Source organism: Pan paniscus, chromosome 4 (genome assembly GCF_029289425.2).
Source record: "Pan paniscus chromosome 4, NHGRI_mPanPan1-v2.0_pri, whole genome shotgun sequence".
NCBI lineage: Eukaryota > Metazoa > Chordata > Mammalia > Primates > Hominidae > Pan > Pan paniscus.
Genome location: NC_073253.2, coordinates 121856297 through 121913343, shown reverse-complemented (window position 1 = coordinate 121913343; position 57047 = coordinate 121856297). Strand labels below are relative to the sequence as shown.

At 43.6% G+C, this 57047-nt stretch overlaps 1 protein-coding gene and 1 pseudogene across 1 annotated transcript; both read left to right on the top strand.

Moving 5' to 3' along the window:
- Positions 1-2432: 2432 nt before the first annotated feature.
- On the top strand, positions 2433-54954 carry ALDH7A1 (aldehyde dehydrogenase 7 family member A1). Its single transcript, XM_003826681.6, has 18 exons — positions 2433-2811; positions 4389-4442; positions 5054-5119; positions 15457-15537; positions 16491-16614; positions 22239-22371; positions 23988-24032; positions 28594-28671; positions 31112-31209; positions 38544-38585; positions 40353-40447; positions 43686-43770; positions 45297-45403; positions 47550-47666; positions 49397-49494; positions 49688-49761; positions 53310-53385; positions 54688-54954. Exons 1-18 carry the CDS (start codon positions 2539-2541, stop codon positions 54740-54742), a joined length of 1701 nt encoding a protein of 566 aa, XP_003826729.3. The 5' UTR covers positions 2433-2538; the 3' UTR covers positions 54743-54954.
- On the top strand, positions 46288-46384 carry LOC112439914 (U6 spliceosomal RNA; annotated as a pseudogene).
- Positions 54955-57047: the final 2093 nt, after the last annotated feature.

Below are 57047 nucleotides of genomic sequence, written 5' to 3'. Positions count from 1 at the left end.
GAGGCCAAGGCGGGCGGATCACGAGGTCAGGAGATCGAGACCATCCTGGCCAACGTGGTGAAACCCTGTCTCTACTAAAAATTGAAAAATTAGCCAGGTGTGGTGGTGAGTGCCTGTAGTCCCAGCTACTCAGGAGGCTGAGGCAGGAGAATCACTTGAACCCGGGAGGCGGAGGTTGTGGTGAGCCGAGATTGCACCACTGCACTCCAGCCTGGGGACAGAGTGAGACTCCGTCTCAAAATAAATAAATAAATAAATAAATAAATAAATAAATAAAGTCTGAGAATTAAAATTAGAAAAATTAGCACCATGGTCCTCCGTGTAGATGGAAGACAGCAGCAGGGTTGTTGATAGAGATTACCAATGTCAGATAGGGCATTGCTACTCCTTCGACGGTGTTATTCATTGGTTCATTTGTTCATACACTCATGTAAGTGAGCGTAAACTTGGAACAATGCTAGGAACTGTGGAGCAATGCAAAGATGAGTCAGAGATGGTCCTTTCCCTAACAGGAAAAAACTGTAGCATTTACAAAAGGAAGCATCATTCATGTATGCCTAGTACTAACTGCAGTTTCTGGTAGCTGCTTGATACATGCAGAGTGTTTGTTCAAATCATTTGTACTATAAGGGTGGAAGAGATAAAGCTTATGTTTGAATGCAGAGATGAAAGGGGCCAGGAGTGGTGGCTCAAGCCTGTAATCCCAGCTCTTTGGGAGGCTCAAGGCAGATCCCTTGAGCCAAGGAGGTGCGGACCAGCCTGGGCAACATGGGGGAACCCTGTCTCTACAAAAAACCCTCAAAAATTAGCTGGGTGTGAAGGCATGCCTGTAGTCCCAGCTACTTGGGAGGTTGAGGTAGGAGGATCACTAGAGCCTCGGAGGTCGAGGCTTCAGTAAGCCATGATCCTGCCACTGCACTCTAGCGTGGGCAAGCATATTTTAAACTCATGTTCAAATAATGATGATTGAGATATTAGTATTTCCGTTTTACAGGGTAGGCCCAGTCGTTGTGAAATGAGATGGGGCATGTATGAATGGAAAGGATATTGTAGGAAGACAGAAATGGAGAATGAAGGAAATTGATCAAAACTGTCTTTATTCTTTAAGAGTAAGAGCTGGGCGTGGTGGCTCACACCTGTAATCCCAGCACTTTGGGAGGCTGAGGTGGGCGGATCACGAGGTCAGGAATTCGAGACCAGTCTGGCCAACATAGTGAAACCCCGTCTCTACTCAAAATACAAAAAATTGGCCAAGTGTGGTGATGGGCGCCTGTAATCCCAGCTACGCAGGAGGCTGAGGCAGAAGAATCGCGTGAACCCGGGAGGCGGAGGTTGCAGTGAGCTGAGATTGCGCCACTGGACTCCAGCCCTGGCAACAGTGCGAGACCACGTCTCAAAAAAAAAAAAAAAAAAAAAAATGTAAGTATAGGCCGGACACAGTGGCTCACGCCTGTAATCCCAGCACTTTGGGAGGCAGAGGCGGGCAGATCACGAGGTCAGGAGTTCGAGACCAGCCTGGCCAACATGGAGAAACCCCGTCTCTACTAAAAATACAAAAATTAGCTGGTGTGGTGGTGTGCACCTGTAATCCCAGCTACTGGGGAGGCTGAGGCAGGAGAATCACTTGAATCTGGGAGGTTGAAGTTGCAGTGAGTGGAGATCGTGCCATTGCACTCCAGCCTGGGCGATAGGGCGAGACTCCATCTTAAAAAAAAAAAGTAAGAGGCCGGGCACAGTGGCTCATGTCTGTAATCCCAGCACTTTCGGAGGCTGAGGCGGGCAGATCATCTCAGGTCAGTAGTTCCAGACCAGCCTGACTAACATGGTGAAACCCCGTTTGTCCTAAAAATACAAAAAATTAGCCGGGTGTGGTGGTGCACACCTGTAATCCCGCTACTCAGGAGGCTGAGGCAGGAGAATCCGCTTGAACCCGGTAGGCAGAGGTTGCAGTGAGCCGAGATCGCGCCGTTGCACTCTAGCTTGGGCAAGAAGAGCGAAACTCCGTTTCCAAAAAAAAAAAAAAAAAAAAAGTAAGAATATACCCAGGCAGGATATTTATAGAGGAAATGCAGCAATCTAATATTTATCATTAATTAGAAAACTTTAATTTGTAATCTACCAAAACAGTGAAAACAAACAACCCTTCCCCCGCCCCCCAATACAAACCCTCCGTTGGCTACTCCAGGGACAAGAGGCGTCACCATCGCTAAGGAGCTGGTTAGGAATGTCGGCTCTCCGACCCTAGCCCAGACTTACTGAATCAGAATGTGCATTTACCACGACGACCAGGTCATTACACGCATTTTACAGTTTCAGAACCCCTGCTATAGCCTACTGTACTTCAGCGCCAATATTTTGCTCAAAATTCCCAGCTGGAACTGTGGCTCCCGGAGTCTTTCACCAGATGGCAGCAGCCCACTCCTCCCTGTAGCACTCCCATTGTTCCAGGCAGGATTCAGCCGCAGGCTCCTCCGGAAGACCAGGGGCCGACGGGGCGGTGGCGGGGTCGTGCCCAGTGGGAGGGGTCGGGTCTGCCCAATGGGTTCTCCCGGGCGGGGGGCGGGGCTCTATTTCAGCAGCTCTCAGGGCTTTGTGCTCATCCCGAGTCCCGGGCTCAGTATGTGGCGCCTGCCACGCGCGCTGTGTGTGCATGCTGCAAAGACCAGCAAGCTCCCTGGACCTTGGAGCAGGCCTGCCGCCTTCATGTCCACTCTCCTCATCAATCAGCCCCAGTATGCGTGGCTGAAAGAGCTGGGGCTCCGCGAGGAAAACGAGGGCGTGTATAATGGCAGCTGGGGAGGCCGGGGAGAGGTACGCGGGCGCTCAAGAAATCTCTGCAGCCGCCGGGGCTCGCTTGAGGAGGCCGGGCGGGCACTGACCTACCGACTCCCCGCTGGCGCTGGAGGCGGTAGTAGCATGGGAGATTTTGAAGCTCCACAGTAAAAGTTTTCTCGTGTAGGGTGCCTTTAAAACAAAAACTTAGATTTTAGGTCCTTGTGTGCTATGCAGAATCGACGTCATTTTGGAGCTGTAGGGGCTAAACTTCCCGCGCATATTTAAAACCTTATGGTCGACCGGGCGCAGTGGCTCACGCCTGTAATCCCAGCACTTTGGGAGGCCTAGGCGGGCGGATCACCTGAGGTAGAGAGTTCAAGACCAGCCTGACCGACATGGAGAAACCTCGTCTCTACTAAAAAAAATACAAAATAGCCGGGAGTGGTGGCGCATGCCTGTAATCCCAGCTACTAGGGAGGCTGAGGCAGGAGAATCGCTTGAACCCGGGAGGTGGAGGTTGTAGTGAGCCGAGATCGTGCCATTGCACTCCAGCCTGAGCAACAAGAGCGAAATTCCGTCTCAAAAAAAAAAAAAAAAAAAAATTAAAACCTTATGGTCTTGTGAGAAATGTGGCACACTGAGCGGTGCAACTGATCTTAATTTAGAGCTTAACTCTGGCTCTTCAGCTGTGATGTGCACCGCAGGTAACGTTCTTCAGTGTAGTTTTAAGTTATCTTCCTTCCTGAATTCTTTGGGAGTTTGCAAGCTTGGACTTGCCGAAATCTTGCCATGTTGTACGTTGGGCTGTGAACCCCTTTGAGGACTGGATTTTCAGCATTTCTCCATTGCCCAGGGCTTAACACCGCGCCTGATACCCATTACTGCTCAAAACAATGTTTTATAGAATACAATGGAAAGGTAAGGTTATTATCGCCCAGATTTTTTTTTAAAAGAAAGTTTTTTATAGGAGGATGTTATGTAACAGTTAACAAACTTTGTTGGACGTTGTATATTATATAATGAACCTGCCTTGGTAGAGGGAAAACGTCTTTTGGTAATCAGTGGCTGTAGGAGATACAGATAATTTTAATTGCTCCTCAAACCTCGGTGTTTCATCCTGATTTCCGTGTGGTATCTGATCATTAGGCTCTTGAAGGCCTTTTTAGCTGTGCCTTGATTTTCCCTTTCATTGTTGACCTGAGACCTCTCCAGTTGGTGTGGACACAGGACTTTCCAACGGTTTTCCTGCCTTGGCCATTTCATCTCTGAGCAGAGGGTGGGCAGAGTAAGGAAGAGAAGAAATAACTAAAACTAGTCAGTTTGGTCTGTTATTAATGGAAAAAGAGGCAAAATAACTGGTTATGTTAAGGTTTTTGTTTATATGCCTAATATTGAGATGTCAGGGGCGAGTTTTGCAGAAAGGTAGTTTCTAATGTTTAAGTCAGAAATGAAAGACAACCTCTGTTTATATGTAACAGAAGTTAACCTAAGCTTTTTGAGTTTGGGTATTATATCATTTTTTCCTCTCTTGTTTTTCTTCCCCGTTTGGTCTATTCCCTTACTTCAGAAGGGATTACGTTTTCTATACATGATCATCATCCTTTTGTTTTAAGGTTATTACGACCTATTGCCCTGCTAACAACGAGCCAATAGCAAGAGTCCGACAGGTAAGAGTGTGTGTGTCTGTGTGTGTGTGTTTAATTCAAATTATACACAAGGAGTTTGTGCAGGCTTTCTTTAGAGGCAGAAGCCAGTTAGGCAGGTCAAGAATAATATAAAATCACAAATGAAGAGAATAATGTGTTTATTTTTCATTTGTCATTTAGGACTGTCTGGGGGAGACTGTCCTCTCTTGGGTGGGGGCGTGAAAGGAAAGAACCATAGAAAAGGTGAAGCATAGAAAGATTAGGCAGGGGGCCATTTAAGGCAGTGCTTCTGAAGTACCTGAGGATTTTGTTAGAATGAAGCTTCTGACTTCCGAAGTCTGGGTTGGAGCTCAAGGTTCTGCATTTCTAATATGCCTTACATGTTGTTCCCAGATGAAGCTGACAGATTTTGCTTTGAAAAGCAAGGTTTTAAAGCACAGTTGGATACCAACCTGTTTTACCGGCTTCTAGCTAGTTTTTGGAAGTATAGACTGTGGGAATCATTCTCAGCCATAAATGTTAGGGAACCCTAGAGATTTCCCAATTCTTTTCTGAAAATATTTTTGTGTTCTAGAAGATCATCATCATTTCTCTTTATTTCCCCCTTTCTGTCCCCCTAATTCTTAATTTAGGCCAGTGTGGCAGACTATGAAGAAACTGTAAAGAAAGCAAGAGAAGCATGGAAAATCTGGGCAGATGTAAGTATGGCCTTTGTTTCTAGAATTCAGAAAAGATCACTTTGCCTATTGTAACCAATGAGATACATAAACATCTGATAAGCAGGTCAGTGCCGCCTTGTTAAAATGTGAGCTCCTTGGGGGCTGTGATACTGTACTAGGGCTCCTGCTGTTTTGGAAACACCTCTACCATATTTCTAGGGTAGTGCCTTTTTTGTACTTGCCATTCATTGAATGGATAAATTTAAGAATTAAAACTTTGTGCTGGTATAGTATAAACTTGAGCTGTGAACACTATTCTTCACTGAAATTACTTGAATTTATAATTAAATAGAAAATGAATAGAAGATCTATGCCAGAAATATTTGTTTGCTCCTCCTCTATCCCCCTGCCAGATTTGTCTGGGAGTATCTCAGCAATAGGTCAGCATTCCTGGTTTAAAGAACAACAGCAGATCGCACCTGGTGGCTCATGCTTGTGATCCCACCACTTCAGGAGGCTGAGGCGGGTGGATCATCTGAGGTCAGGAGTTCGAGACCAGCCTGGCCAACATGGTGAAACCCTGTCTCTAGTAAAAATACAAAAATTAGCTGAATGTGGTGGCGCGTGTAATCCAGCCTACTCAGGAGGCTGAGGCAGGAGAATTGCTTGAGCTTGGGAGGCGGAGGCTGCAGTGAGCCAAGATAGCACCACTGCACTCCATCCAGCCTGGGTGACAGAGTGAGACTCCATCTCAAAAAAAAAAAAAAAAAAAAAAAGAGCAGTGGCAGCATCCCTTTCTCAGGGCCAGAGGCTCATGTTCCTTGACTGTCTAATCAGGCTGTGAGGCAGAGTCAGTCTCCTTGGTCTCTGAGTCTCCACCATTGGTTAAATGAGCAAATGTGGGAACTGTGACTGGTGCTGGGCTGGCCACACTGACTTGTCACTAGGTGGGAGCTAGGCTCCTGAGAAGGGGAGAGTAAAGGCGAACTAGGATAGCCTGATTTCTCAACCTTTCCACTACCCCCATCCTCAGTGTGCTTTGTCTTGTAAAAAGAAAAGACTGGGGGTGCCTGCCTCCTGGGAGGGTTAAATGAGTTAACCATTTAAAGTGCTTACTGGAGAGCCTGGCACAGGAAAAGCCTCAATACATTTGAGTTAAACCCTGTGCTGTTGGGTGTGGGACTGCTGAGGGACTGCTGAGCTGCAGTATTTTCTCTGAGTCAGTGATTGCAAGGGGGGTTGGATGGGGTTGGGGTGGGTTGCAGAGTAGCAGCCTGTCCAAGAGAGCCCTGGGTTGGATGAAGCTTTTTTTTTTTTATCAGCCAGGATATGTCTTTGTGTAAAGCATGAAGCACATCTTTCCTCTACTTTAATTATGGATAAAAGTATGGCCTAGGGTTCCATTATACACAATCAAAAGTATCCTTGGGCAGAAAAATACCACTTCCACAAGTAAACAGTGTGCTAGGTAAAGTTCACCCTACCTGGATAGAGAATACTGTCCAAAACAGTGTCCTTCATTGTTTTAAAAACTTACTTGTATTTATTTCTGATCATAAAAGTAATAAATATTCTTTTTTTTTTAAGAAAAGATTGATGCTGTAAATAAGATAAACAAATTTAGTCCCCTTACCCCAACCTCTGCAATGCAAAATGATCATTAGGTTTAGGTTTTGGTGCATTTCCTTCCAGTCTTTCATGTATTTATTTCATAGTTGTGATTATTGTACATCCATATATACATGGTGTGTATAAAATTTTGTGACCTGTGATGATTGCATTGCATAGCATCCTAAAGTTATTGCTTTTTTTTCTTTTTTTTTAAGACAGGGTCTGGCTCTGTCACCCAGGCTGGAGTGCAGTGGCCCAATCTTGGCTCACTGTAACCTCTGTCTTCTGGGCTTGGGATCCTCCCATCTCAGCCTCCCAAGTGGCTGGGATTACACGTACACACCACTATGCCTGGCTAATTTTTTTGTATTTTTTGTAGGGGTGGGGTTTCACCATATTGCTCAGGGCGGTCTCGAACTCCTAAGTTCAAACGATCTGCCCTCTTTGGCCTCCCAAAATGCTGGGATTATAGGCGTGAACCACCAGGCCCATCTGCATAATTTTTAAAAAATTGTTGTTTTCCTATACATATATACTTTTTTCTTTTGAGACGGAGTCTCACTCTGTCACTCTGCAGTGGTGTGATCTCGGCTCACTGCAACCTCTGCCTTTCAGGTTCAAGTGATTCTCCTGCCTCAGTCTCCCAAGTAGCTGAAACTACAGGTGTGCGCCACCAGGCCTGGCTAATTTTTTTAAAAAATATATTCTCCAATTTAAAACTTTTAATTAAAAAGTAAACTTTAACATCAAAAATGCAAACTTGGAGAAGACAGAAAAGATCACACACAAGGCTGTCACTTCACACTTGGAAGGTTGCACAGCGGCCAGGCAGAGGGGCTCCTCACTTCCCAGACAGGGCAGCGGCTGGGCAGAGGCGCTCCTCACTTCCCAGACAGGGCGGCAGCCGGGCAGAGGCGCTCTTCACTTCCTAGACAGGGTGGCGTCCGGGCAGAGGCGCTCTTCACTTTCCAGATGGGGCGGCAGCTGGGCAGAGGCAATCCTCACTTCCCAGACAGTGGGCAGCTGGGCAGAGGCGCTCCTCACTTTCCAGATGGGGCAGCAGCTGGGCAGAGGCACTCCTCGCTTCCCAGACAGTGGGCAGCTGGGCAGAGGCGCTCCTCACTTCCAGACAGTGGGCAGCTGGGCAGAGGCACTTCTCACTTCCCAGATGGGGCGGCGGCTGGGCAGAGGCGCTCTTCACTTTCCAGATGGGGCGGCAGCTGGGCAGAGGCAATCCTCACTTCCCAGACAGTGGGCAGCTGGGCAGAGGCGCTCCTCACTTTCCAGACGGGGCAGCAGCTGGGCAGAGGCACTCCTCACTTCCCAGACAGGGCAGTGGCCGGGCAGAGGCGCTTCTCACTTCCCAGACAGGGCGGCAGCCGGGCAGAGGCGCTCTTCACTTCCTAGACAGGGTGGCGGCCAGGCAGAGGCGCTCTTCACTTTCCAGATGGGGCGGCAGCTGGGCAGAGGCAATCCTCACTTCCCAGACAGTGGGCAGCTGGGCAGAGGCGCTCCTCACTTTCCAGATGGGGCAGCAGCTGGGCAGAGGCACTCCTCGCTTCCCAGACAGTGGGCAGCTGGGCAGAGGCGCTCCTCACTTCCAGACAGTGTGCAGCTGGGCAGAGGCGCTTCTCACTTCCCAGATGTGGCGGCAGCCGGGCAGAGGTGCTCTTCACTTTCCAGATGGGGTGGCAGCTGGGCAGAGGCAATCCTCACTTCCCAGACAGTGGGCAGCTGGGCAGAGGCACTCCTCGCTTCCCAGACAGTGGGCAGCTGGGCAGAGGCGCTCCTCACTTCCAGACAGTGGGCAGCTGGGCAGAGGCGCTTCTCACTTCCCAGATGGGGCGGCGGCTGGGCAGAGGCGCTCCACACTTCCCAGACAGTGGGGCGGCCGGGCAGAGGCGCTCCTCACACCCCAGATGGGGCGGCAGCTGGGCAGAGGCGCTTCTCACTTCCCAGATGGGGCGGCGGCTGGGCAGAGGTCCTCCTCACTTCCTAGATGGTGGGCAGCCGAGCAGGGGCGCTCCTCACTTCCCAGTCAGTTGGGTGGCTGGGCAGAGGCACTCCTCACTTCCCAGACAGTGGGGCGGCTGGGCAGTGGCGCTCCTCACATCCCAGATGGGGTGGTGGCTGGGCAGGGCGCTCCTCACTTCCCAGACGGGGTGGCAGGCCTGGCTAATTTTTGTATTTTTAGTAGAGACAGGGTTTCACCATACTGGCCAGGTTGGTCTCGAACTCCTGAACTCGTGATCCACCCACCTTGGCCTCCCAAAGTGTTTGGATTACAGGCGTTAGCCACTTCACCTGGCCTTTCTATACATATATACTTAAAAAAAAAACAAAAACAAAAAAATAGACCAGGCACGATGGCTCACGCCTGTAATCCCAGCACTTTGGGAGGCCAAGTGGGCGGATCACCTGAGGTTGGGAGTTCGAGACCAGCCTGACCAACATGGAGAAACCCCGTCTCTACTAAAAATACAAAATTAGCCAGGCATGGTGGTGCGCGCCTGTAACCCCAGCTACTTGGGAGGCTGAGGCGGGAGAATCACTTGAACCTGGGAGGCCGACCTTGCAGTGAGTGGAGATTGAGCCATTGCACCCCAGCCTGGGCAACAAGAGCAAAACTCCATCTCAAAGGAAAAAAATTAATAGACTTTTATTTTTTAGAGCAGTTTGAAGTTTACAGAAAAACGAGTAGAAAGTACAGAATTCCCATTACTCCCTCATTCCTCTTCCCAAGTTTCCTTTTCTTCTTTTTTTTTTTAAGACAGAGTCGCCCAGGCTAGTGTACAGTGGCATGCTCACAGCTCACGGCTCACTGCAGCTTTGACCTCCTGGGCTCAAGCAATCCTCCCACCTCAGCCTCCTTGGTAACTAGGACTACAGGCATGTTCCTCCACACCTGGCTAATTTTTGTATTTTTTGTAGAGATGAGGTTTTGCTCTGTTGCCTAGGCTGGTCTCAGACTCCTGGGCTCAAGCAATTTACCCACCTCAGCCTCCCAAAGTGCTGGGATTACAGGCATGAGCCACCATGCCTGTAATAGGCCATTTCCCCTGTTATTAACATTTTGCATTAGTATGTTTTGTTACAACTGATGAGCCAATGTTGATGTGTTATTATAAACTAAAGTACACAATTTACATGAGGGTTCACTCTTTGCATATCCTGTTTTGAATGCTAGTGCAACTTAACATGTTGTCTTTTGACTAGAAACGTCTATTGTATGTGTCTATTTATCTAGGGTAAATACAAACATTTGAAAAAAAAAAGAATTTATGTGAATTCAGGGTCTTGTCTTTTCCTGAACTGGTTTTTTTTCTGAGACTGAGTCTTGCTCTGTTGCCCAGGCTGGAGTGCAGTGGCATGATCTTGGCTCACTGCAACCTCCGCCTCCTAGACTCAAGTGATTCTCCTGCCTCATCTTCCTGAGTAGCCGGGACTACAGGCATGAGCCACCATGCCCGGCTAATGTTTTTTTTGTATTTTTTAGTAGAGAACAGGGTTTCACCATGTTGGCCAGGTTGGTCTTGAACTCCTGACCTCAAGTGATCTGCCCACCTCTGCCTCCCAAAGTACAGGCATGAGCCACCACACCTGGAATGAACTGGTTTTTAAATCTATCTTTGCCCTAGGGAGTGCCGGCTGACATTATGATCTTTCTTAAATATTGGGCTGTACTTTTTTTGTTGCTATTTTCACATTCAGGATCTCATTTGGCAGTCAACTCTTACCCACCATGCCAGCCTCTGCACCTAACATCCTTTCTCATACTTCTGGTGCTTTTTAGACCTCCCAACAAATAGAATGGGGGTGCTACGTGGGAACAGGTTGCTTTCCTGGGTAATAGTAGAGTCAGTTGGGGATCCTACTTGTTTGATTTTGAGTTAAGCAATTGAGTTCAAAGTTTAGGGAAGAGGCAGAGTTTTTCCTAATTGTGCTCTGGGACTCCTCCCTGGGGCAGGGACTTAGAGAGGCTCGGTAAGAACAGACCAAAGCTTGACCCCCTTCTCGTCACAGAAGCTTTCCCATCTCGATCCTCCCTCACGTGAGGCTTCTCTGCTTGGCCCTCATCCATTTGGCTGGCCTTGACTGTGTTAGGACAAACCACTGTTTCATGTAGTTCATTTGAGTTAATTCTAGAATTTTTCTTTTTCTTTTTTTTTTGAGACAGAGTTTTGCTCTTGTTGCCCAGGCTGGAGTGCAATGGTGCCATCTCGGCTCACTGCAAGCCCCACCTCCCCGGTTCAAGCGATTCTCCTACCTCAGCCTACCAAGTAGCTGGGATTACAGGTGCCCGCCACCAATTTTTAAAATATTTTTAGCAGAGATAGGGTTTCACCATGTTGGCCAGGCTGGTTTTGAATTCCTGACCGCAAGCGATCCACCCGCCTTGGCCTCCCAAAGTGCTAGGATTACAGGCATGAGCCACTGTGACTGGCCAATTCTAGAATTTTTCAAAGGGAACGTTTTTCTTTAAGGGAAATGGAAACAAAGTGAAACATATGGAAAGGTAGTTTATAGAAATTGATTTCTTTCTAAGGAATAGACTTGCTGCTTTCTTCCATGAGCCAGTTTCAGCACAGAATGCAGCCCATTTCTGCCGTCTGCATCCCCATGTGTCCTCATTTTCCCTCCCATCTCTGGTGAGAAAGAGTAGGAGTCTCTCTGTCCTTGAAGACAGGGAACTGTTTTTTTTTTCTTTCTTTTTTCTTTTTTTTGAGACAGAGTCTTACTCTGTCACCCAGGCTGGAGTGCAGTGGTGCGATCTCGGCACACTGCAACCTCTGCCTCCTGGGTTCAAGTGATTCTCCTGCCTCAATCTCCTGAGTAGCTGGGATTACAGGTACCAAGCGTGGCTAATTTTTGTATTTTTAGTAGAGACAGGGTCTCACCATGTTGGCCAAGCTGGTCTTGAACTCCTGATCTCAAATGATCCACCTGCCTCGGCCTCCCAAAGTGCTGGGAATACAGGCATGAACCACAGCCCCCGGCCATAATTTTCCAAAACCACTTTCTCTTGCTTCTCAGCCTTTGCATATGCTCTGTACCCCTCTAACCCCATGCTTTTCCTCCACTTTGCCTACCTCTTCACAACACCTGGCATGCTTTAGGTCTTAGCCCTAAACTTCTAAACTTGTAAAAAGCCTACTTCAGGTTGCTCCAGTTGTGAAATCTAGCTCCCCTTTCATGGCATTTGCCACATTAGATTGTAATTGCCTGTTTCTTGCCTTTATCACCCCCATGGACTGTCAGCTCTATAGAGGGCAAGAATTGTAACTGCCTCATTTGCAGTAGAATATCCAGGGATTAGCACAGTATCTGGCACATAGAACATATGCAATAATTATTTGTTGAAAGACTGACTGAATAAAATGTGTCCAGAATGGGAGGTAAAAGGCCATGTATACTGGCCATTCTGAGTTGAAATTAACCAACTTAACTAAACTTATAAACGTGCTGACTAAATTCAATTGAAACATCATTAAATCCACACCATGTGCTAGGAAATGTATAGGTTATGTGCTGATTGATATAATGCTACAGGTTTTTGTTTCCTGTTTCCAAAAGTGTGCATATGTTGTGAAAATGACAGACATTGCAAACATATAAATTGTGGATGAAAATCTGTTATAATTTCATTCCCCACAAAAAACCATTGTGAACAGCTTGGTATATGTTGCTCCAAATTTAAGCAGAAGTTTACTTACCATAAGTGTTTTCTTGTTTTGTATTATTCTATTATAGCTTTTCAATGTTTTCCCATAAAAATCTACCTTATTTTATCACTGTTCCGTAATTAACCAATCATGTGCTGATGGACAGTTGGTTTCTTTTTTTCTTTACTAGAAACAGCACTGCAATGAATATCATTGTACCTATACTTTTGCATACTTATGTATATAAGCTCAGTTTCTGTAAGCAGAGCTGCTTAGTTAAAGGGTAGGAATGTCATGCCTGTAATCCCAGCACTTTGGGAGGCCGAGGCAGGCGGATTACTTGGCATCAGGAGTTCGAGACCAGCCTGACCAACATGGTGAAACCCCATCTCTGCTAAAAATACAGAAAATTAGCCGGGCGTGATGGCAGGCGCCTGTAATGCCAGCTACTTGGGAGGCTGAGGCAGGAGAATCACTTGAACCCAGGAGGCAGAGGTTGCACAGAGCCGAGATCACGCCACTGCACTCAAGCCTGGGCGTGACAGAGCAAGACCCCGTCTCGAAAAATAAATAGATAAAACAAAGGGTAGGAATGTTTTAAATGTTAATAGATTGCAAAGTGACCATCCAGAAAAGCTGTACTAAGAGACAGTGATACACTTGGGGAGAAGAGAGAGCAAGGAAGAACCTTGAGCTCACAGCCAAGCTCTGTGAGGCAAGTGTGAGCAGTGCTGTGATTAGGAGCAGTGGGAGTTAGGGGGAGGGTGTGATTGGCTTCTGCCTGGGGGAAGGTTTCATGGAGGGGAATGTTCCTTTTACCTGTACTTTATTATTTTTTTTGAGACAGAATTTCACTCTTGTCATCCAGGCCGGAGTGCAATGGCGGGATCTCAGCTCCCTGCAACCTCCCCCTCCGGGGTTCAAGTGATTCTCCTGCTTCAGCCTCCCAAGCAGCTGGGATTACAGGCGCCTGCCACCATGCCCGGCTAATTTTTGTATTTTTAGTAAAGATGGGGTTTCACCATGTTGGCCAGGCTCATCTTGAACTCCTGACCCCAAGTGATCCACCTGCCTCAGCTTCTCAAGTGCTGGGATTATAGGCGTGAGCCACCGCACCCAGCCTTAGCTGTACTTTGAAGGAGAGGCAGAATTGGGAAGAACTTGATGGGAGAGAGGGAGTGATGGTCACAGTTGGAGAAATTGTGTCTCATTCATGAATCACATCTCAAACTTTATATGACATAAGCTGTGCTCTTTACCCCCAAAACCTGATGTTTCCCTTCAAGTCTTCTTCATCCCAGTAATTATACTTCATCTACCTACCTATTTAAGCCAGAGAGCGGGAACTTATCCTGAGTTCTTTTATTCTCTTCATTTCCTGCATCTGTGTGTCCTGTCAATTCTACTCCCAAAATAGACCGTGAATCCACTTGCTGTTTCCCTTGTTACCACTGCAATCTTTTTTTTTTTTTTTTTTTGAGATGGAGTCTCGCTCTGACGCCCAGGCTGGAGTGCAGTGGCGCAATCTCGGCTTATTGCAAACTCCACCTCCCGGGTTCACGCCATTCACCTGCCTCAGCCTCCCGAGTAGCTGGGACTACAGGCGCCTGCCACCACGCCCTGCTAATTTTTTGTATTTTTAGTAGAGATGGGGTTTCACTGTGTTAGCCAGGATGGTCTCGATCTCCTGACCTTGTGATCTGCCCGCCTCAGCCTCCCAAAGTGCCGGGATTACAGGCGTGAGCCACCGCGCCCGGCCACCACTGCAATCTTAAGACTAAGTCACTATAATCTTTTTTTTTTTTTTGAGACAGAGTCTTGCTCTTGTTGCCCAGGCTGGAGTGCAGTGGCATGATCTCGTTTCACTGCAACCTCCGCCTCCCGGGTTCCAGTGATTCTCCTGCCTTAGCCTCTCAAGTAGCTGGGATTATAGGTGCCCACCACAACGTCCTGCTAATTTTTGTATTTTTAGTAGAGACAAGGTTTCCCCGTGTTGGCCAGGCTGGTCTTGATCTGCTGACCTCAGGTGATCCACCCACCTCGGCCTCCCGAAGTCCTGGGATTACAGGCATGTACCACTGCGCCTGGCCTATAATACATTCTTAATTGATCTCCCTGCTTCTACTCTTTTCCCCTTCAACGTATCCTCTACCTATCACATAGCGATATTAAAAGATAAAGCAAATCCTCTTATTCTGCACCTTAAAAGACATTCAAGACTTCACATTGCACCTGGAGTAAGATTCCAACACCTTACAAGCTTCTAGCTTTAGACATACTGGCCTTCCCAGTCAGCCCCTTTTATTTTCCATGGATCCCTCTTACATGTTTTTTCCTTATCCCTGGGAAGAATATTCCTATGGCTTACTTTTCCCATTCTTCAGGTTTCAGCTTCAATATTACCTCCTTAGAGATTTTTCCTGCCAATCTTTTTTTTTTTTTTTTTTTTTTTTTTGAGATGGAGTGTCACTTTGTTGCCCAGGCTGGAGTGCAATGGCGTGATCTCAGCTCACTGCAACCTCTGCCTCCCAGGTTCAAGCGATTCTCCTGCCTCAGCCTCCTGACTAGCTGGGATTACAGGCGCACACCACCATGCCCAGCTAATTTTTGTATTTTTAGTAGAGACGGGGTTTCACCATGTTGCCCAGGCTGGTCTCGAACTCCTGACCTCATGATCTGCCCGCCTCAGCCTCCCAAAGTGTTGGGATTACAGGTGTGAGCCACCACGCCCAGCCTCCTGCCATCCTTTTAGGTAAAGTAACTTACCCATTTCCCCTCCAATCTTGCTGTTTTTCTCTGTCTCAGCTTCCTTTTTATTTCCTTTGTCTTTAAAACCCTGATGGCAATTTGTAATTATTTGTTGGCAATTTGTAATTATTTGTTGCCTTTTCTTCTCCTCTGTGCCTTCCAGTAGATATTTGCTCCATGAATGCCTTGCTTCTTATTTTGGCTCCAGTGCCTGGCCATATCACAGTCTTGATGTGATCAAAAGTCTTCTTTGATATGATTTTACTTTGTTCTTTTACAGCACACATCCAATACTGTGTTATAAACATGAATTTATGCTTTGAATCAGACACAAAAATTGCATTCTTTTCTTAGATTCCTGCTCCAAAACGAGGAGAAATAGTAAGACAGATTGGCGATGCCTTGCGGGAGAAGATCCAAGTACTAGGAAGCTTGGTAAAGTATTTTTGTAGTATATACACAATTCTTTGAGTGGAGAATAAGGCTGTCATGCTTTTCTATATATAAAATTGTGAGGTTTTTTTTTTTTGAGATGGAGTCTCGCTGTCACCCAGGCTGGAGTGCAGTGGTAAAATCTTGGCTCACTGCAGCCTCTGCCTCCCATGTTCCAGCAATTCCCCTGCCTGAGCCTCCCGAGTAGCTGGGATTACAGGCTTGTGCCACCACGGCTGGCTAATTTTTTGTATTTTTAAAGTAGAGATGGGGTTTCATCATGTTGGCCAGGCTGGTCTTGAACTCCTAACCTCAGGTGATCCTGCCTGCCTCGGCCTCTCAAAGTGCTGGGATTATAGGCATGGGCCACCACACTTGGCTAGAAGAGTTTTTAAGAAAAGTAGTTTATATTATATTATATTTTATTATTTATTTATTTATTTATTTTTGAGATGGAGTCTTGCTCTTATTGCCCAGGCTGGAGTGCAATGGCAGGATCTCGGCTCACTGCAACCTCCCCCTCCTGGGTTCAAGCGATTCTCCTGCCTCAGCCTCCCGAGTAGCTGGGATTACAGGTGTGCACCACCATGCCCGGCTAATTTTTGTATTTTTAGTAGAGACAAGGTTTCACCATGTTGGCCAGGCTGGTCTTGAACTCCTGACCTCAGGTGATCCACCCGCCTTGGCCTCCCAAAGTGCTGGGATTATAGGCATGAGCCACTGTGCCCGGTTGTACTTCATATATTTTAAAAATTCTTTCCTTAGAGGAAAGATTAACTAGGTAGACAGGAAAAAGTGAAGGCAATTGTTGTGTTTTAAAATTCTTTGGAAAATGAAACAGACTTTCTTCAGTTTATTACATTTACAAAACATGTTTTGCTTCCCCCTTTCTTTAATTTAATGTTTATAATGTGAATTCTGTTGGAAAAATTCTGCTTGTCGTTTTATATTTCTAGGTGTCTTTGGAGATGGGGAAAATCTTAGTGGAAGGTGTGGGTGAAGTTCAGGAGTATGTGGATATCTGTGACTATGCTGTTGGTTTATCAAGGATGATTGGAGGACCTATCTTGCCTTCTGAAAGTAAGCAATGAAATTAGTTAAGCTGAGTTTTGTACTCTGATATACAGAGCTCCAAAAAAAATAAAATACTCTGGCTATTGACTGTGCAAAAGAGAAATTTCAAGTGGCATAAATATGTGAAAATATCCTCAATCTTTCAAAGAAATGCAAATTAAAACAGATGAAAATGTTAGATCAAGAACCTTTTTGTTTTAAAGATAAAACTTAATGTTGGCAAGTCCACGGGTAAGACACTTTTAACTCATCTGTAAAACGATTTGGAAATATACCCAAAGAGCTCTAACTTTAAAGAGCCCAGTTTTAAGAATCTAAGTAAATAATCTGAAATAAGACAGAAGTTATGTTTAAAGAAGTTCATTGTGGCATCAATAAAAAACATTAGAAATGACCTAAACATCGAATCATAAGGGGAAAAAATCTAAGCCAATTTTGGTAGACTATTAGCATGTACTAAAAATAATGTTTGTGAAGGTTGTCTTCCCCTAACCCACACTTTTACGGGAGGATTTTATTTACTTATTTTTAAATTATACTAATGTTAATTTTTTTTGAAGAAACGATGGATTCATATCAGAAAATAAGAAAGCAATAAAAGGTTGAAGGATTAAAAGTTTCCCTCCTACCCCCATGACTAAGCCATAGTACCCCATGGAAGTAGTGAATGCTTTCAATTTCTTGTGTGTCTTTTTTATATTTTGTAGGATCTTGCTGTGTTGTTCAGGCTGGTCTCAAACTTCTGTCCTCAAGTGATCCTCCCCTTCAGCCTCCCGAGTAGCTGGGATTATAGGCATGAGCCACCTTCCTAGGCCCTTGTGTATCTTTTTAGAGCACGTACAGCCAAATATGTAGCAAACTATACATTTTTTTTTTTTGAGATGGAGTCTCGCTCTGTTGCCCAGGCTGGAGTGCAGTGGCGCGATCTTGGCTCACTGCAACCTCCACCTCCCGGGTTCAAGCGATTCTTCTGCCTCAGACTCCCGAGTAGCTGGGATTACAGGTGTGCGCCATCACACCCGGCTAATTTTTGTATTTTTGGTAGAGATGGGGTTTCACCATCCTGGCCAGGCTGCTCTTGAACTCCTCACCTCATGATCCACCCACCTTGGCCTCCCAGAGTGCTGGGATTACAGGCGTGAGCCACTGTGCCCGGCCGCAAACTGTACGTTCTGTTTTATACTTTTATATTCAATAATATATCTTGGAAATTGTTTTTTTGTTTTCTTTTTTTGAGACAGGATTTTACTGTCTTGCCCAGGCCAGAATGTAGTGGCATGATCACAGTTCACTGCAGCCTCAACATCCCTGGGATCAGGTGATCCTCCTACCTCAGCTAGGACTGTAGGTGCATGCCATCATACCTGGCTATTTTTTTTTTTTTTTTTTTTTTTTTTGTAGAGGTGGGATTTTGCAGTGTTGCCCAGGCTGGTCTCGAACTCCGGGGCTCAGGTGATCTGCCTGTCTCAACCTCCCAAAGTGTTAGGATTGCAGGCGTGAGCCACTGTGTCAGGCTGGAAATTGTTTTCGCATTATTCTATTAAGGGGCTTCCTTCATCTGTGTTTGCAGCTGTCTATTTTGTTATAAAGAGACTATAATTTATTTAGTCAGCTTCCAAATGATGTATATGTAGGGCTGTTTTCAGTGTTTTTCTATTACAAGCTGTTCTGTAAGAACCAATCTTATACTCTGAGGTTTTAACAATGAAGATACTAAGATGACAGCAAGAGTAAGAAAAAAAAAAAGAGCTGGACAAGGTGGCTCACACCTGTAATCCCAGCACTTCGGGAGGCCAAGGCGGGCAGATCACCTGAGGTTGGGAGTTAGAGACCATCCTGGCCAACATGGAGAAACCCCATTTCTACTAAAAATACAAAATTAGCGAGGCATGGTGGCGCATGCCTGTAATCCCAGCTACTCGGGAGGCTGAGGCAGGAGAATCGCTTGAACCCGGGAGGCGGAGGTTGCGGTGAGCCGAGATCGTGCCATTGCACTGCAGCCTGGACAACAAGAGCGAAACTCCATCTCAAAAAAAAAAAAAAAAAATGAGGTTAAGAGTGTAAGCGATTTGTGATGTTTGCAATGTGGATAGAGCAAAACAGGTGACTGTATGTCTGCATTGGCAATGGTGGGATAGAAGTGTATGCTAAAGTGGTAGCAGTGGTTATCTCTGTGGCAGAATTATTAGTAGTGGATTTTCTTCTATTTTTCTGCATTTTCTAAATTTCCATGATGGTTATTAGGTTACATTTATAATAAGGAAATAAATATTTTTCAAAAAATCATATTTTTCTCTTTTCTTGGAATATTGAGTAAATTCCCTACTTGTAGAAAGAGTTGGGGGAGTCTTTTTAAGTCTAATTAAGGACACTTAATGTCCTTAATTAGATATCTAGCAATGATTCCCATTATCCAATATTAATTTTATGTCATTGAACACTTTCAAGAGTTTTTTTCTAGCTAAGAAAAGTTAATAGGCCCACCGTGGTGGCTCATGCCTGTAATCCCAGCACTTTGGGAGGCAGAGGTGGGCGGATCACTTAAGGTCGGGAGTTTAAGACCAGCCTGACCAACATGGAAAAACCCCATCTCTAATAAAAATACGGATTAGCTGGGCATGGTGGCACATTCCTGTAATCCCAGCTACTCGGGAGGCTGAGGCAGGAGAATCCCTTGAACCTGGGAAGCGGAGGTTGCAGTGAGCCGAGATCACGCCATTGTTCTCCAACCTGGGCAACAGAAGAAAACTCCATCTCAACAACAACAGCAGTAAGAACAATACAGTTAATAAACCTCCAATTTGGGGATATGTACATGTGCAAGCAGGTAACTATTTGATTTATACCTACTATGATGCCTGCCTCACAATTAAAATTTTTCTCAATTGCTTGCACATTTTTGTTCGTTTATTTGAGATAGGATCTGTCACCCAGGCTGGAGTGCAGTGGTGTGATTATAGCCCCTTGCATCTTGGACCTCCTGGAGTCAAGCAATCTTTCCACCTCAGCCTCCCGAGTAGCTGGGATTACAGGCACATGCCACCAAGCCCAGTTAATTTAAAAATTTTTCTTGTAGAGACGAGGTTGCACTATGTGGCCTAGGCTGGTCTAGAACTCCTTGGCTCAAATAATCCTCCTGCCTTGGCCACTCAAAGTGTTGGGATTGTAGCCATGAGCCACCACACCTAGCTTACACTTCTATTTTTTTTTAAAGCAGTTTACTCATTTATGTAGAGACTTTGGGGTAACTTTGGCTTTATTAATTCAATCAATGCTTATGGAGCATCTATCAGGTGCCGGGTAGTCTACTAGGTGATACTCGAGCTATAAGGCATAGTCCCTGTCCTCAAGGGATTTATAAGCTTATAAATTATACCTTAGAGTGGGAGATAAATAAACAGGTAATTATATCCAGCATAATCCAGCATGGTAAGTAATATGAGGGAGTAAACGGTAGGATGGTGGGCAGATAGCTGGGAGCCCCTAACCCAGCCTCATGAGTGCAGTCCAGGAAGGCCTCCAAGAGAAGGTTAGCCAAGGTAAGGTCCCAAATGGGACAAAGAGGAGAAGGAGTGGAGTGCTGGAAGTTGTTTTAAAGAAGGAAGAAGCCTGTGTGAAGGCTGAGAGGGTCTGGCTTATTTGGGAGGATTGCATTGCTTCAGCACAGCTGGAGGGTGCAGTGGTAGGGCAGGTAGAGTGGAAAGAGAACCTCGGGAAGAGATTTTGTCTGACAAGGAGATTGGACTTTATTCTGAGAATAGCTACAGTAGGTATCCAAAATCCACAGGGTTATAAGCAAGGGGGTGACATCAGGGCAGAGATGGGAGGGCAGGAGAGGAGGAGGCAGGCCCTGCCAGGAAGAGGCTGTGCCAGCACTTCATCTCTAGGGATTAAGGTGCCCAGATTAAGGAGGGCCCAGGAGTGAGGTGCTGTGTCTGGTATGGTCCCTCATCCTAGCTAGCAGTGTGAGTGTGGCTAGAAAGACTGATGGCTGGGACAGCCACCTTTCCAGTTGGTCTGTGGTTTTAACTGGGATTTGTGAACCATCGTATTCCTGTGGTATGGTTCTATACTGTCCAGCTGCCTTTAATTAAAATAAACACCTTGTAGGATTATGGGTGACTTTAAAGTTTGTAAGTTTGTATTTAAAATACAATATTTTTGTTTGTTTTTTCTTTTCTTTTTTTTTTTTTTTTTTTTTGATACAGGGTCTTACTCTGTTGTCCAGGCTGGAGTGCAGTGGTGCAATCCCAGGTCACTTCAGCCTCAATTCCCTGGGCTCAAGCAGTTCTCCTCAGCCTCCCAAGTAGCTGGGACTACAGGCATATAACCAATCACACCTAACTAATTTTTAATTTTTTTTTGTAGAGTCAGGGGTCTTGCCATGTTGATCCAAGTCTCAAACTGAGCTCAAGTGATTCTCCCGTCCCAGCATCCCAAAGTGCTGGACATTGTAGGCATGAGCCACTGCTCCTAGCTAATTTGTATTTTTAGTTTTCTTATAGTGAATGTAAAGATTTGCATAATTCATTTTATTAATTTATTTATTTTTTGAGGCGGAGTCTCCCTCTGTTGCCCAGGCTGGAGTGTAATGGCAGGATCTCGGCTCACTGCAACCTCTGCCTCCCGGGGTCAAGTGATTCTCCTGCCTCAGCCTCCTGAGTAGCTGGGATTACAAGCACCCGCCACCACGCCCGGCTAATTTTTGTTTTTTCAGTAGAGACGGGGTTTCACCATGTTGGCCAGGCTGATCTTGAACTCCCGACCTCAAGTCGGGAGTCCACCTGCCTTGGCCTCCCAAAGTGCTGGGATTACAGGAGTGAGCCACCACGCCCGGCCTGCATAATTCATTTATTCAACATATATGTAATTATTAGAACTCCCCCTTCCCATCTTCCACCAATAAATGAGCCACCTTGTCTTGAATTCAGAGAAGTTGGCCCAGGGATTCGTCAGGTAACATAAAGAATATGGGAGGCCAGGCGTGGTGGCTCACTCCTGTAATCCCAGCACTTTGGGAGGCCAAGGTGGATGGATCACTTGAGGTCAGGAGTTTGAGACCAGCCTGGGCAACGTGGTGAAACTCCTTCTCTACTAAAAATAAAAAATTAGCTGGGCATGGTGGCACGTGCCTGTAATCCCAGCTACTCAGGAGGGTGGGGCTCGAGGATTGCTTGAACTCGGGAGGTGCAGTTGCAGTGAGCTGAGATTGCACCACTCCACTCCATCCTGGGTGACAGAGTGAGACTGACTCAAAACCAAACAAAACAACATGGGCCTAAGCCCCTGTGCCCTGGTCATGTTCTGCCCTTTGTGATCATACCACCTAGGGCACCCATCAACTCTAGAAAGTGTCCTTGTCTCCCAGGTGCACTGATACTGCTCTGATCTATGCAGAGTTCCTATGAAGATCAGAGGCATAATGAATATCATTATGATTTACAAGGTAGTGTGGTAATAACCACTTTTGTTGTACATTAGTTAATGTACCGATATCCCATGGCTGTGTAGCAATTTCCCACTATAAGGCATCTGGAATCTTCTCCAGTCTGCTGTACGTTTGTTCTTATTAACTTGATGGGCATTAAATTAACATGCTTCTGCATGTTCCATCCTTTTTCTGTCCTCAGGATCTGGCCATGCACTGATTGAGCAGTGGAATCCCGTAGGCCTGGTTGGAATCATCACGGCATTCAATTTCCCTGTGGCAGTGTATGGTTGGAACAACGCCATCGCCATGATCTGTGGAAATGTCTGCCTCTGGTAAGACCTGCTCACTTTCCTATTTAGTAGTGAGTGATAAAAATAGCCATTTCTAGATACTACTACCTCAGCCTCTTCAGTAACTGGGATTATAAGTGTGCATCACCACACCTGGCTTCTTCAATAAAACTTTATTTTATTTTATTTTTTTGAGATGGAGTTTCACTCTTGTTGCCCTGGCTGGGGTGTAATGGTGCGAACTCAGCTCACTGCAACCTCCGCCTCCCAGGTTCAAGCAATTCTCCTGCCTCAGCCTCCCAAGTGGCTGGGATTACAGGCATGCGCAACCATGCCCGGCTAATTTTTTGTATTTTTAGTAGAGATGGGGTTTCACGATGTTGGCCAGGCTGGTTTTGAACTCCTGACCTCAGGTGATCCACCTGCCTTGGCCTCCCAAAATGTTGGCATTACAGGTATTAGCCATTGCACCTGGCCAATAAAACTTTGGTAGTGAACTCCCAAGTAATTCTGAGGCAGTTGGTCAGTGTTTCCATTTAGGTCTTAAATTTTTCAACTCTGCAAAATATCTGATAGTAAAAATGTTATATTTTAGATGGCAAACAGTTACTTGTTTTTTACTTTTGTGTTCAGTGGAAGAAATTAAATAAGGAAAATCAGGACAATTGTCTTTAGCTCATTTTGCTTGCATCTGTTCCACTAGTTATTAATTTGTTTTAAATGTGTGGTACTCAGTTGAATGTATTCAAAAACTAACTGTAAAATAGGACATATTTGGGAGGACTAATAGCTGTATTTCTTACTTTAACAAGAGAAAAAACTCTGCTTGTCCACAATTCTTTTTTTTTTTTTTTTTTTTTGTGACAGAGTCTCGCTCTGTCGCCCAGGCTGGAGTGCAGGGGCGCGGTCTCGGCTCTCTGCAAGCTCCGCCTCCCAGGTTCACGCCATTCTCCTGCCTCAGCCTCCCGAGTAGCTGGGACTACAGGCGTCTGCCACCACGCCCGGCTAATTTTTTTTGTATTTTTAGTAGAGAAGGGGTTTCACCGTGTTAGCCAGGATGGTCTCAATCTCATGACCTCGTGATCCGCCCGTCTCGGCCCCCCAGAGTGCTGGGATTACAGGCGTGAGCCACCGCGCCCTGCCTGTCCACAATTCTTTAGCCTTCAGGGCATTGATATTTTCTGACCGACATGGTTTGGTGGGAACTAGCCCTGAGCTCTTTCAGGGTTCTGCCCCATGTTGTGAAAGGAACTCATGTTTTCCAACATTCTAATCTAAAAAGGTTCATTGTGTAGTTTTCCTCAGCTCTCTGAGTTTTCCAAGGAAGTTTACTTAATGCAGCACGTTGGTAGATTTCTGCTTCACTCAGTTCCTATAACTGGCTGAGGTTAATGTAGTGATTCCTGCGATCGGTGCAGCAAGCTGATTCAGAATTGCTTGGTGCCATTTTTATGTTCATGAAAGTTTTGTTGTTCCGTAGGTCTCAAAGACACCCAGCTGAAGGACAGATTTCTGTTTCAGTTACCAGACTCACTTGTTAGTTGTCTAATTGGACAGAGCTTTTTCTCACACTTTTGCTTCTGTTTGATAATAAAAGGTATTTATGGTTTCCGTCAAATAAGTTTTTCTTTTTCTTTTTTTGTTTTAACCTTCTTAAGGAAAGGAGCTCCAACCACTTCCCTCATTAGTGTGGCTGTCACAAAGTAAGTGCATGTGGCTTTCTTTTTCCTGGGTATGGAATAATATTGAAAGGGTTATTGATAGGCCGTGACTTTTTAATCTGATGTCAGAGTCACATAGCATGGAATTTGGATAACCTCTTTCTCCTTTGCTTGTAATATTATTTTTATATACAGAGTGCTTTCAGTGCCATGTCGTTTAATTTAACTCTTTGGAAACATGCCAGATATTGACATATTGATTGAACTCTTGCAGACATTATTTTGTCCCTTGGAAAATAAAAGCATCTTCAGTGGAAAGGAAATTTTTGCAATTTAGGATCTATATTTTCTCACTATTCAACAAGTTAGTGGTTTTGAGAATAGATTTCTATCTAGCTAATAATTTTGTTGCTTTTGCTTAATAGAGTGTTAACAAAACTGATTATTACACTAATCTGCTGATTCATCTAACACTAAAATGTATCGCATCTTTTGGTTAAAAAATTATTAATGCTTTACTTATATTTGAGAATTTGGCAGCTCTGGTTAAGTCATAAAAGCAATGTGACTGATTTGTCATTCTGGAATTTGGAGGATGTATAGAGTTAGGGTGCCTTCCCATGTAGGATTAGGATGTACCTTTGATGTTCCATTGCTTGCATCTGCATTCTGATTTCAGAATTATTAGTAGAGAAATTGGGGTGGAGACTGTGGGCAAGAGGGTTCTTCATATTAGAATATTATTATTATTATTATTATTATTATTATTATTATTATTTGAGATGGAGTCTTGCTCTGTCACTCAGGCTGGAGTCCAGTGGTGCCATCTTGGCTCACTGCAAGCTCCACCTCCCGGGTTCACGCCATTCTCCTGCCTCAGCCTCCCGAGTAGCTGGGAGTACAGGTGCACACCACCACACCCAGCTAATTTTTTGTGTTTTTAGTAGAGATGGGGTTTCACCGTGTTAGCCAGGATGGTCTTGATCTCCTGACCTCGTGATCCACCTGCCTCAGCCTCCCAAAGTGCTGGGATTACAGGCATGAGCCACTGCGCCCGGCTATTATTATTATTTTTGAGATGGAGTCTCGCTCTGTCGCCAGGCTGGAGTGCAGTGGCGCAATCTTGGCTCACGGCAACCTCCGACTCCCTGGTTCAAGTGATTCTCCTGCCTCAGCCTCCCAAGTAACTGGGATTACAGGCATGTGCCACCACGCCTGGCTAATTTTTTGTATTTTTAGTAGAGATGGGGTTTCACCATGTTGGCCAGGATGGTCTCAATGTCTTGACCTTGTGATCCGCCTGCCTTGGCCTCCCAAAGTGCTGGGATGGGCATGAGCCACTGTGCCCAGCCTAGAAGATTATTTAGAATAGTAGTTTAGGAATTGGAAAGTGGTGGGCTGGAAAAGAGCAAGGGTAATATGTTTTAATTTTTTTTTTTTTTTTTTGAGACAGTCTTTGTTGCCCAGGCTGGATTGCAGTGGGGCCATCTCAGCTCACTGTAGTTTCTGCTTCCTGGGTTCAAGAGATTCTCATGTCTCAGCCTCCCGAGTAGCTGGGATTATAGGTGTGGGCCACCACGCCGGGCTAATTTTTTTTTTTTTAAAAGACAGAGTCTTGCTCTGTCGCCCAGGCTGGAGGGCAGTGGCACAATCTCGGCTCACTCCAACCTCTGCCTCCCAGGTTCAAGCGATTGTCCTGCCTCAACCTCCCGAGTAGCTGGGATTACAGGTGCATGCCACCATGCTTGGCTAATTTTTTCTTTTTTTTTTTTTTTTGAGACTGAGTCTTGCTCTGTCGCCAGGCTAGAGTGCAGTGGTGCGATCTCGGCTCACTGAAACCTCTGCCTCCCGGGTTCAAGCGATTCCCCTGCTTCAGCCTCCCGAGTGGCTGGGACTACAGGTGTGCGCCACCACGCCTGGCTAATTTTTTGTATTTTAGTAGAGATGGGGTTTCACCATGTTGGCCAGGATGGTCTCGATCTCCTGACCTCGTGATCTGCCCGCCTCAGCCTCCCAAAGTGCTGGGATTACAGGTGTGAGCCACCGTGCCCAGCTAGCTAATTTTTGTATTTTTAGTAGACATGGGGTTTCACCATGTTGTCCAGGCTGGTCTTGAATTCCTGGCCTCAAGTCATCTGCCTGCCTCGGCCTCCCAAAGTGCTAGGATTACAGGCATGAGCCACTGCCCCTGGCCTAAAAATAAACCTAAAAAACAAACAAACAAAACAAAACAAAACCCAGCAGAATAATTAATGTGGAAGTAGTGAACTGACTTAATTGTTATGAAGTAGCTGGTTAAAATATTGTTCATTTTGATACTGGTTTTGCTTCAAGCTTTTTTTTTTTTTTTTTTTTGCTTTAAATGGTTGAAGAATTTGAAATGTTCATGTAAGAGTTTATATGCTGGTTGATGGTCTTCAAAGCACTGAAAATGTTATTTGCTTTTGCAATAGAAGATAAGTAAAATGATGCTAAATTTTGCTGGAATTAACTAAGGGTGATGCAGTGCTACAAAGAGGTCTTCGTAAATTCAACTAAATTTTCAGATTCCTAAGATGACCCCAGGCCATATATGGTTCTTCTGTGTATTCAGAAGGATATAGGACAGCAGCATAGCTTGTCAGGAGGATGGCATCAGGTATTCCTCTTTAATCAGTGTTCTTGTCACAATCATACAGGTATAAGAAAGTGAGAGCCCCATTGGAGAGGTGTGGGGTTACCTTGGCTTAAAGCCTAATGCCCCACAGAAACCAAAATCTCTTGTAACAATTGTAGCTTTCAGGGGCCACAGGGACATGCAGTTACAAGTGTCACTGCACTCAGGAAAGGCCAAAAAGCATGGCATTCCCATTAATAGCTCATAGATATTCAGTTCAGATGGAAGTGACCAGGCAGGGATCATTTTTACCATAAGCCGGGTTGTCTAAGAAACATTGATGACCCTCTGACACTTATCAGGTAACATGGAGAACAGTGCTAGAGTTCAACTTAGATTCTCATGCCTTAGGGGCAGGGGTTTGTTAACCTTTACCCATAGGCACAAAACAAAAGCCTTGCCCTTAAAGAGAGCACAGTCTACTTGTGCAGACAATATAGACACCCGGAGTCCCTGGGAAGAATTGTACATCCTGAAACCTGGTCTTGGACATGAGAGCTGGAGTTCATGATCCTTGATTGGATCCTGGATTGGAAGGAAGAAAGAAAACAGCTATAAAGGGTATTTTAGGGGAACTTAGGTGTGATAATGATACCTTTTCTATGAAAGTGAGCATGGGATTTGAGAGTTTTTGAAATTTAAACAAATTGGAAAGTAGCCAGTAAGTTGAGATGATTGATGAAAATAACCTTTGCTCTTTGGTCCTCTGGAAACTCAAAATGAATGGAATCCTTTTTCAGAGAAACCAGAATTATTTTAGCCATTTTTTTATGACTCAAAATCAGATTTAAGTAGTATTTAGATGTATTTCTCATTTTAACAAGAGAAAAAACTCTGCTTGTCCGCAATTCTTTAGCCTGCAGGGCACTGATATTTTCTGACCGACATGGTTTGGTGGGAACTAGCCCCAAGCTCTTTCAGGGTTCTGCAGGGTGGCCCCAGCTCCTTCTTTTGTGTCTGTGGCATTTACTTTAGGTTTTGGGGATCCCTTCCCCTTCCCCAATTTGTGCTTTACAACTTCTCTAACTCTGCTTTGCAGAGATGTGTTTAAATCTCTTATTTGCTGGTGGTGACTACCTCTAATTTCCTTCATCGTTCTAGGTCTTATTCCTTTTTGATCATCATTTTAATAGATTTGTGTAAGACCAAAATAAATAAATAAATAAATAAATAAATAAATAAAAGTCCCAGTGATCAGTCTGCTGTCTTGAACCAGATGTGTCCTCATAGTTTGGGAGAAAATACTTGAAAACAATGACAGTTTGAGCTATCTAAACAATGCTTTGTGTCTTCTATTTATGTTCTATGTTTTTTTCTTCTTCTCAAGATTCTTTTTTTTTTTTTTTTGAGATACAGTCTCCCTGTCTCCCAGGCTAGCGTGAGTGGCATGATCTCAGCTCACTGCAACCTCTGTCTTCCAGGTTCAAGCGATTCTTCTGCCTCAGCCTCCTGAGTAGGTGGGATTACAGGCTCCCACCATCACTCTCGGCTAATTTTTATATTTTTAGTAGAGATGGGGTTTCACCATGTTGGCCAGGCTGGTGTTGAACTCCTGACCTCAAGTGATCCACCTGCTTCGGCCTCCCAAAGTGCTGGGATTACAGGCATGAGCCACCACATCTGGCCTCAAGATTCTTTTAGGGCTAAAAAAAAAAAAAAAAAAATCTGCTAATAGTTTTTTGAAAATGGCATTTTCAATATGTGAGGAGAAATCCAGGTCTGAATGTTTGAGGACAGAGTCTGGTATAAGAGGGTTCTTAATGTTAGAAGTCCATTTAGGAACAGTGACTTAGAAATTGAAAAGTGGGCTGAAAAAGCAAGAGAGTAGTATATTTGAGGGATGGGAGAGAAAGTTGAAAAAAGGAGAGTCAAGTGGTTGGAATTTATTCCTTGTTTTTAAAAAAATGCCTTAAATTATTGCCTCAGTAATTGCTTTTTCCTTTCTAGGATAATAGCCAAGGTTCTGGAGGACAACAAGCTGCCTGGTGCAATTTGTTCCTTGACTTGTGGTGGAGCAGATATTGGGTAGGTTACTAGGCTGAGAGCATCCTCTGTTGAAGGACCCCAGGTTGACCAACTAGAATCATCGTTACTAGAATAATGAACTCACTTATAACTAAGGAGTTGAGAATGGTTTTTGAAATCATTATTATTATGGACTTTGTTGGGCTCTTATTTTATTAATGCCTAACCTCTATTGGAGGATGAATAAGAATTGTCTTTTTAATTGCCCAGAGGTACTATTTGTTAAGGTGTTTATATCCTGAAATAACAAACTGCTGTAATCGGGGGCAGCCTGTGACTTCCTGACACTTGGTTTATCAAGGTGTTTACTTACAAAGAAAGCTATGAAATTGTAGTCTGGGGTCTCACTGCCTGCCAAGAACCTAGCCTATTGTCTGAGTTTCTCAGCTGACTGAAAAAGGGAACCCTGGGAACACAGCCTCTTTTTAGTAAAATTGTTTTTTTCTTTTTTAATTGCCATATAATTCACAATTCGTGTACCATAAAATCATAAAATGCTCTCTTTTAAAGTGTACAATATAGTGGTTTTTAAAATATTCAGAGTATTGTATAACTATCACCACTATCTTATTCCAGAACATTTTGATCAGCCCAGAAATTAATCCCATACCCATTGGCAGTCTCTTCCCATTCCCCCTGCCCTCATGCCCTGACAGCCACTAAAGAATTTTCTGTCTCTATGGATTTGCCTATTTGAGACATTTTGTATAAATGTAATCATATAATATGTGGCCTTTTGTGTCTTGCTGCTTTTACTTGGCATGATGTTAAGATGACATGGACTATACTTGTGCTGAACTGGGATGAAAGCTGAGGTTCTTACCAGCTTAGACTTTGATTAGGTGAGTTTTTCAGGAGTCAAGTCTTACAACCCATACTGGTGTGGCTAAAGTGTTAGTTTCCTTGCCTTCCAACACTTTTAAATACTATTGTACTTACTGGGCAATCTCAAAAAGGAGCAATAAGTTACTCTGTTTTTCATTACTCTGTTTTTCATATTAATGAGAAAATTTTAGAAAATACAACTCCCACATGTACAATGCAGACTGAAATATTATCTAAGTGTCATTTAAAACATGAGTTGGCCTTTGACTGTATTCTTGCATTCTAGGTATTTAGTCCTTGTGCTGGCCTTGCAATAGCTCAGATAATTATGGTAGTATATACAGGAGCATGTTAAGCAGCAGGCACTTTGAGTATTAGTGCTCATGCTTGCTGGGTTGAACCTTGGAAGACTGACCTAGGCAACTGAGCCAAGCCGTCCAGCCCTAAGTTAGACTGATGCTGTGGCTGCCCTGCTTGGCTCACACTGGACCCTTTGTAGCACTGAACTAGGAAGAAAGAGGTTCAAATCAGTAGTGTCTGATTTGCATTCCTTAGAAGCAACTGGAAATCCTAGCACAGCCTTTATAAGTCGGCTTCCATGAGGAATACTTTAGGATAGCGGTCCCCAACCTTTCTGGCACCAGGGACTGGGACTGGTTTAGTGGAAGACAATTTTTCCATGGACCACGGCAGGGGGATGGTTTTAGGCTGAAATTGTTCCACCTCAGATCATAAGACATTAGTTAGATTCTCATAAGGAGCATGCAATCTAGATCCCTTGCATGCACAGCTCACAATAGGGTTCACACTCCTATGAAGATCTAATGCTGCTGCTGATCTGACAGGAGGTGGCACTCAGGCAGTAATGCTCGCCGGGTTGCCTGCTGCCTACCTCCTGCTGTGCAGCCTGGCTCCTAATAGGCCACAGACTGGTACTGGTCAGCATCCTGGGGCTTGGGGACCCCTGCTTTAGGATATTTCCCTACAGGCTTTTAAGTTTGAATTCTTTTATTTTTTATTTATTTTATTGTTATCTTTTTGAGACAGGGTCTCACTCTGTCACCTAGGCTGGAGTGCAGTGGCTCGACCTCAGCTCACTGCAACCTCCGCCTCCCAGTTTCAAGCGATCCTCCCACCTCAGCCTCCCAAGTAGCTGGGACTACAGGCGCATGCCTCCACACCTGGCTAATTTTAGTATTTTTTATAGAGATGGGGTTTCATCGTGTTGCCTAGGCTGGTCCTGCCCAAGTTTTAATCCTTAAAGGAATTACACAGCAGTTAAAAGTTTGTAAAACTGGAATGCTCAGCAAGGAAATGCTAAGATCATATTGTCCAGTCACTCACTCAGTATAGGAAAGACTTTCTTCCCTAACAACTTCCTCTAGGTGATTTCTATTCAAATGCTCACAGCAGGTTAGCCTCTTCTGCCTAATGGTTCTACTTGTGAAAAACTTTTTTCCTTCTCATGAAGACCTTCCCTTGCTCCCCTGGGACAGACTTTCTTGTAGCTTCAAGGGACTGCTTTTTCAAGGGCACTTCAGTGCTGGGTACCATTAGATGTTGTCATTGCTGGGTTTCTCTGCTTGGGTGGCCGACCGTGTCTGTTCCCTTGCAGCACAGCAATGGCCAAAGATGAACGAGTGAACCTGCTGTCCTTCACTGGGAGCACTCAGGTGGGAAAACAGGTGGGCCTGATGGTGCAGGAGAGGTTTGGTAAGTGTTGGCTTTCTAATGAGGATTTTAATTCTCTCAAATATGGAGGTGAAATCTAAAAGTTGAGTTTTTGTTTTCCCCTCAACCTTTTCCATGGAGGCAGTGGTCATGTTTATTTGAATGTCTAAGTAAAAGAAAAGGGTACAGTTATTAGCAGTAGAATATTAGGGAAGTCCTAAATTTAAATACCAAAATTTATGAAAATCCCAGCACTTTGGGAGGCCAAGGCAGGCGGATCACGAGGTCAGGATATCCAGACCATCCTGGCTAACACGGTGAAACCCCATCTCTACTAAAAATACAAAAAATTAGCCGGGCGTGGTGGCAGGCGCCTGTAGTCCCAGCTACTCGGGAGGCTGAGGCAGGAGAATGGTGTGAACCCGGGAGGTGGAGCTTGCAGTGAGCCGAGATGGCGCCATTGCACTCCAGCCTGGGCGGCAGAGCAAGACTCCGTTTCAAAAAAAAAAAAGAAAAAAAAAAAAATTCAAGCCAGGCACGGTGGCTCACGCCTGTAATCCCAGCACTTTGGGAGGCCGAGGTGGGTGGATCACGAGGTCAGGAGCTCAAGACCAGCCTGGGCAAGATGGTGAAACCCCGTCTCTGCTAAAAATACAAAAAAATTAGCCGGTCGTGGTGGCATGTGCCTGTAATCCCAGCTACTGGGGAGGCTGAGGCAGGAGAATGGCGTGAACCCGGGAGGCGGAGCTTGCAGTGAGCCGAGATCGCGTCACTGCACTCTAGCCTGGGTGACAGAGTGAGACAATGTCTAAAAAAAAAAAAAAAGTTATGAAAGGAAGTCATTTTCTCTCTAAATGGGTATAATTGAATGACGTAGAATATTTATGTTTGAAATGTTTGTTTTTGGGTGCTGTAAAGAAATAGTACTTGAACATAAATTTATTTAGTAAGGCCATTTTTACTTCCTGTAGAAAGGGTACAGTCGCCAGCAGTTTTGCCACGAGAGTACACTGAACAAAGCAGACAGGGTCATTTATAACCTGATGCGTCCACTCTACTGCTGTGTCCAGTTTCCATTGGCTGGAATGGGACCTCACATTTTGTATTTGTCCCAATTGGCTAGCAACTTAGAACTTTTTAAAAGAGGCAAAGGTAGAGGAGATCAAAGGAAGGAGAAAGTAACTTGTGGAATGCTGAGAAAGGTAAAAACACTTAAATAAGGAAGAGGAACAGGCTATGACCTAATGTGTGCTTGGACCAGTATAAGCATGCCAGGGCAAATATTTAGGAGCACAAGTCTTTGAATAAATTTTGCTTTTAAGAGAAGTTATTATTTATTTTTAATTAGATGGGGAGGAAAGTCTTTGAAGAGGAAGCTCTACTTTACTTTTTAAACTTATCAAATTGTACTAGTCCTATTTGGCAAATTAAAGAAGAAAAATGTCATCATTTCTCATTAGTATAGTGGTGAGAAAAATGTCATCATTTAAACAGGAGCACTGAGTACAGAACTTACAGTGAGTGTGGAATAGAAGGCTTAAATCTGCTCTTCTCTCATGTATATGGATCATGGATATGTATGCATATGGATCATGGATATGTATCCATATGCATATGGATCATGGATATGTATCCATATGCATATGGATCATGGATATGTATCCATATGCATATGGATCATGGATATGTATCCATATGCATATGGATCATGGATATGTATCCATATGCATATGGATCATGGATATGTATCCATATGCATATGGATCATGGATATGTATCCATATGCATATGGATCATGGATATGTATCCATATGCATATGGATCATGGATATGGATCCTGGATACACGATTGAAAAGGGTTGTATAGACATAGCTTTGTATACTGTACTGTGCTTTATGGATGATTTCCAAGGTTTTTGAGGATAATATTGGCTATCAATTTTTGGCTGTCAGGCTGAATTTTAGACTTTAACCCCAGCATAAGACAACATTTGACTAATCTGTCAACTGTTTAACTATGTAGGCATTGCTTTTAAAAAGGAATTTATTAAAAAACAGCTAATGAAAAAGGTCAGCAAGGTTGCAGGACTCAAGATTGAGATACAAAAATCAATTATATTTCTATGCATTAACAATGAACAATCCAAAAATGAAATCCAGAAAACAATTCAATTTGTAGTAGCGTCAAAAAGAATAAAATACTTAGGAATACATTTAACAAAAGAAGTGTAAGTCTGTTGCATGGAGCACTACATATCATCATCAAAATAAATTAAAGATGACCTAAATAAATGAGTAGATATCCCCTTTTCATTTTTTGGAAGATTTAATATTGTTAAGGTTTCAATATGGTCCACATGATCTACAGATTCAATGCAATTCCTGTAAAAATTCCAGTTTTCTGTTTTGTAACAACTGACAAGTTAATTCTAAAATTCACATGACAATGCAAAGGACCCTAAAAGGCCAAAACAATCTTGAAAAAGAAGATAATTGAAGGACTCTCACTTCTCAGTCAAAAAATTTACGGCAAAACTATGATAATCAAGACTGTGTGGCACCAGCATAAGGATAGACATAAAAATCAATGGAATAGAATTGGAAGTCCAGAAATAAACCCTTGCATTTATGGTCAGTTGTGTCAAGGGTGACAAGACATTTCATTGGGGAAAGGATGGTCTTTTTAACAAATGGTACTGACACAACTAGCTATCTATACACATGAGTGTGAAGTCAGGCCCCTACTACATCTCCTATGCAAAGACAAACTCAAAATGTATCAAAGACCTATAAAACTCTTAGAAGAAAACATAGGAATAAGTTTTCATGACCTTGGATTAGGCGATGGTTTCTTAGAAATGACAACTAAAGCACAAGCAACAACAATTAAAAGACAAATTAGTTTTTATCAAAATTAAAACATTTTGTGCTTCAAAGGACATCAGGAAAAAGTGAAAAGAACAACCTACCGAATGGCAGAAAATGTTTGTAAGTCATTTGATAAGGAACTTGTATGTAGAATATATAAAGAACTCTTAAAATGTAAGAATATAAAAGACAACCCAATTAAAAATGGGCATTGGATTTGAATAGATGTCTTTTTTTTTTTTTTTTTTTTTTGAGATGGAGTCTTACGCTCTGTCGCCCAGGCTGGAGTGCAGTGGGGAGATCCCGGCTCACTGCAACCTCTGCCTCCCAGGTTCAAGTGATTCTTCTGCCTCAGCCTCCCAAGTAGCTGGGATTACAGGCATGCACCACCATGTCCGACTAATTTTTGTATTTTTAGTAGAGACAGGGTTTCACCATATTGGCCAGGCTGGTCTCGAACTCCAGACCTTGTGATCCGCCCTCCTTGGCCTCCCGAAGTGCTGGGATTACAGGCATAAGCCACCGCACCAGGCCTCGAATAGACATCTTAAATGGCCAATTAGCACATGAAAAGATTCTCAACATCGTTAGTCCCACTAGCAGATTTCATCTTCTCAGCTTTCTCGCCTTTTCCTTACTCAAGGCGGTAGTTTGTTGTTCTTGGCTAAGTAGTAATAGTAGTAGTAGTAGAATTATAATTTTTAAAATGCATCTGCCTGTCTTAATTATAGGTGCTTTTCTTGGAGGAGTTGGTGGTTAGGAGTACAGTCAGAGAGTGCCTGATAGAGAACTGGAAGGATGTAGAAAGTATAGATCCCTCCTCTTCTGCCAAACGTCACTTGCAGCCAGGCAGGAGAAGCTAATGTCAGGCGTAAAAGCTTCCGTTTCCTTCCTTCTCTTCTTAACACCCAGCATAGTGCTATGCTATAGCCAGCAAGCTGTCATTAATTCAATGATTGCAGCAGAGACTAGAGTTGGTGTAGCATTTGGTGGCTTTTGGTAGTAACAGCCATGTCTTCATAATTAATATTCACTTGATGCTTACCTGTTTCAGAGCAATGGAAATGAGAAGATACTCTGCTGTTGTCACATATGCTCCTGATATCACAAATGAATAAAAGTTATTCACATGGAAGCTGATTTTAAAGTGCACTTAAGGAAATTGATGATCAAAAGATCAGTAATAAATATATGTGTAAGGCTGGGCACAGTGGCTCACACCTGTAATCCTAGCACTTTGGGAGGCTGAGGCGGGTGAATTGCCTGAGCTCAAGAATTCAAGACCAGCCTGGGCTACATGGTGAAACTCCCATCCCTACTAAAATACAAAAAAATTAGCTAGGTGTGGCGGCATGCCCAGCTACTTGGGAGGCTGAGGCAAGAGAATTGCTTGAACCCAGAGGCAGAGGTTGCAGTGAGCTGAGATTGCACTACTGCATTCCAGCCTGGCAACAGAGTGAAACTCTGTCTCAAAAATAAATAAACATATGTCTAAAATTGAGGCAAACACATCTCTCAGATCTTTATGCTGGGAGGAGTAAGGTAAGAATGGCATTTATAGGCCAGGTGTAGTGGCTCATATCTGTAATCCCAGCACTTTCGGAGGTCAAGGTGGGTGGATCGCTGGAAGCTAGGAATGAGACCAGAGCCTGGGCAACATTGTGAAAACCTGTCTCTTAAAACAAAACAAAACAAGCCAGGTGTTGTGACACGTGCTTGTTGTATGAGCTACTTGGGAGGCTGAGGATGGAGGTTTGCTTGAACCCAGAAATTGAGGCTGCAGTGAGCTATGATAGCACCACTATATTCCAGCCTGGGTGACTCTTGAAAAAAGAAAGAAAGAAAAAAAAATGGTGGGCCGGTTGCGATGGCTCAAGCCTGTAATCCCAGCACTTTGGGAGGCTGAGGCGGGCGGATCACCTGAGGTCAGGAGTTCAAGACCAGCCTGGCCAATATGGCAAAACCCCGTCTCTACTAAAAAAACAAAAATGAGCTGGGCGTGATGGCGTATGCCTGTAGTCCCAGCTACTTGGGAAGCTGAGACAGGAGAATCACTTGAACCCAGGAGGCGGAGGTTTGCAGTGAGCCGAGATCACGCCACTGCACTCCAGCCTAGGCAACAGAGCAAGACTGACTGAAAAAAAAGAATGGCATTCATGGCCTGCTTATATAACTTTTCTAGAATATAGGTTGGCAATGTCTGTCAAGAGTCCTAACCTAAGTAAATAATCAACAAATATATTCAACACTGGAGAAACAGCTAAATAAAATTTGGTATGTCATCATGATGGAATGCTATGGAGTGATTTTTCTTTTCTTGACTTTTAATAACTTAGGGGAAAGGTGTAAGACATCAGAAAATAAAGTAAAATGAAATAATGTAATCTCAACTAGATATAAATGCACAGAGGAAAGATTGGAAGACACTATTGAATTGTAAGGAGAGATTTTTGTGGTGGCCTTATGGGCCATAGGTTTCTTTCTTTCTTTTTAATTGTGGGGGAAAGTCCACACAACATAAAATTTACTTAAAAATGGTTAAGATGGTACACAGTTGAGTAGTGTCAAGTACATTCACATGATCATACAGCCTATCTTTAGAACTTTTTCGTCTTGTAAAACTGAAACTCCATATCCTATAAACACTAATCCCTCCTTCCCACTACACCCAGCCCTTGGTAGCCATCCTTTTACTTCTTTCTGTTTCATTGATTTGGACTACTTTCATTTGAGTGGGGTTATAAGTATTTGTCCTTTAGTGACTACCTTATTTCACTTAACATAATGTCTACAAGGTACAACCATGGAGTCTCGCTCTGTTGCCAGACTGGAGTGCAGTGGTGCGATCTCAGCTCACTGTAACCTCTGCCTCCTGGGTTCAAGCAATTCTCCTGCCTCAGCCTCCTCAGTAGCTGGGATTACAGGCATCCGCCACCACGCCCAACTAATTTTTGTGTTTTTAGTAGAGACAGGGTTTCACCATGTTGGCCAGGATGGTCTTGATCTCTTGACCTTTTGATCTGCCCACCTCGGCCTCCTAAAGTGCTGGGATTACAGGCATGAACCACCACGCCCGGCCCAACGTACAACCATCGTGTAGCATGTAGTAGGATTTCCTTTTTAAGGCTCTATAATAAGCCGGGTGTGGTGGCTCATGCCTGTAATCCTAGCACTTTGGGAGGCCAAGGCGGGAGGATCTCTTGAGCCCAGGAGTCCGAGACTGGCCTGGGCAACATGCCAAGACCCTGTCTTTGCCAAAAAAAAAAAGTACAAAAATGAGCTGGGCATGGTGGTGCATGCCTGTTGTCCCAGCTACTTGGGAGGCTGAGGTGGGGGAATTGCTTGAGCCCAGGAGGTTGAGGCTGCAGTAAGCCATGATCATGCTAGTACACCCCAGCCTGGGCAACAGAGTCAGACCCTGTCTGAAAAAAAAATTAATAAAAATAAAAAAAGGCTGCATGATATTTCACTGTATTGATATACCACATTTACTAATTCATCAGATGATGCACATTTGGGTTGCTGCCACCTTTTGGCTATTGTGAATTATGCTACTATGAATATTGGTGTACAAATATCTATAGAGTCCCTGCCTTACTATGTTTGGTTATATACTCAGAAGTGGAATTGCTCGGTCATGTGGTAATTCTCTTATTTATTTATTTACTTACTTACTTGAGACAGTCTCATTCTGTTGGCCAGGCTGGAGTGCAGTGGTGTGATCATGGCTCACTGTTGTCTCAAATTCCTGGGCTTCACGAGTAGCTGGGACCACAGGCAGACACCATCATGCCCAGCTAGTTTGTTTTAATTTTTGTAGAGACAGGGTCTTGCCATGTTGCCCAGGCTCTGTTGTTTAATTTTTTGGGGCAATTGCCATACTGTTTTCTACAGTGGCTGCCCCATTTTACTTTATTTTTCTTGAATAATGTCAGACAAGACTGGGCACGCTCAGGGTGGTTTGGTTTGGCTGTAGACTTTCCTGTTAATTTCAAACCAAAATTATATGACCAACATAAGGAATTCCTGTAAACCCTTTAATCAGAGTCACTAATTGCTTACATTTTGCCCCATTTGATTTATCATTTTCTCTCTCTCCAGCAACATCTATGTGCGAGTGCACGCACACGTGCACACACACACACACACACTGTGGGTGCATATTATTGTTGAACTGTTTGGAGTAAGTCAAAGATGTGTCCCCTTTATTACTAAATATTTTGGTGTGTTTCCTAAGAATGTGGACATTTTCTTGTATAACCACAGTAGTTACTAAAATCAGGACATTTGATATTGATACAATAGTAATGCTACTTTATAAATTAGAAAATAAGTTGAAAAATAATTGGGATAGGGTGTAATCAGGATAGGCTATATGATTGGGATAGGCTATATAAAAAATAATTGGACAGGCTATATAATTTAATAATTGGGATTAGGCTATATAGCAGTGTGCAGTAAATATGGAACTAGGCATTAATTTTTATATATAATTTTTTTCTTTTAAGGGAGAAGTCTGTTGGAACTTGGAGGAAACAATGCCATTATTGGTAAGGCTGCCCCTTTGTTTTTGTTTGTTTTCTGTTCAGTTTCCGCAGTCACCATCCTGAATATATGGAACTTGTTTGGGATCTCATTTCTTCCATGTTGCATATGCCTGAGACCTAGTTCCTGTGTTTAGGAATTTTACTTGGGAGACAGGACACAAGCTTGTTTTGAAGGCAGAGGTAACTAGGAAGGAAAGGTATTCATGTTTAGAACATATTACCTGGGATGATCTAGAACCTGTGAATGAGACTTCCATTGCCATTGTAGTATGGCATTATTTCTTGTTTTTTCTTCTTCTGTTTGCTGAAAACTGGCCACATTTCTCTAGAATAACTTAAGTAACTCTTATGTGACTTGATCATTTCTTTAGATTTCAAAAACATTAGTTTGTCTTTAGTGGAATATTGAGTGCTTTTATATTGGGAAGGAACATGTCCTTAAGGTGTTAAAAAAAAAATCACTTACCTATAGGCTTAGAGATTACTTACGCTCTTTTTTAACTGTTTGAGTTTGTCACAAAAATGCTTAGATATTTGTAGTTGACCCACATAAGAAGTATGTGTAAGATATAAGAAGTATATGGTGAAGTGTTTGTTCTGGATGAACTTTTTTTTTTTAGACGGGAGTCTTACTCTGTCGCCCAGGCTGGAGTGCAATGGTGCGATCTCAGCTCACTGCAACCTCCACCTCCCAGGTTCAAGCTGTTCTCCTGCCTCAGCCTCCCGAGTAGCTGGAATTACAGGCACATGCCACCATGCCCAGCTACTTTTTGTATTTTTAGTACAGATGGGGTTTCACCATGTTGGCAGGCTGGTCTTGAACTCCTGACTTCAGGTGATCCGCCTGCCTTGTCCTCCCAAAGTGCTGGGATTACAGGCATGAGCCATCACGCCTGGCCTCTGGATGAACTTTTAAAGAGAGACTTCAGTAAAAAATATAGTTCGCATTTAGTGAGCACTAGTGTCTGCCGGGTACTGTGTTCAGCTGTTTTATATGCATTATTTCATTTAATCCCTACAACAGTCCCCACTGGGAGGCTGAGGTGGGAGGACTGCTTGAGCCCAGGAGGTCAAGGCTGTAGTGCCACTACACTCCAGCCTGGGTGACAGAGTGAGACTCCGCCTCAAAAAAAAAAAAGAACAAACAAAAAACCCTCTGAGAAATAAAAGATGAAGAGGCCAGAGGAGTGAGAGCCTCAATTTACCCTTGTATATCTGGGTAAAGATCATAGAGCTCATAATCTTCCTTGGAAGAAGAGTGTGCCTTTCCCCCTCATGTGTATATATGTCTTCGTAACGTTAATATGCTTACTTTACAACAATAGTTTTGATGTTCTTTTACTGCACTTTATAAAAACGTTTGCTGGGCACGGTGGCTTACGCCTGTAATCCCAGCACTTTGGGAGGCCAAGGTGGGTGCATCACTTGAGGTCAGGAGTTTGAAACTGGCCTGACCAACATGGTGAAACCCCGTTGCTACTAAAAATACGAAAATTAGCCAAGTGTGATGGCACATGCTTGTAATCCCAACTGCTCGGGAGGCTGAGGCAGAATCTCTTGAACCCGGGAGGCAAAGGTTGCAGTGAGCCGAGATCGTGCCATTGCACTCCAGCCTGGGTGACAAGAACAAAACTCTGTCTCAAAAAAAAAACAAAAAACAAAAAAAAACCCCCAAACCAAAAACAGAAAACAACATTGTTTTATACCAGCTAACAAATACCTTGTCTACCTGTTTTGGTTCGCTGATGGAAGTGTTTGTGCTTTCCTAAGCCTTTGAAGATGCAGACCTCAGCTTAGTTGTTCCATCAGCTCTCTTCGCTGCCGTGGGAACAGCTGGCCAGAGGTGTACCACTGTGAGGCGACTGGTGAGTATATCTGCATAGGCCCATGAGATTGTCTTGCTCTTAAAACACTACTTTTTAATGAGTTCTGCTGTTAGGGAGGTGTCAGCAATACTGCTAGAACAACATGCTCTCTAGATGTGGCTGGCAAATATGTGGTCCAGTTCTCTTTCTGTGCTCATGGCAGATGTTGTTAATCAATCAGGAACTTTGCCTTTTTCCCACCCCGAGGTAATAGGGGTTCCAGTACCAATTGATTGGAGTTGGACTAGGAGATGAGACCGATTTTCAGTCCTACTCCTAGAACAATATGGACGAAGTCCAGTGTCATTTAGAGAATAAAACAAGATAAAAATAAAAAGAATTATTAAACTATAGCTAAAAATAGAGTTGTGCTCTTTTATAAAAACATTTTACGTAGTAAAACATTTTAAACATTTTAGGCTGGGCATGGTGGCTCAAACATACAATTCTAAGACTTTGGGAGGCTGAGGCAGGAGTATTCCTTGAGCCCAGTAGTTCGAGACCAGCCTGGGCAACAAAGTGATTCCCTGTTTTTATAAAAAGTTAAAAAAAATTAGCAAGGCATGATGGCTCATGCTTGTAGTCCCAGCTACTTGGGAGGCTGAGGCAGGAGGATTGATTGAGCCCAGGAAAGGTCTCAATGAGGCTGCAATGAGCCATGATTGCACCACTGTACTCCAGCCTGGGCGACAGGGCAAGACCCTGTCTCAACCAATCAATCAATAAACACTTTTATTTTTAGCCTCAAGTCTAGAATTAGATTTGACTTGAAATGACATGATTCATTGAAAAGCAAATGGCTATGTATATGTGTGACCTCTCTATATACATATATAACCTGCATACATATATATATCGAGAGGACAGATTAATATTAAGTGTGTATAAGGAGATGTGGTTTAGCTTCAATGTGGGATTTTGGAAGTTTAATCTCTACACTTAGATTGAGCTGGTCTTCAGTTTAGTATGTGTTACAACTTTGATTTTCATGACTTTATGGTACTAAAAGACTATACTATAACTGAGCAAGTTTTTTTCGTTTTGTTTTTGTGTGTTTTTTTTTTTTTTTTTTTTTTTGAGTTGGAGTCTTGCTCTGTTGCCCAGGTTGGAGTGTAGTGGCGCGATCTTGCTCACTGCAACCTCCACCTCCTGGATTCAAGCGATTCCCCTGCCTCACCCTCCTGAGTAGCTGGGACTACAGGCACGTGCCACCCTGCCTGGCTAATTTTTGTATTTTTAGTAGAGATGACGTTTCACCATGTTGGCCAGGCTGGTCTTGAACTCCTGACCTCAGGTGATCCACCTACCTCGGCCTTGCAAAGTGCTGGGATTACAGGTGGGAGCCATCATGCCCAGCCCTGAGGAAGTTTTAGTTAGGTACAAAATTTGGCTGCATTTGCCATTTTAAAAAAATTCTTTTTAAGCTCTGTTGGACTTGAGCCTTTTTTATTATTGTTGAGTTTTCCTTTTGTAATGAAAAAAGCCTTCAGTTGAATTATTAAGGAATTGGCTTTGGGTTTTTGCTCTCATTCATGTTGAGTGTGAACAAATTCTTTATAAGACTGACATAATCTAAATTAATTAGAATAAGCTAAAAGATATATGAAAATTATCTTTACCTTACTCACACTTTTCTTTTTTCTTTCTTTCTTTTTTTTTTTTTTTTTTTTTTTGAGATGGAGTCTCTCTCTGTTGGCCAGGCTGGAGTGCAATGGTGTGATCTCAGCTCACCGCAACCTCCACCTCCAGGTTCAAGTGATTCTCCCACCTCAGCCTCCTGAGTAGCTGGCACTACAGGCACCCATCACCGTGCCTGGCTAATTTTTGTATTTTTATTAGAGATGGGGTTTTGCCATGTTGGCCAGGCTGGTCTCAAACTCCTGACCTCAGGTGATCTGCCTGCCTTGGCCTCCCAAAGTGCTGAGATTACAGGTGTGAGCCACCGCACCCGGCCTCTCACACTTTTCATATTTGTTTTTTCAGGTGTTTTGCATAAATGAAAATAAATCTTTATTTTTACATAGCTGACATTCTCAAATAATCTGATACTACATTTGTAACTTTAAAGTTTATTAAATTTGTTCACCATAAACATTAAATTGCATTAAAGATTACATTAAAGCTAAGAAAAAACCATGCACTCCAAATGATTATACCCTTCATTACATGGTAAAATATGAAATGACATAAAAGCCAAATATTTCTCTATTCAGCCAATTTTTATTTTTTTCATGTGTTTTGGAGCAAATATTCATAAATGTCTTTTATATTAGTTTTAAATATTAATAGGTAATAGTAGTCATTGTCCAAATAGATTTCCTTAGAGTTAGCAGTATATATTTAAAAAAATTCCATTACTATGGACTGCTTCATGACTAGTTCTCATAATGTCAATTCATTCATCACATGTGGAGACTAACTCAGAGCATAGATGGTTTGGCAAGTTCAGCTCTGCCACTTGGAGCATAGCATGGACCTGACAACTACCCAGAGAATGCAAGGGTTGTCCTCACCTAATTAGGGCCTCCTCTGGAGACCTATGTGGCCTGGGGTTAAGTGTTTGTAGTTACCCAGCAGAGGTCAGTTATGACTATGCTCTGTGTTCACTGGGACTTAGGGTTACAGTATGGGACACATGTACTTGAGGCCTTCTTTAATGTATTTGTGAAGCTTAGACAAATACATCCTTGGAAACTTGATGAAGATGTGGCTTATGGACCGGGTGTGGTGGCTCACACCTGTAATCCCAGCACTTTGGGAGACTGAGGTGGGTGGATCACCTGAGGTGAGGAGTTCAAGACCAGCCTAGGCAACATGGCAAAAGCCCGTCTCTACTAAAAATACAAAAAATTAGCCAGGTGTGGTGGTGGGTGCCTGTAATTCCAGCTGCTCGGGAGGCTGAGGTATAAGAATCACTTGAACCCAGGAAGTGGAGGTTGCAGTGAGCTGAGATCATGCCACTGCACTCCAGCCTGCGTGACAGAGTGAGACTCTGTCTCAAAAAAAAAAAAAAAGACATGGCTTATGATTTTATTCTATTATCTACCTAAAAGGAAATTTTTGACTTCATATAGTTAATATTAAAATGATAAATTATATAATTAAAAAAATAAACATGCTTTGATTTTCTTATATTTTTAGAGATTACAGTATTTCAGTAACTATCAAGGAAATTATTCATTGTTTAAAAATGTGTACATTTATCATACTATGCCCTTGAATATCTTTTTTCGTTTAGTTTATACATGAAAGCATCCATGATGAGGTTGTAAACAGACTTAAAAAGGCCTATGCACAGATCCGAGTTGGGAACCCATGGGACCGTGAGTATCTCCTTCTGTTTTCAAAGTGATCCCTTTTTGAGAGCTGTTGTTAACAAGTGTTTCTGATCTGAGTTTTGGAGTTTCTTTCCCTTTCCTGAGAGGCGTGAAGGCACGTGAAGCAGGTTATTAGGCTTTGGAGTATCGTGTCTGCTCCTAGGTTTCGACCCTGGGTGCTTGATGTGTGCTGGTGGGTGAGACTGGGAGAGGTTGTTTAGATGGAATGAGATTTAGTGTGCTTCTCTCTCATTACTATTACCCTTGTCCAAGCCAACACCATCCCTCCTGTGCAAGGCTGCAAGAATCCCCTAACTGACCTTTCTGCATCCATTGCTACAGAATGATTTTTAAAATGCAATCAGATAATTCACTCTCCTGCTTAAAATACTCCTCAGTAACTTCTCATTGCTTTTAGATTTTTTTTGCTTTCTTTTTTTTTGAGACACAGTTTCACTCTTTTGCTCAGGCTGGAGTGCAGTGGCTTGATCTCGGCTCACTGCAGCCTCCGCCTCCTGGGTTCAAGCAGTTCTCCTGCCTCAGCCTCCCGAATAGCTGGGATTACAGGTGCATTCCACCACACTTGAGTGATTTTCATATTTTTAGTAGAGACAGGGTTTTGCCACGTTGGCCAGGCTGGTCTCGAACACCTGACCTCAAGCAGTCTGCCTCCCTGGGCCTCCCAAAGTGCTAAGATTACAGGTGTGAGCCATTGCGCCAGGCCTGCTTTTAGATTAAAACCTAGAGTCCTCTTGATTTCTTCTGTTTTGCAGGCTCCCGATCCTTCCTGGTCTGCTGTCTGCCTCCTGCCCCGCTTGCCTTCTCACCAGCCTTTCTGTGTCTATTTTCCCTCTTGCTCCCAGAGCTCCACCTTCTCCAACGTCCTTTCAGTGTTCCAGGCATGCCAGGCTCTATCCTACTGTGCTGTCTGCTGGAAACATTCTTCACCCAGAGTGGGGATGGCTCTGCTAACATGCCTCCTCCTCATAGAGGCCTACTTACATCTTCCTTCTTCTTTGTTGCTGGGTCACTGTCAGTGCTCTAGTCCCCAGCAGCCATAACATAGGACAGCATCATTCTCTTCCCCCTTGAATTACACACCAACTACTGAGACTGTGATGTTTCCTTAGAGAATGGTCACACTGTAATGAGTAAACTGACCCTATATTTTGAGTGCAGTGCTTTGAGTAATTGATAGCCATTCCTTTAAACTAGAATTGGCAAAGAGACTTGGCCCTGCCTGTTTCTGTAAAAAAAAAGTTTCTCGGCACATACCCACTCATTTGCAGGTCATTTGTGGCTGCTTTTGCACTACAGTTACGGAGTTGAGTATTGGGATGGAGGTCACGTATGTCCTCCAAAGCATAAAATATTTACCATCTGGTTCTTTATGGAAAAAGGATGCTGACTTAACGTTCTCAATTGAGAGCATATAGGAAGGGATTGGTCTGTTCATTGAGAAAGCTGTTCTAATAATAAAATGATGCCATAAAGGGCAAAATGATGAGCCAGCCTTCCTTTTCTCTCTCCAGCTAATGTTCTCTATGGGCCACTCCACACCAAGCAGGCAGTGAGCATGTTTCTTGGAGCAGTGGAAGAAGCAAAGAAAGAAGGTGGCACAGTGGTCTATGGGGGCAAGGTAAGGGATGCTCTGAGATCAATTGTGACAGCTTTTTAACCTTCTTTTCCCTGAGACACAAGCAGGGCTCTGGGCATATTGGGAAAGCCACCCCATTTGACATCCTTCTTCTCCCGTCTTTATTTATATATATTATTATAAAACAAGGAAACACATGTTTTTGTTTGTCTGTTTTTGAGACAGAGTCTTACTCTGTGCCCAGGATGGAGTGCAGTGGCGCAATCTTGGCTCACGGCAACCTCCGCCTCCCGGGTTCAAGTGATTCTCCTGCTTCAGCCTCCCGAGTAGCTGGGATTACAGGTGCATGTCACCACACCCAGCTAATTTTTGTATTTTTTGGTAGAGATGGGGTTTCCCATGTTAGCCAGGCTGGTCTCTAACTCCTGGCCTCAAGTGATCCACGCACCCTGGCCTCCTAAGGTGCTGGGATTACAGGCATGAACCACCACACTTGGCTCTGTTTGTTTTTGTGACAGAGTCTTGCTCTGCCACCTAGGCTGGAGTGCAGTGGTGCGCGATCTCAGCTCACTGCACCCTCTTCCTCCTGGACTAAAGCAATCCTCCCACCTCAGGCTCCTGAGTCTTGCTCTGTTGCCCAGGCTGGAGTGCAGTGGCGTGATCTCAGCTCACTGCAACCTCGCCTCCCAGGTTCAAGCGATTCTCCTGTCTCAGCCTCCTGAGTAGCTGGGATTACAGGCACCCATTACCATGCCCAACTAATTTTTGTATTTTTAGTAGAGAAGGGGTTTCACCATGTTGGCCAGGCTGGTCTGGAACTTCTGACTTCGTGATCCACTGTCCTTGGCCTCCCAAAGTGCTGGGATTACAGGCGTGAGCCACCGTGCCCGGCCAGAAATACACGTTTTAAAGAATGACAACAATGCTTGCTTTGGCAGCACATATACTAAAATTGGAAAGATACAGAGAAGATTAGCATGGCTTATGCACAATGATGATATGCAAATTCATATCCGTATTTTAAAAAGCATTCCATATTTTAAAAAAAGACAGCAGAAAATGCATGGGACATTTCTGGAAGGACATAGAAGAAACTGAGTCATGGTTGCTTTTGAATTGGGTCCTTAATATTTGTATGGAAAGGAGAATTCCTTTTCAAGTACAGTAGGAGACTTTGTATTCAGAGCAATTATAATCTATTTATTGGTTATTTTAAAAAGTCAGTTAAGGCAAGGAATAAAAAAATACATATCATAAGCATTAAAAAAGAAATTAACACATATTGCCAGGTGCAGTGGCTCACACCTGCAATCTCAGCACTTTGGGAGGCTGTGGTGGGAGGATTGCTTGAGGCCAGGAATTCAAGACCCACCTGGACAACATAGTGAGACCCTGTCTCAAAAAAAAATTAGCTGAGTATGGTGGCATGCACATGTAGTGCTAGCTACTTGGGAGGCTGAGGTGGGAGGATTGCTTGAGCCCACAAGTTCAAGACTGCAATGAGTCATGATGATGTCACTGCACTGCAGCTTGGACAACAAAGCAAGACCAAATCAAAAACAAAAAACCAAATAATAAAAAAAAAAAAAATGAAAAACAAAAAACCCCCCATATATAAAGATTTGTTTGTGGCCGGGCATGTTGACTCACACCTGTAATCCCAGCACTCTGGGAGGCTGAGGCAGGTGGATCACTTGAGGTCAGAAGTTCAAGACCAGCCTGGCCAAAATGGTGAAACCTGGTCTCTACTAAAAATACAAAAATATTTAGCTGGGCATGGTGGTGCATGCCTGTAGTCCCAGTTACTTGGGAGGCTGAGGTGGGAGGATGGCTTGAACCCGGGAGACGGAGGTTGCAGTGAGCTGAGATCAAGCCATTGCACTACAGGCTGAGTGAAAATAACCGCTTGCAGCAGTGTTTGTTCAACATAACTTGGTTGTGTCACATGGCATGGCTCTCTATCCCTGCCTGACTCCTTATTTCCATTTTTCTCTGACCAACTAAGTTAGAACCAATATCAGGAAGAGAGAATTTTCTTTCATGATTGGAAGTTATTTTGGAGAAATAATTCACCTATAAATGATGCTAATTTTTTTCTTTATAAATGTAGGCAAAGATTGCATCCTCTGACCCCAAGTCCTAGAAAACAAAATGCTTTCATTCTTTTTATTTCATTTCTCTGCATTAGGTTATGGATCGCCCTGGAAATTACGTAGAACCGACAATTGTGACAGGTCTTGGCCACGATGCGTCCATTGCACACACAGAGACTTTCGCTCCGATTCTCTATGTCTTTAAATTCAAGGTAAAAATGCATTCTGTTCGCTAGCCTAATGTTGAAATAAATGATAAGAGGAAAATGATGGTGGATTAAATTTCACTTGATGAACCTTTAAGAGGGTTTTAGAAAGTAATCTGAATAGTAGATATATGAAGGTTCAGGATAAAATATGAGATAAACACTTTAAAACTCTATAGCATGCCAAGCTAGCTGCCAGGGAAACCAGATTGGGTAGTGGACTAGTGTTGGAGTTTATGGAGTGTGTGGTCCTCATTTCCTGTGTCATCTTAATCCTGGGCTGTGTAGGCCATAGAGTCACCTTCTCCTGAACCGTGGTACTGGATAGTTTGATAGCCTGAGTGCTGTGAACATGTCAGCAGACAAAATGAGAACATGTGGGGGTAATACAAAGACCTATAGTTGGCCGGGCACGGTGGCTCACACCTGTAATCCCAGCACTTTGGGAGGGTGAGGCAGGCAGATCACCTGAGGTCAGGAGTTCAAGACCAGCCTGGCCAACATGGTGAAACCTCGTCTCTACTAAAAAACAAAAAAATTAGCCAGGCGTGGTGTTGGGCGCCTGTAATCTGTAATACCAGCTACCTGAGAGGCTGAGGCAGGAGAATCACTTGAACCCAGGAGGCTGAGGTTGCAGTGAGCCGAGATCGCACCATTGCACTCCAGCCTAGGCAACAGAGTGAGACTCCATCTCAAAAAAAAAAAAAAAAGACCTATAGTTATAAACTCCAGCAGAGGACAGGCTGCGGAGTTTTGTTTTGTTTTCCCTGATCTCATATCTTGATCTCAAACTGTAAAGGTTTTAATAGGTGAAGAAGCTGGGCACAATGGCTCATGCTTGTAATCTCAGTGCTTTGGGAGGATCACTTGAGGCCAGGTGCTCAAGACCAGCCTGGCCAACACAGTGAGACCTTGTCTGTACAAAAAAATTAAAAAATTAGCCAGGTGTTGTATGTACCTATAGTCCTAGCTACTCGGGAGGCTGAGGTGGGAAGAGATCCTGTCTCTAAAACAAACAAATAAATAAAACCCAAAAAACCCACACAGGTGGATAAATTAGAAGATCTCATTCCCTAGCTTGAGACGGGCCCTAGCCTCGCCAGTAAATATTTAGGATGAATTTTGAGACTGCAGAGATTGAATCAATATTTGAATGTACCATTATTAACAGTAAAAGAATAGTGAGAATTGCATCTTGTTGCAATTACATCATTGCTTCTTTATTTCTTGCTTTAAATTGCCTATCATTGTTTCACTTATGGGGACTAGAGAATATAATTTTGTGTTTTGTAATGTGTTTGTGTACATTATGAGGCTGTGTGAGCTCTTGAGCAAATTAGTCTCTGTAGGCCTCAGTTGCCCAATCTGTAAATTGGGAGGTAGTAGGAAACCTGTGTTATAGGATGAGGATTAAATAACTAAATGCATGTTAAGTGCTTAGATCGGTGTGTTACACACGTAAGAGCTCAAAAGATATTAGCTATTATATGTAGTAGCTTGAATGAAAGGAAGAATGTGTTAATATTTGTTTCTGATAATTAGGGGGGATATCCCAAAATTTTTACTTATTATCAATGATCTGAATTATAAGAGAAACAGAGTGAGTAAACTTGACTCTTTGGTTTCCTTTTGTACACTGAAATTATACTGGTACACTTCAGGAAATGAGTTTAATGTCAGTGAACTTTGACTTGAACACGATAACATCTTACAGCTTCCAATGTCTCTCCTTTTAGAATGAAGAAGAGGTCTTTGCATGGAATAATGAAGTAAAACAGGGACTTGCAAGTAGCATCTTTACCAAAGATCTGGGCAGAATCTTTCGCTGGCTTGGGTACAACTTTGTCTATTTTGAAAATTTATATAAGTCTGATTTATGTGGTGAGTGGACTTAAAAAAACTGCTGTAGTCTAAAATCAATTTTTCAGTATTGAAAGCCTTTGAGCTTTGGTTTAGATTTTTTATTTATTTTTGTTTGTTTTTAATTTCCTGTTCATTGCTCTCACCATGCCTCCCTTTTTACACAGACCTAAAGGATCAGACTGTGGCATTGTAAATGTCAACATTCCAACAAGTGGGGCTGAGATTGGAGGTGCCTTTGGTACGTAGAGAATCATTTCTCCTTTTCCATATTGGGCAGCAAAGAAAAACCAGTAGTAGCTTTTAGAAAAGGCTGACCAAGAGACTGAAACACTCCTTATATTCTGAAATAACCTTATGTGATCTAACATATCTGAAAAAACTTACATTCTGTATTCAAAGTTATCGCATAGAGTCCTGCGTCATCTCCTCAGAGGCAGCATCAGGTTAGAGCAGAGGCCCTTAACTTGAAATGTGTGAACCCCTGAAATGATGGCATTTGTTTTCTGGGGAGAAGTTTCCAGACCCAAAAAAGATTAAGAATCCCTGCTTCAAAGCCAGAAAATTTTATATGAAATATTCTGGTTTTTATTTGCAAAATAGGCATATAAATGTTAAACATACTCTTTTTCACTAGATGGAATACAAAGTTGTTTCTTTTCACTGGGCCCTGCTCCTGTTTCCTCTTAATAAGCCATACATTATTAATGCTGAAACTTGGTAGTAGTTTTTCCTTAAAAACTCTCCCTAACCATTGTATATTATTATTTATTAAAAATGATCCAAAGTAAAATAAAACAGATTGCTTGTTTTTTTTTAAATATAGAAGCAAAACAAACATGCATTAATACTTGTAAAAGTTTATATCATTAGTAGCATTCTTTTACATTTTTAGAGCAGATACTACAATTACTATTTGATGCATGGACTTTGCTGTTTTCAGTTCACCCCTTACCCCTGCACTCCACTGTGCAGTTGCCTGAATGCATGAGTGTCTATCTTCTCCTTTTGTACTAATTTAATCCCTGTTTCCAACCCATGCCTGCTCTCTCCGATTGACTATTCCTTTTTTTTTTTTTTTTTTTTTTTTTGAGTTGGGGGCTTGCTATGTTGCCCAGGCTGGAGTGCAGTGGCGCGATCACAGCTCACTGCAGCCACCACCTCCCAGGCTCAAGCATTCCTCTCGCCTCAGCCTCATGAATAGCTGAGATTACAGGCATGTGCCTCCACACCAGCTAATTAAATTTTTTTGTTTTTGTTTTTTTTGTTTTTGTTTTTGTTTTTAGAAACAGGCCCTCACTATGTTGCCCAGGCTGGTCTTAAATTCCTGGGCTCAAGCCATCCACCTGCCTTGGCTTCCCAGAGTGTTGGGATTACAGGCATGAGCCACTGCACCCAGTCAATTGACTATTCTTCATTTAAGCTTTTATAATTAATTTTTAAAGTTTTGGTGCCCAGGCACAGTAGCTTACACCTGAAATCCTGGCACTTTGGGAGGCAGAGGTGGGCCGATCGCTTGAGCTCAGGAGTTCAAGACCAGCCTGGGCAACATGGCAAAAACTCATCTCTACAAAAATTACAAAAATTAGCTAGGCATGATGGTGTGTGCCTGTAGTCCCAGCTACTTGGGAGGCTGAGGTGGGAGGATCTCTTGAGTCTGGGAGGCAGAGGTTGCAGTGAGCCAAGATTGTGCCACTGCACTCAAGTCTGGGGACAGAGTGAGACCCTGTCTTCCCCCGCAAAAAAAAAAAAAAAAGTTTTGGGCTGGGCGTGGTGGCTCATGCCTATAATTGCTTAAGCCCAGGAGTTTGAGATGAACCTGGGCAACATGGTAGGACCCTGTCTCTACAAAAATTAAAAAAAACTAGCCAGTTGTGGTGTCACACACTTGTATTCCCAGCTACTGGTGAGTCTGAGGTGCAAGGCTCGCTTAAGCCCAAGAGTTTGAGGCTGCAGTAAGCCATGATCCCACCACTGCACTTCAGCCTGGGTGACAGAGTGAGTGTGACCCTGTCTCTAAATAAATAAAAGTTTTAAAAAAGTCTTATAATGGAAAAAGTAGTTTTGCTCATACTTTTCTTCTCCTCCTCCTTTCCCAGAGGCTACATTGAGGTTCTTTTTTTTTTTTTGAGACGGAATCTTGCTCTGTTGCCTATGCTGGAGTGCAGTGGTGCAATATTGGCTCGCTGCAACATCCACCTCCCCAGTTCAAGCAATTCTCCCGCCTCAGCCTCGTGAGTAGCTGGGATTACAGGTGCACGCCACCATGCCTGGCTAATTTTTGTATTTTTTTAGTAGAGATGGGGTTTCACCATGTTGGCCAGGCTGGTCTTGAACTCCTGACCTTGTGATCCACCTGCCTCGGCCTCCCAAAGTGCTGGGAATACAGGTGTGAGCCACCGTACCTGGCCGAGATTCTTTTTACTAAAAGAAAAAAGCAAATTTACCTTTGAATTGATGTCAGTTTTTCTAACTAGTGTGCTTTCACTGCTGTCTCCTTGAAAGCTTTAGACATTATGTATTGACCCTCTATTATGATAGAGGTTTCTGTCCAGGAGCAGGACACATGGGAGTCAACTAGTAGGAGAAAGTAGAAGAAGCTGTTCTTTTCATTTTCTTCTTGGATGCACCCAGTACCCTTGCAGACTGAAGAAGCAGTAGAAAACAGAGGCAGGGAGGGCCCTGCAGGCCTGGCTAGCAAGCGGAGGGCAGTGGGGTACCAGCTCTCAGAATAGTGAGCATGGTCCTTGAAAGTGGATTAGTTCATTTACCCAGCATGTGCGTAGCTGGATAGGGAGTCTCTTGGGAGATTTTGACTAGGACTTGTTTCTTATGCTTTTATTCGCTCTCTCCCTACTCCCTCCCTGCCCACCTTGGGTAGAAATAGCTTTTATTCAAGTGCAATAAAAGAGTTTGTTGGGGAAGACCCATGAGGTGTTATCTTGTAGAATGAGCACTGGGTGAGGAACCAAGAGACACCATCCCAGTCCCATTTACTGCTGTCACTAGCTCCGGAACCTCAGGCAGGTGCTCAGCCTTGGTTCCTTAGAGCCTCTGCAACTCTGTTCCTGCCAGGAATTTCAGAGGCGCTGTTAGCTGTGGTTTGTTTTATTTCAAACGTGTGCAGGCTTTTTGCTGGCTTCCCATTCTTTGAAGTCAGTTATGTCTCTTTTTACTTGGCTTGTGCATTTGAGAGCTAGAAAGGCAAACATTCAGCTGTGATTTTTCTGGAACCCATTTAATGGAGATTCTTTCCCTCTCATGAGAAAGACCAGGTGAGTAGTTAATAGAGAAGCTTTTATTTCAAAATTGTTATATTTTCTTAATGTATTTCTATCAAATGGGAATATTTGTGTTTTCCCTGATAATTTAATACAAGTTATTGAGAGAGATAAAGAAGACAGTTACAGCTCCCATATTCTTGTGCCCTGCTCAAAAGAAAAACTATGAATAACATGTATGGGCTGGGCACGGTGGGGTTACAGGCATGCACCACCACGCCCAGCTAATGGGATTTTTTTTTTTTTTTTTTTTTTTACCGTTTCTTTCTGTTTCCATTTCTTCTTAATTCCTTATATTTTATTTTCCCTCTTAATTCCTTTTTTCTGTTTGTTTTGGTCTCTTGGTCTCTGTCTTTGATTTGTTTGCAGGGGAGATATTGTGGGCTAAATGTAAAGTAAATAATCAGGTTGTTCGGGTGTCCTTTTGGTATCTTCTTTTCATTGATACCAACTATGAGCCCACATGGAAACTGCTCAGAAGATATGATATTATTTTTTATTTCTCTAGGAGGAGAAAAGCACACTGGTGGTGGCAGGGAGTCTGGCAGTGATGCCTGGAAACAGTACATGAGAAGGTCTACTTGGTAAGAAAAGGCTTTGGGAAGATAGGTTTGAGCTTAAAACCCTTGGGAATGGGCTTTTACACTTTCCTACTGTCTGTGCGTCTTTGTGCAGTGTCATTTGATTTGATTTTTCCAGCATTCCACAGCTGTCTCCTCTGACTATCTATTTGGTACTATTTTTCTAGCCTTCTTGTCTAGCTTCAGCTAGTGCCCAGCACCCAACAATGAAATGGTCTCGTGTGTGGTTTCTGTATTTTTAGTAGAGTTGGGGTTTCTCCATGTTGGTCAGGCTGGTCTCGAACTCCCGACCTCAGGTGATCCACCCGCCTCGGCCTCCCAAAGTGCTGAGATTACAGGCGTGAGCCACAGCACCTGGCTAATTTTTGTATTTTTAGTAGAGATGGGGTTTCACCGTGTTGGCCAGGCTGTTGTCGAACTCCTGACCTCAGGTGATCTGCCTGCCTCGGCCTCTCAAAGTCCTGGGATTACAGGCATGAGCCACCATGCTGGGCTGTTTCTTGCACTTTTGAGGGCACACTTTTTTTTTTTTTGAGATGAAGTCTTGCTCTGTCACCCAGGCTGGAGTGCAGTGGCCTGATCTCAGCTCACTGCAGCCTCAGCCTCCGCCTCCCAGATTCCAGCGATTCTCCTGCCTCAGCCTCCCAAGTAGCTGTCATCACAGGCCTGCACCACCATGCCAGGCTAATTTTTGCATTTTTAGTAGAGACCGGGTTTCACCATGTTGGCCAGGCTGGTCTTGAACTCCTGACCTCAGGTGATCCACGCCTGCAGTGGCTCATGCCTGTAATCTAAGCAGTTCAGGAGGCTGAGGCAGGTGGATCATTTGAGGTCAGGAGTTCAAGACCAGCCTGGCCAACATGGTGAAACCCCGTCTCTACTAAAAATACAAAAATTAGCCAGGCGTGGTGGTGCACAGCTAATCAGGAGGCTGAGGTAGGAGAATCGCTTGAGCCTGGGAGGCGGAGGTTGCAGTGAGCCGAGATTGTGCCATTGCACTCCAGTCTGGGTGACAGAGTGAGACCCTGTCTCAAAACAAAACAAACAAACAAACAAAAACCAACAACAACAAAAAAAACCATGTATGGTATGTCTTTCCAGATTTTTACATTTCTGTCTTTTTTCTTTTAAATAAAATGGGATCCATACTAACATTGTCTTTTATCTTAAAGGTTTGTCTTAAAAAGTTGTAACTTGGAGATCTCGCCTTGTTAATATATACAGATCTGCTACATTTTAAAAGTGGGCATGAAAATCTTCTGTTATGTATGTACTGTCATTAATTCTGTTATTTTTTCCCACTAGTACTATCAACTACAGTAAAGACCTTCCTCTGGCCCAAGGAATCAAGTTTCAGTAAAGGTGTTTTAGATGAACATCCCTTAATTTGAGGTGTTCCGGCAGCTGTTTTTGGAGAAGACAAAGAAAATTAAAGTTTTCCCTGAATAAATGCATTATTATGACTGTGACAGTGACTAATCCCCCTATGACCCCAAAGCCCTGATTAAATCAAGAGACTCCTTTTTTAAAAATCAAAATAAAATTGTTACAACATAGCCATAGTTACTAAAAGATGGGTTAGGTGGATTTTTATTATGTCAACTAGTTGTACATGGCTTTTTAAAAGTTAATGATTATTTTGTAATTAGAAAAAAATAGTACATACCAGGGTAGGAATTTGGGAAAATACAGAACCGAGGAGAAAACAGTATTCTTTGCAGTAGATGCAGGGTGTCTCCTGACCAAGTGAAGGATTCGGGGGCGGGGGGTGAATATTGCTTGACATTACCCACCTATGGCATGTGTTGGATGGCGTGTGATTGAAAGGGGGATGCGTTCCCCTGTATGCTTGGACCACAGTTCAGTATTCATGTGGAATAACTTGCAGTGCTTAAAATGACAACAGGCATTCATCACAGTTGTGGCTCTTGCTTATGAAGGCTGTGTCAACTTGGAAGAGATTTCTGGGGTAGACAGATTTTGTTTCTGTGCTGGAGTCTGCCACCTGCTGGAGGACTCTGAGGCCAAAATTGCCTGTGCAGAATTATATAGAAAATGCATCTGGAGGCTGGGCGAGGTGGCTTACGCCTATAATCCCAGCACTTTGAGAGGCTGAGGCGGGTGGATCAGTAGAGGCTAGGAGTTTGAGACCAGCCTGGCCGATATGGTGAAATCCCGTCTTTACCAAAAAATACAAAAATTAGCCCAGTGTGGTGGCAGGCGCCTGTAATCCCAGCTATTAGGGAGGCTGAGGCAGGAGAATTGTGTGAACCCAGGAGGCAGAGGTTGCAGTGAGCCTAAATTGTGCCACTGCCTGGGCAACAGTGAGATCCTGTCTCCAAAAAAAAAAAAAAAAGTGCATGTGGATTTTTTTATACAACCTTAGACCATTTTCTTTAGCTTTAGGCGTCTGTGGTTGCCCTTGGATCTGTTCTTAATCCTCAGTGTGTGTGGCAGCATGTGGTCATAGAGAGCTGGGCAAAGTTTACTTTCTCTTTGCTGACAGTCTCACCTTTTCTCACTGGGAAGCTGCGCAGGAGCCTTTGGGCTGGTTCAGCCCAGAGGCCCCTGTTCTCCTGCCTTCCTGGCACTCTCTGCTCCCCTTCTGCATGGCACCCCTCTACTCCTGCCAGGTTGGACTGGAGCAGAGGCCTTTGAACAAGATGACATTTGTAGACAACCTGATCCATCAGGATGTGGAGAGATTTGGACAAAGGACAAATAATTTGGGGTTGAATTACGGCCCAGAGAAGTAAGCAAATGAAAAACTAAACAATTATAAATGTATCTGGGAAGCAAAAGTATTCATAATCTGTCCCATGGCCAGCTGCGAGCAGTATTTAACTAGACATGCTGTTGTCAATATTGAACATGAATCAAGCCAAATACTGATATAGCTATTGAGAGAAGGTTGGCAGGAAGAAATCATGGGTGAGGATAGGTGGGAGTGCTAATCTTAGCTATAGATTTTAGGTAAAACTGATTCTGAAAGCTTTCTTTGAAACAAATTTATAATTTTTCTTCTACATGTTTCTAGCACAAGGACTCAATTTTTTTGGTTATAATGTTCATTAAAACATATGCCTTCAATTTGTTCCTCTTTGTTCTTTTTTGCTGATTTAGCAGATATAAATCACTTGTTAGTATTTTTAACTACCCAAGTTAAAATGTACATTTGTAAGTGTTATTATTGGTCTTATATTTGAACGTGCGAGGGGTCTTGTGCTGCTCATTACTGGTTATCTTGAGCATTTCGTAACTGCTGCCTCCTCCTAAATCCTGTGTTCCAACCGCTACTGCTGGCAATGCCCAGCCTCCATTGTGGATGTGGGGAATTGTGTTTAGCATGCTTGCTTCTGCCACGGCACTAAAGCCTAACTTGCTTAGGATCTTGCTGTACTTGGAGAGAGCATCCATTCGCTGAGCCTAGCAGCCAGGCTCTTGTGACTCCCTGGGAAGTGGGTGAAGACCTGGCTCCTGGCTGCAGCAGTGAGGAGGCAGGCCCTCCAGGTGAAGACTTCTCACAATGGAGGGAAGGCAGTTTTCTCAAAGGAAATTGAGTGCTATTATGTACTCTGCTTCCTACTTTCTCTTTCAGGGTAGGAATCTGTTAGGCCTCCTCTCTCTCTTGCTCTGCAACCACAGAACACTTCTTTTTTTTTGGT

Excerpts from the sequence above, each read along its gene's own strand:
- ALDH7A1 (XM_003826681.6), top strand. The coding sequence starts at position 2,539 with ATGGGTTCTCCCGGGCGGGGGGCGGGGCTCTATTTCAGCAGCTCTCAG. Across the intron at positions 45,404-47,549 it reads CAGTGGTCTATGGGGGCAAG|GTTATGGATCGCCCTGGAAA; the intron begins GTAAGGGATGCT and ends TCTCTGCATTAG. Across the intron at positions 49,495-49,687 it reads AGAATCTTTCGCTGGCTTGG|ACCTAAAGGATCAGACTGTG; the intron begins GTACAACTTTGT and ends CTTTTTACACAG.